The 72089-nt window shown below is 27.1% G+C and overlaps 3 protein-coding genes and 1 non-coding gene across 4 annotated transcripts; 2 read left to right on the forward strand and 2 right to left on the reverse strand.

Annotated features, from left to right (window-relative positions):
* The first annotated feature begins 11322 nt into the window (after positions 1-11322).
* Positions 11323-11394, forward strand: Trnah-gug. Its single transcript has one exon. It is a non-coding gene; the product is annotated as a tRNA-His (tRNA).
* Positions 11395-23687: 12293 nt separating this feature from the next.
* LOC111033853 (SCAN domain-containing protein 3-like) lies at positions 23688-29581 on the reverse strand. Its single transcript, XM_022314788.1, has 2 exons — positions 29494-29581; positions 23688-24238 (listed from the first exon to the last, which is right to left on the reverse strand). Exons 1-2 carry the CDS (start codon positions 29579-29581, stop codon positions 23688-23690), a joined length of 639 nt encoding a protein of 212 aa, XP_022170480.1.
* An 8018-nt stretch (positions 29582-37599) lies between these two features.
* On the reverse strand, positions 37600-41869 carry LOC111033854. Its single transcript, XM_022314789.1, has 6 exons — positions 41812-41869; positions 40547-40670; positions 38239-38471; positions 38013-38150; positions 37835-37949; positions 37600-37761 (listed from the first exon to the last, which is right to left on the reverse strand). The coding sequence occupies exons 1-6, from the start codon at positions 41867-41869 to the stop codon at positions 37722-37724; spliced, it is 708 nt and encodes a 235-aa protein (XP_022170481.1). The 3' UTR covers positions 37600-37721.
* Positions 41870-62873: 21004 nt separating this feature from the next.
* Positions 62874-71478, forward strand: LOC111033858 (protein ROP-like). The gene is made up of 10 exons (XM_022314795.1): positions 62874-63084; positions 63207-63359; positions 63443-63598; positions 65313-65416; positions 65564-65928; positions 65984-66088; positions 66906-67368; positions 69904-70091; positions 70800-70960; positions 71038-71478. The coding sequence occupies exons 1-10, from the start codon at positions 63057-63059 to the stop codon at positions 71097-71099; spliced, it is 1785 nt and encodes a 594-aa protein (XP_022170487.1). The 5' UTR covers positions 62874-63056; the 3' UTR covers positions 71100-71478.
* Positions 71479-72089: the final 611 nt, after the last annotated feature.

Genomic DNA, 72089 nt, shown 5'->3' on the forward strand with positions numbered 1-72089 from the left:
TGGGAACCTAATGGCATTAGATGTTATTATTATTATTATTATTATTATTATTATTATTATTATTATTATTATTACTATTATTATTATTCATTCACAGGCCACCCTAAAATCACGGTCGAGCTACACGATATAAAATGTTACACGTGATGTACACGTATGTAACACTCTTATACTGCACTGATCGTATCGATATAATATTATAGTAAGTCGTTCCATTATAATTGTAAAAGGAGAACCGTGTCTGTTTGAAAGTCTTTTTTTTATTTTTTTACTTCGAAGATGGATTTTTTTTATTATTATTACTTCTCGAACATGTAATCTTATGTTTCCCGAATTCTTAGGTGACAGTGATTTACACGAGGGTCGTCCCAAATTCCAATGACGCAACAGTTATATCTTTTCATCATAAGACCAGAAATATATATAGTAGTGGGTATAATATTATACTGTAATACAGAAACTATTCCGAATTCATATAACAATTATATCTCTAACTTTTTGGTCTCAACGAACAGCTTGTAGTTTTCGAATTTTGTTTTTCTAAATATTATGAGCTATCAATTGTTATTATTTTTAATTATTATCTAAACCTATACGCTTTAATTGGGGTCGACCACAGCTGTTTCTAGTTTCTATCAAAGCCTTATGTCTATAAAATTATACCGGCTATCATAAATATCGTATAAAACTTTTAAAAATTTAATAGAATTCGTAACAACTTTTTAGACTTATTGGAAATTCAACTTTTAAAATTAAATTTTTAAATTTTTAATACTTAAATTTTTGAAATATAATGTTGAAGCAAGAAAATCAAAAAAAAAAAATAATAATTAATTAGGTAGACTAAAATAAATTCATGTACACTTCGTGACGAATTCAAATATATTTTTAAAAATGTTATTCAATATCTTGATTATATAGTTATTTGTTATCTATAATTACATCGTATATTTATTATGTATTTCGTTGTAGTATTATAATCTTTATAATAAACTTATTTTTAAAAATGCACCTATCTATTAAATTATACAAGCAAATTAAAGAAATTGTATTATTCTGTTATGCCTGTTGCATCGTATTTGAATATCATGGTTCGTGTACATACGACAAATTAGGCATTTATCTGTAAAGAAAACAATTTTGTTTTATAAATCATTGACGTACGTTTCGAATTAAAAGTTATAACTTATAAGTAGATAAGTATTAGACTTAGTATCGTTCTAATGTCGTTAAAAATGTCATCAGGCTTTAACATTTTAACTAAAATAATAAATCTAATGCAAAACTCACCTCAAACCTATTGTCACAGCTATGACCAATTATGGCTTTTGAAGACAATTTTAATTTTTTAACCATTTGTGAATCTTGCAGAGTTATGAATAATTTAACTTAACTTTTAAACTTGTTTGGGGTATAAACAAATAAATCACTTAAATCATTGACATAATAATATTGTTTTAACTTAAATTAAGAGTGAAAAAAAAAAGATTTACAAATTCAAACAAAATAATTATATTCGTTTAACGTGATATATTTATATGTAGCATGCACGTGTACAACATATGTAGTCACACATGACACACATGATCACGAACTACGCACAGACTTACACACCACTAACGCACCCGAATAGAAAATTGTCTATTCTTTGAAATCCTTAAAAACGGTTAGTATCGAATACCTTTAAGTATAAACTATAAAATATTATGAGTTTAGTCATATTGGTTTCAAATTCGACCTGTAGCAAATTCTTGATTTACCCATCTACTTGGTTGCAAATAGGTTATTCACACGATACCAAAATAAGTTAAGTACCTACCTAGTTCAATTTATTAGAATGCTATTTGATCAACATGACATGACACAAAACGCAGTTGTAAATCTAGCTTAGCGTTAAGTTACTGAGTAATATTTATACAGCGTTTTCCAACATTGGCGCCAACATGGCATCTAAGGGCCGTGGCCCTACTATTATACCTTGTACCTTACTATTTACATGTGGCATGCACATGTGTAAGCTACCAGCTATTTTTTTACACTACAGTCACACACGAATACATGACATACACATGAAATCACGAACTAAATACGTATTTACACAACACGTACACACCCGTATAAAAAATTGCTTATAATGCCAAATAATAAAAATGATCGGTATCGAACCACTTTTACAATAAAAATATTATAAATAGGGAACTTAAGATTGCTATATGCATATATAGGTAAGTATATCTGCATATTTATTTTCACTTTTTTCTGTTTTAAATTGTTAGATATTTTAGATTTTTTGTTTTGGTGCAGTTTACATATTATTTGAATTGGGGCTCTCCTATATATTATATATTATAAATAATTAATAAATACATTTTTGGCTATAAGACTTCAGTCCGTGGCTTCGCCATACAGTGGCGATGGCATAAGGGCCATAGTGCAACTTGGAATTGTATGAGATCAATATTATACATTTGGTGGTATCCATGTCGCTTTTATTCACCTTCGCCGTCATATATTAGAATTTTTTGTTTATATTAGTTATATTTAGCCATATAGTTTCAAATAAATATTATATAATATGCAGTTATAGGGATATTATATATGTTATATGACCACTGCAAATATTATGTTAGACATTCGTTGTATCTCATATTATTTACAATGTTTCAAATCGATGGCTTGTCCTGAGGGGGGGTGCAAATAGACGAAACTTTGTTCTAAGGTCCAATAAATACCCATCGGGCATCGGCCATCATATTATACTTACTAAACTAATAAAGCGATATAACTTTTCTGTAAATAGAATATAGATCTAAACTAAATCCCATAAAGTTTACTTGAAATTGACTTTCCCATTTTTAAAATTTTAGAGTGGAGCGAAATAAAGTATTGATTTTTCAATGATGTATTCTTTTTTTTTTGTTTGTCATACTTTTTCTGAGTTAAATCGTAGAATCGATCATTTGTTATTATTTTAATTAATTTTTAGACTTTATAGTGTTGGTATTTATTTTTTTTCCGAAATTATGACGTTATGCGTAGATAACAATAGTACACAACATTTTATAGCCATATACTATATTATATATACAATATGTCTATATTAATATTGTTACTCGATAAAATTAATTAAGAACATAAAACCTTTGATCATAAAATATTTTCTGGTGTATGTATACAGGGTGTTCCTTTACAGTACAGAGTGATACGAAAAATATAAAACTTTTAATTTTTAACAATTCATGGTAAATATTTTTGATATGAAAACGAAAAAAACTGAAATAGTGAAATGTAGGCAAACTAAAAACAAAATAAATTTAGTAAGTTAAAAGTTAAGTTAATGAAAATCCAAAAGTAACTAGTTAAGTTAAAAAGTTTAAATTAAATTAACTTTTTAACTCGTTAATGGCCGGCCTTGCTTCTTTGGCATACCCTCTGTAAAGTTGTATTGTAGTTTCACTTCATCCTCAGGTACTATTGCAACAAGCACATTTTTCTTTTTTAAATCTATTTTTACAACTCAACTTCTAAGGTTATTGGCGTTTCTGAAATACATTACATTTTAAAGATTTATACTAAACAGTTTAAGTATGATACATGTTTAAATGTTTATATTATTATGATTTTCTACATACGTCATACATTATACTTTTAAAAATATATTGACTTTTTTCAAGTTGTATTTATCTCAACAAAAACACTCCATCAACTACGTATGAAAACTTATCTAAGAAAAAAAATCTCTTGTTATAAAATTGGGAATACAAAAAAAGGGCTAAGTAATTTGTAAATTCATTAGCATAGAAATTGCTTATAATTGCTTATATTTGATAAAGTAGAGCGATAATTTAATACAAAAAATTTAATTTAGCTCTTAAATATTTACTAATATTTACTACTACAACTAAAGATATAATACAATGTACATGAAAATATTACCATAACACTATTTTAATTACCTACTATGAGTAGTCGCCGAGCTAAGTTAAATTTTTTGTATTAAACTGTGGCAGGACTTCATCAAGTACAATCAACTATAAACAATTTCTATACTATTGGTTTAGAAATTACTTAGCCTCTTTTTGATATTGCGATTATTCTTAATAGAGTTTTTTTTTTCATCGAGGTTTTTACAAGTAGTTGATGGAGTATTTTTGTTGGGATATCATTCATTTTTTTTTAAATTGTCGATATCATTATTCATTAGCCTAAAACATCTTTAGCTCCACGTTAGAGCCATTGTTCATAATACATTTTTGTATCATCACATCTAATCCATTTATTACTTTGGCGAATGATACTTGTATTATGGGGTAAATTAGGCGGCAAATCACTGAGCGACGGCGACAAATAAAATAATGCATGTAGACTGACTAGACAACGGAAGCACGAAACGAGTCGGTGTTACCTCCACTCACTGTTTAAATAGCGATTGCAACCGAAACGCTGCTCGCTGGTCCGGTTTGCTTGGAAGGAGAAATATTATAGGCGCCAGGCGGCCAGCATAAACGTGGCGGCGGGCGTACCTACTACATAATATACATGGTTAAATTGTTGAACAAAATAGCGTTTCGATCAATAATAATTATGCTTTATAAATACTTTTGCATATTACTCAGGCTGTAATGCTCATATCAACTTGAAATTTATAAAAGTATTATTCACGTAGCATACTGATCAACCCTTGTAAATTTCAAGTCAATCAGTTCTTTAGTTTATTGTGCAGCGAGGTTGGACATTTTTCGTAAAATGGCATGGGTTTAAATACGAGTCGGTCGTCTTTTAAATTAAATTTACTTAGCTCTGTGCCTCGACAGCGGCAACGGATTTATTTATATACTATGTTTTTTTTTGTAAATGCCTAATGATAAACGTTTTTTCTCTCTATCAAATAAGGTTTGACAATTTAATACAAGCTAGGTTCCAGGAACATTTTTATCATTTGAACATTAAACATATATGGCACGATTTTTTTTTATAAGCATATTCAACGATTTTAGATATTTTAATTTAAATCAATTTATGTATTTTCATTTAAAAATATTTTTGATTCTTTTTTATGAACTTTTTGGTATATTTTCATATTTTATACTAACAATTTAATTTCGAAAACATAAATTGATTAATTTTATGCTATTTCCTACTATTTAATACAAATTTTCTCGTAATATCAAAATATACAAATTAAAATACACAAATTCTTAATATCTCATAAGATTTTTTAGTAAATGTATTCACAAAAATCAGCAACATATTTTGCAAATTATTTTATAGTATAAAATGCATAAAATATTTAATATTCGTACTTTAAGTTTGAAAGTTCAATATAAAAAGTTAGCTTTGCTAACTATAATTTATTGTAAAAAAAAAAAATAAAAGAGAAACTACACAAATATTTTTCACGAATTTCTGAAGTTTAATTCCAGTTGATTGAATATTGACTCAACAATTACGATTTTTCAACGAACGATTTTAGTTGTTTAAGTAATTCTAAAAGTACCTATTAATCGTAGAAACTTTCATCTTAACATAATTTTATAATGCTTCAATATTAAATTTGGCTTCTGCGATAGATCGTAGAAATTGATCTAATCATTATTACTTTTAAAATATCTTCTAGCATCTTAGTACCTATACTTTTCTAAATAATTGAAATATACTAATATAATAATAACAGCATAATATTATTGTTGAAAGCAATAAATCTTTCTTTTTATTTTTCTTATTATTACAAAATAAGGATTGTAGTACAGTTTTCAAAATCCGTTTTCCCTGATAAATTTTTCCGAACCTAACCTTTCCCAAATCTGATATTCCCAATTTAATTTCTCCAAATTCAATATTTACCGTAAAAACATTCTCCCGACATATATTTTTACAAATTCAAGATTTTTAAAAAAATAAAAAAAATCCTAATCTAATTTGAGCCATTTGTAGTGTAGTAATGTCATGTCATTAAGATAATAGTCTAGACTAGTGGTACGCGTATGCAATTATGGAACCATTATACCATACAGTACTACAACGATTGGCAAGAACTAATAATCAACGAAAAATAAGGAAAAGTCGTAATATGGTACGACTAAATGTAGAGGAACGAATATTTAATATTATTGTCTCCAAGTATGACGAATTTATTAATAACAATGACATAATAGCTAGGATACCTCAAGGATATTGGTCATAATTTTAAATTTTAAAACACTTATTTATTTATACTACTATTATACTTATAAGTACATTTTAAAATTAACATTTTTTTGATAATTTGTATAATAATTTATAATCTTAGAATTTTAACAATTTATTAATAGCAATATTATTGCAAACCTCACAGCTATTGGTCATAATTTAAAATGTTTATACAATTTTATATTTTATTTATAATACTTTTTTTATTATACGTAGGTACTTAAACATTTTAAAAAGATCTTTTCCAAAAAAGAACCTTTGGAAAAAATGGTATGTGAAAATAACTTGTGGGAAAAATAGTATTGAGACAAATAACTTTATAGGAAAAAACATATGTGAAAAACAGAATGGGAATAGTGTCTCCCTACCCAAAAGAGGTTTATTTACAAACTGTATTTATAGTAAGTTACAATAAGGAAGTTAGATAAAATGAAAACAAAATATCGAGTGCTATTAATTGTTAAAATTAAGGAATGAATTGAATAAAATCAGACACAAGAAATGTGAACGAGATTTATTTTTAACTGAGGTACTTATACTCGACTCATGCAATTAAATAGTAGTGCGGTTACCTCCTTTTCATTAGTTTTTTTAGTATTAAAAATATTAGTATTGACATAATGATAATAACTCATTTGAACATTATTTTTTTAAATTTTATGAATAATTTAAACAAATCATGAAATTGAATTAATATAAAAAGAAATATTATTGTAAAATTGTATTTATTGTTTAATTGATTTTTGATTTTAATAATAAAGAACCACAACAGAATTACTTTAATTTTTTTTCCCACTTCTATACATAAAATCAAATTTAATTTAAATGCATTTCACACAGCATTTGTAAAATCGTTAGACGTCAACATTGCCAAGAAAATTTAAACATTGTAAATAATAATGAATACACTACATATCAAAAGCGCCAAAGATATATAAAAAAATATTGATAAATTGTACTTACCAATATTATTATTTTATATAATATTATACTAACATTGTAATGGATGATTTTTTAATTATATTTTATATATTATTCAAAATATTTAAAATCGTCAATAAATAATAAACAATCGGAAAATTGTAATCATGATGATAAAATAATAGCTATAGGTACCTAATATTACAATTTAAATAATTCAAGTTCATAAGAGAAGAGTTCATAAATAAATTTTTTTTTTACTTTCTAATTTAGTAAGGCATCAATTACTATTAATATGTAATATGTTTATATGAGTTGAGTAATAAGCAACATAGTAAAATTATTCTTTATTTAAATTCCTATGATTAAGCTACATATTATTCAGTTCTTATAATATCGTTATCAGAAATGTTAACTTAAATTCTGAAAGGTATGTACTAGAATCAATAAAGATATAACCACTAGCTATTTCTTTCAACAACCTATATTTTTATTCATTAAATAAAATGTCTTCATTTATAACTGTTTTTATAAAATTAATTTTTTGTATAGGTTACGCAGAATTCTACAGTAATGTCTACTTACTAAGTATAGGTATACTAGGTAGTAGGTGGTAAGTACATTTCAACAATAAAATTTTATAAGTTATAAGACAAAACCCTGACGCTCTATTATAATAAATTAGATAATAATTTTGTCTGGTACCTATCTGGGAATTTCGCGCTTTTGCATGATACGATTTATTTTTTACTTATCTTATTTTGGTGTTAATGTCTTTCACAATGAATATACCTGATTTCTGACATTGGCGGTAACATAATAAATATTATATACAATGTACAGTATTATATTAAACACAATATATTGTTTATTATTATTATAATGATATGTTTTATGTAATTATTGTTCATGTATGTATAATATGTAACAATAATGCTATAATAAATTGTGACAGTATTTTAATGTTACATAAATGCCACTATTGAGTCATCACAAAAAAGGTAGAACAAAACGTCCTGTAAATGATGTATGTGATACTCAAGCGATAATCTATGTATATCACCCAACGATTTAGAGACATCGCAATCCGATGATGTACTATGGATGTTTCATTTCAACTTCCCATAAGTGATATCCCTCAAAGTTTGGCATCTCTAGAACATCGCATATTTACATGCTTTAAAAATTAGAACAAAACATCGCATATCGCAGTGTGACTTTTATATAGGATATATAATAATGTGTTCCAATATATTGCATACGCCATACAGCCATACAGGGTATGCTGTTAAACTCAATGGTATGTTAACATCTTTTCACAAACTCATAATAATTTATTTACGTTAGAAATAACTGTCTACATTCACGTTTATCAATGTGATATTTAATGATTAGATAGGATGTTTTATATATTTCGTGGAAAAGTCCATAATTATTTTTATTATACCTAATTAATAATTATATTTTTAATGTAGCTACCCGAATTATATGGAATATTTAAAACATGTTCAGTGTTGCGCAACGTCGATGACGATAATATGATTGCTCACGTGATTAATACGTTTTAAAAATGTTTATATTATAAATTATAATAATAGTATATAATTTAATGTAAGACTAATATATACTCACTATAATATTATAAATTATAATAGTATCGCTAATAGACTAAATACTTAATAAATCTTAGATATTATTAGTTTTTTTATTATTATTAATTTTCCTATGGCATCAACTATGTGGTTATTAGCCAGTTACTTTTTTTTCATTGGAAAAAATATTTATGTAGAATTTTCATTATATTACATTGAATTACTCAATTAATATTTTATTTTTTATTATACCTAAGTATAATGTTGTGTCAGTTGGTCTTTGAAAATGGCTATAATCACATACGTCAGGGTCTTTGTATGAAGAAAATTGGCTAATTTATTAGTAGTAGTATTAATTAATAATTATTATTGCTCTAATGCAGTTTCACTGCCAGTGGTAAATTGTTTTTTTTTCCACTAATGGCAAACAAGCAAATACCTAGATTATTCGCCTATCATCGTTTAGCATCGCATAATAAAATATATCTGCAGTGTATCAATACACATAAATAATATTACATTACATACCTCATACTTATACCAATTAAATACTTAAATTTAATAAAACTTGGAAAAGTCTTATGTGAACTGATATAATTATTAATTATTATTATACCAAGTAAGTTAATAATATTATAATATACCATGGTAATAGTTGGCCATTATTAGGCGCAAATATAATAACCAATAATTTTTTTCCTGAATTTAATATGACGAAAAACTGAAGCAAAACCAGTACAAGTCATTAGTTATTTCTATTAGTTTCTCATATCTCAAAATCTTTTACTCTACTAGGTACCCATTAGAAAAATAATCGATTTTAATTTTGGAGTAAATTACACGGGTATCCTTATTTTGGTGAAAATTACAAACACATTTCAAAAATATTGGTACAAATTGATAACAGTTAGTGGATAACACCATCCAAAATGCTTACATATAATTTATTTACCTTACACATGCAGTTATCATAATTACTCACAATAAGGTAGGTACGTAGTAAAATATGACACGGGCAAGTCATAATATATTATTTTTTGACCAAATTTTCTGCTTAATATACAACTAAAATATTATTATTCTTATCACCTATTGTCTGTGATTATACATCGACGATCAAAAGTATTTTAAGTATTAATTGTATTAATTGGTATACCAAGAAAACCAAATTAAATTAATTTTTTTAATTACCTTATGTGCAGTAGAAATTAGGTTTTTTTATTCACTAAAAGGTATCACAGTATGCTATAAAATATACAATAAAAATCATAAAAATGTTCAAAAATAAATTGAAATATAGCTATATAATATATGTAAGAATACCGGGTGTTAGGTGTTAAAAACAAATGTACAAAATTAAATCGTTGATTTAATAATTACCAATTTATTAAATATAGATATGAAAATTAACTAAACATATTAATGAGGTAAGTACTTAATTAAAACAAATATAAAATCATTTTTTTATGAAATTGTTTAGCGAGATTATGAACAAGAAACTTCACTCTTTCTTGTTAGAAAATGATAATTTTGACATTTTACAGTTTACCAAAAAACGATGGTTTTGCAATTGACAAAATGTATTATTCATTGGAATTTTCTACTCACAAAATATTATTTTACAACTTTATTGGATTTTGATAAAAGAAGCTAAGGTAATACCTATAATTTAATTTCACTTCAATATGTATTATGCATAAAACGTTATTGTCGAAATATTATATGCAAAAATATGCAGATAAATGCAAAACAAATTGTTGTCATTAGTTAGAAACAAAAACTATATTACAATACTTTGTAAAAATTATCTAATAACAAAAATCCAAAAGTTTAAAATTGCATAAAAATCAACGCACCTACTTGGTGAGTAGTGAGGACGTGAATACTTTATTTTTTAGTGACATAAAGTCTTGAGTGGGTCTAAGTCCTAAATCTTTCCAAGCCCATCCCACCTATTTTCGACAGTGAGTTTATTACTTTTAAAATTACATTTGTCTGAGTTAACTTCAAACCTTATAAAGTTATAAGATTGTAGAAAGTATCAAAAAGTAAATTATATAGAAGCAATACAATATTAAATCGGGAATTTTATGTATAAGAATACATATAATACAAGTAGGTACCTACCTACTACCTATACCAACTATGGTGTACGCTTGATTTAATTTAAACGAGAGGTCTAGGTATATAATAGATAGGTAAGTCGGTAAGTGTACATTTTAAAGGCAGTATAGAATAAAATAAATATATGTATTTGTGTTTGTAAATTGTTGTAATTGTTGTAATTGTTCGATATTTTATTATTTTAAATTTATTATCAAGAAAGCCATTCAAATAAAACAATTTTATCTTCGATAGTTACCTAGTAGGTACTAGGTACTACCTACTAATAAGTTTTATTGTCATCAGAAAAAAAATATTTTTTCCTACCGAATTTACGTTTTTCACGTTATAGTTTAATATTTTATCAGCTTATTACAATGATATTACAAACAATTTTATAATATAGGTAGTATAATATTATACATATTATACTACGTTTAAGTGCACTGATTGTCTATCATAAATCATTATATTATATAATATTTCATATAGCCTTTATTTTATCGATTCCTTACCGGCCGTGATCGTCTAGTGGTTAGGACCTTGCGTTGTGGCCGCAATAACCCAGGTTCGAATCCTGGTCACGGCACAAATTTTTTTGATGAAATTTGTTCGCTGGAAAAATGGACTGTCAAAATCGCAACCCGTATCGAATCGATAATTGAATGTAACCGTATACGAGGACCTACTTAATTTTTTCATTATAATTTTTGGATAATATGTAATAATATAATATTTATTAGTATAATATACTAAGATTAGTGAAAATACTATTATTAATAAGACAGATTATAAAAGTTTACTTCGTATTTACCAATGTTTTTTTACATAATATAAAACGATTAAATTAATATAATTTTACACACAAAATTATCTATTAAATATTAAGTATATACATAAATAAAAGAACTTAAACCAAGCATTTCAATATGGGAAAGTAAATTTTTATTATTTCACTATTTCTAAGTACAAAGTAGGTAACTACTATATTTTTAAAAAGCATCTAGACTCTAGAGAGATGGATGTGTTAGTCTTAAGTTCAATAATCATTGTATACGAAAAGTGATCCTGAGCAAAAACTGTCAGCCTATAATATTTAATTACTTAGTATATTATACGATATTATTGTGATTAAAATAATTTATTTTCCTATTAGACTGCGGTAGGTTAAATTAATTTTTACCGAAAAAATTATTTTTAAAAATGTCAGTGTGTGTATGAAATGTAATAATGAAAAGTTAAAAGTAAAAAAGTTTCAAGTATCTACGAATAATATACGTTTAAGTTACAACAAAAACTAAACTCGTTATTTTTAGTTTTTAATTGTAATTTCGCCCGAAATTTGAACTTAAAATTAGTGTAAAAAAGAACTATGTTTATATATTTTATAGACTTTTCAATTACAGTAGAAATATTTATGAGATTTATTATCCTTGTTTTGAATTTTCAATCCTTAACTTTAAAAATGTGTTGAGATTTTGAAGTTGTCGAAATTTGAACTTCAAATAATTATTAAAAAAATCATTGTTGTGGATCTTTATTAATTCTATACTAATATATGAATATTTATCAACTGATACTAAAAATACTTATAAGGAACCTTGTGTACAAATTTCAAGCTTTTTGACCCAAAGAATAAAATTTAATTGACACTTATAGAATAAAAAAACTAAAAAAAAAATTTGTAATTTAAAATGTCTGTAAATAGGTCAAAACGTGTCAAATATTTTAAAAATTGTATCATACACAAAAATAAAAATATTTGTATTAAATAAATATTTGATGAAAATTTCAAGTACCTATGGTTAGGTTAATAACAACAAAATAAGAAATTCGTGTATAAGAATTTGTTAATTTAATTTAGAATATCCAATGTCCAACTTTAAACGATCCTAAAAAAACTAATATATATTTAATATATATTTTTATTTATATATAGAAACGTTAAGGGGAGTCTTGTATAAAATTTCAAATCCTAGATAAACATGGAACAATTTTCATGAATTTCTAACTAGAAATACTTAGCCAATTTTAGTGGTATTGATGAACTTTGCCAACATTTTAACTTCAGACGCTCATAAAAATGTATTGTGTATTTACTTTCAACTTTTTTTTTATTTTCAACCAACAAAAACTCATGACGAACATTGTATTCCATTTTCAAATTTTTGACCCATCACATCATTTTTAATCGACAATAATTTACAAAAAAAACTAATAAAACTTGAAATTGTCTTATTCCTATAAATAGTTCAAACAGAATCGCAATAATTCGACAATTTTACGGTACATAGAAATGAAAACTAGTTTTGCTTCAACATTTCGATTCTTCCTTAATTTTTGGTTTGTATTTCTTGACGCTTTTGAAAATTATTGTTAACATTTTACTTTTGACCCTTGTAGGGAGCTACCAGAGATAATGCTGTTAAAGAAGCATTTTTACTATTCCAAAAGGTGATGACGGACACCAAAAAAAAACTTACATCATTCTAAAATTAATACATTCATCACTCCGTTCAGAATCTAAAACACACATCATTGTAAAATCAATACATTCATCACTCCGTGCAGAATCAAAAGTACGGACGTTTATGAAATTATCATAAAATTCTGTAAAAATGTGAAAAATGTGTCCACAACTCATACATTTATCCAATTACTATAATATTGTGATATAATAGATTGGAACTTAGTAGGTACCTATGTTAATACCTATAGTAAAACTATACAAATTAAATTACAATAAGTGAAAAAAATCATTTGCTACAAATGTTGAAATGTACATTTCTGTAAAAGAATAATATATCGGTATAATTGTATTTTTAATATTTTTATGTAAGTATTAAGGTGTTTTAGATATTTATTTATTATGATGAATAAATAATTGATAATTATGGACGTGATGGCGTAGGTTGTTATAATCATAATATGAAAATATTGATGATCAATATAGTATAACCAAAAAATAATAATAATTGTTTCCAACGTTTAGGTCACGTATTGTAATTATTGAGGTAAAAATACGTATTTTTTTTTGTTTCTTTTGTAAGTTTCTAACACAATGTATATTGTTTGACAACTTTCGAAGTAAGAATATTGTAATGTAATATATTGTATTATTGTTATACACTTTTTTTTTTAATTTAAAACATTTTATATCCAATTCTCTAGTTGTAGAGGTAAATTATATTAAAATGTTCAATTGAATTTATTTAGTAACTCGTGGTCCATTAAAAAAATGATTAAATAGTCACCTTACTTTCTTTACATAATGATTAAATAAAAAAACATTTTTTAGACATTTAGCTGTCTTGGAATACATACAAGTTTCAATTCAAATCATGAAATATAGTTATTACTTATTAATAATAAAATTATGGTTTTTTTAAAATACAGTTATGAAGGTTTTCATATACTGCAATTTAAAATACCAACTGCATAAAGACTAAAAAAGGAAGAAGGCATCTAATCATTTGAAAGTACGTTATTTTTAACCACTCATTGTAATCAAGATAAATAACAATTCTAGAAATTACAGTAAGACACACGGTAGGTAATGATTATTAAGGATAATAATTAATATACCTTCGTGTTCGTTCAATTTTATTCATATACGATGTACCTTATACCTTAACATAACATTTTACTATTTTAGTTACTCATCATTACTCATTTTATTTTAAAATGTAAATCAAAATAAGTATAACATAGGTGGTATTCATTAGGTTAACGTCGTTACATCGACACATCGTGCATATCATCAATATTACTCTACACATTTGATTTGAAAAAAACTGCGATAAACTCAGTCCAGTTAGGTGAAGGTCAGCGTTTTCCTTTTAATTATAGATAACGAGAACCATATTATATTCTAGAATACTACAAACACTTAATAACTGAGGAATATCTATAATAAACACTAATAACTATATTATAATACTTGAATCGTGTTTTACCAATATTCAAACATATATTTTGTGCAATAAAATAATATTACCTATATTATAAAGAATAAATGAGAAATATCATAATAGGTATATATCTACATAATATATATTACGTACATTTTATGTATATTATAATATATAGTATACATTTTTACATGAATGTATAATAATAATATAATATTATAATATGCAATTTATTGTAAATAATGTGTAAATTACATAATCGAGTAAACTTGTAGGTATTATTTTAAAACAATGCTGATGATTGGTGGGTGGTGCCCAATTTGCGAAAAATCATCACGTGACACATAATTTTCGTTTAGTTCATTGATATGGTGACTCGGTGGGTATAAGTGTATTACGCAGTATTACTAAAACGATACACGAAGAAAACAAAGAAACAATAAAATACAGTACGACTCATCTAATTGCTAAACGGAGAGTAATGTACCAGGTATTTGATTTTTAAACTGGACATATTTTACAATAATTACATTTAAAATATTACTGACATAATTCATTCAAAAATTATATTTACTGTTGTCTGTTATTATTTTTTTGTAACTTAAAGTAAAACTATAGATGATTATCATATTATGTTCTCGGCTTTTGTTAATGAACATAATATATAATATACAAACTGCATGAATTTAAAATGATGTATATTTTAAATAATAACCTAACCTACCGACATCTTAGATTATTTTTCAACAGAATAAAATAAAATAAACAAAACACAACTCGTCAACTCAGTTTAAGGTTCAAAGTGTAGTGGCGAAAAAGTTATTGGTTTTAGTGTTTTACTATGATGTGTTCATATTTATTTTTCAGACTTTGATCATGTTATTTCAAAGGTTGAACACATAGGTTATATACCTATATAAACCTATATAATATGGTCTTTATTTATTGATATTAGAAATTGAACAAACCAAATATGGTTCTTTGAACATTCCATCTTTGAAATTTCTCTTTTGCGAGTACTCAACTAGCAAACATCTGTAAAATAACAACAACATGGATGGCATTTGATGAAATTGATTTCCTATGGGTATAAAGTAAATGTTAATATTTTTTAGAACAAAAACAGTATAATCCAAGTCCCGAGAAATTTCAATTATTTTTGAGTCAAATATGCGTATGGTAAATACTGAATACAACATTTGGTAACATCCGTGCTTACAATCACTGAAAATTGTTGTTTATACATGATAGACGATTGTAGTAACTTACAATCAACATATTATGTCATTAGGTTATAACTTATTTAGTCACAAAAAATAAAAATAAAATCAATTCGAATGGATATGTAACTACTATTGTTTACATAACTATATAATATTACGTAAATATGTATAGCAAATAACTATTGCCAGCTATTTGTAGTTATAAAAATATATCATTATTCATTATCATCAGCCATTTCTTTTTTCAAATTGTACGGATATGATATTGATATATTCAATATTCATGTGGAAAAATGGTATTAAATCAAAATAAATTACAATTTCACTTAAATCTATAAAAAAAATATTTTTAATATGAATATTAAAATAATTACAATAAAATTAATAATAAATAAATACCCAATATAGTATAAAATATAATACAAATTTACAAAGCTATTCTTACAACTATTTCAAAGAGAACAATTATTTTTATAGATTATTAAAGCTCATGACTATTTAGGCAATATAATATTATGAAATTAATATAAATATTTCGAAAAATTTATCGAGTATAGACTATAGACAGCATAGTGATATATAATATTAAAGGTATTAGTCTCAGTCCCAGTGAATATTTTTCAACTGAAATCGTTATTTTTTGTTTGAATATCCAATTTTGTCATTTTTTTCAGAATTCAAATGTCGTATCTATAAAAAAAAAATAGTGCATTTTATGTTTTACAATTTTTTGGCTGCAACAAAGCCTACTTATAAGAAACCTTGTGTTAATCTTAAAAACTGTATTTATCTATTGAAAATTGTCAGAAGTAATTTTTATATCTTTATAGTTAAGACTATATTTTATTATTTTCTACTTCCTAGAGAAAAGTGGAAATAAATACATATTATTGTAACTTATAATTACATTTTGTTATAATTATTGTAATATTTGCACTAGTAGGAAGTTCATTGACAGAGTTTTCCACTCGTTCTAAAATTTTTAACGAGTCTACAAAAGACTAACTTGTACAACCAAACTATTTATGTTTAGTAACCTATTTTTAGCATTCAAATATTCTTTGAGACTTAAAATATTTGATATCATAAACGTACCTATAATCTGTTTTTTCCTTAACTCCTTTTTGGATTGTTTGGTATATTATATTCGTACGGTTTTCTGTTAAAATATGGAAAAAAATGCAGAACATGCACAAACGTCAGAATATGCAAAAATAAGCAGTATACAATTTTGATATTAAATCAATCAAGTAATGATTTGTGGACACTCATTAACTTGTATGTATATGATGTTGAAAATATCAACACGCATTATATGCAAAAACTGATCTTTAATTACAAGTTATAGACATTTATTAACTTTTGGAATAGGTTGTGAACATTTGTTGGGGCAAGGTAAACTGTCTTGGCAATTAGAGTTACACAATATATGATTCTTTTTGTAAAAGTAGTGATTTGTTGCGCATGAATGATTTTTTGCAAAGCCTCGTTTTGACTTCTAGCCCCGTCTATGCTTTTGTTGAAGCATAGTGGAGGGATGTATATAACTGTCGGAACTCGTCTAACTATAATGGTACTTTTTGAGTTATTAAATACTAAGAACCTAACCTACTAAGAATAAATTATTCTGTGCAAAAAATAAACTCAAACCTAAAACCATGTTTACTGATGATTACCAACTAATAACTATACATATAATAATATGTAATAACTAACAACTAATATTATATTATATTTACTCTTAAGTTTCTACACCTACATTTCAGTCAAAACTAGCTTTTTCATTCGAAAAATTTAAGGTTGAGGTTATTTCTAATTTTAATTACTAACTAGTCAAAATCAGTTTTTGACGAAATGTTGTTTTGTGAAAAGTTGTTTTGTTTAGTTAAAACTAAGTTTGACTACTTTCAGGTTTTAACTCTAGTTTATAATATAATATAATATACATAATTATTAAACTAATACTATTTAATGTAGCCAAATTTATTGATTTTATATTATGTCACTAGACGCAAATAAGTATTTTAACGTTACTGAAGTTCATTAAGCGCCTTAGAGGTTTTTATATAGGTGTATAGGCTCTAACGGTAAAGTAATTTTTTTACTCTTTCATATTTTGACAATATTGGATATTCATAATTTATTATTTGATATTTTAAATGAAATGTTTTCACAAAAATAAGTTATTTTATTAATAGTAAAATAAATTGCTAAAATATTAAAATTAATAATAGTAATAAAAATATACGATAACATAATATACCTCTATGTTTCCGCTTCGAATTGTTTTTCAGATGCAATGAATTCAAATTTAAAACACCCATTATTACAGTACTTACTCAATGACGAGGTTCAATCGATTACTGTAGACTGTAGTACAGCAGAGTGAATACCAACTTGTCTACTTTTTAGACGGTGAAGGAGGAAGGGGGGATAATGTTGCTATAATTAATATAAATAGGTACAATATTTTATGATATGAATTTGTTGGAAACTTAGGACCCAATATCTGCTAGGGCCTAGGAATTGCACTTAATCCAGAACTGACTAACTGACTGTAATAGAGGTAATTTACCTAGCGATAAAAACATTCTTTTGGGACGTTTTCCGCAGTAAATTGACTCCCAGGATATTCGGGGTTTGAGAAAGCCAGTAGCGTTACGTCTCCTGAGGGTATGATAATATAATAGAATGATGTACTTAACTAGATAACATATTGTTTTTTTTTTTATTGTGCAGTGATTTAAAATAAATGTTACAGTAGTAATAATAGTATGTTATTATGCTGTGTCTTACCATATTGACTGTTGTTCAAAATAAAACTGCCTTTTATATTTAAACTGATTTAAAAATAATAAAAATAGTAGACTTCGAAAAACAAAATTCGTATTCCGCAAAAGCCAATGGTACCATAATATTTATTTAAGCCATAAAAACGGGCCCTTTCTATCATATTTTTTCAATGGTATTCACGAATTTCCTGAAATCCAATAAGAAATATCTTGAAAAATGACCCTCGTTGCTCACAGAATCTAAAATATAACACTGTAGAAATATGCAAACAATAATATACTACACTGCATGTTTTAGATGCATGGTCCAGAAATCTCAAATAGATAAACAGAAAAGTGGACAAACTGAACTACTGTAATTTATAAACGTATATTATATTCATAAAATATGTGAATAAATAATATAATATAGATTATATATGATTTATACACATAGATGATGCATAAATTCAATAATAAACTACAATTGAGTCCCAAATGAGAGAAACATTATTTAAATCTTAGGCCAAAATCTAAAATTGAATGTAGTTTTCCCTTAAATATTATATGTACTTTATATCATACAATATTACATGAAAGTTTAGCTATTACATTGTAGTCTGTCATGTACAGTGAAAGTTACATGCGCAGAGAGTAAATATTCTGAACTACCCTCAAGAGCTCTATTTTTTTTTAAATCAGTTGATGTATGTATTTTATTGGTTTACAATTTATGATATTTGCATTTTATGTAACCAGTATTTTTTGCTCTCTGTATCTAATATAAAAGTTCAATACTTTCAGCCATAAAATCAAAATAATATTGGCCACCAATGTTATTTTTATATTATGCTTTTTTCAATGTATCTATAAAAAATTAATTGTACTCTTTAAAATTTAGGAAAAACAAAAAAACAAATTTAGAGATTAACAGGAATATTTACGTTAAACCAGTTTTTGACAAAATTTATTTTATTTGTTTATTGTACGTAATTCAAACACCAATGGCTGTAAAGACTTTACATTTTCACCAAATATTCATCTGAAGCTAATATTATAAAATAATAATGATATAATTATTATAAGCACTTAATAGTCATGATATAATTTTCGAAATATTTTGACACTTTTAGTGCTGTTTTTGGCTATTTAAAATATTCTACTTTTGAATGTTTGTTGATATATGAGTAAAAATCATGAAAAGTAATGAAAATAAGTTTCCAAACATTTTGTTATACCCCAGCTATTATAAAATATCAAAAGTATAAAGTCGAAATTATTTCCAATAGACATTTGTTTGAGCTTAACAATTTTAAGAAATTCGTCAAATCCTCTAAAATATGTAGACTATTTTATAGTTAGAAATGCATAATGTTTTTATTTTAACACCTAAGGCTTAAAACTTCAACATCTAATTATACTCCTTAGATATTTTCAAGCCATATATTATATTTTCACCAGCGATTGAAATTCAAATTGTGATGACATAGTAGAATAGTCAAAAGTATAATAACGATTTATATTATTGTATGATTGTTAAGAGAACTCCACACCCACTGAGGTGTCTTCGTCTTGCAAACGTACAACATAGCAAAAACTTGTCTTGCAAGAAGTATAGGACCACTCAAGCTGTAGTCCAAGCTACGCAACCACATTTTCATACTATTAAGACTTAAGAGGAGAACATCGTTTTCATTTTTTCGATATCACAAGTACAAGAAAAGTTCTTATTGTTTAAAAATTCATTTTGTCAAACTTAAATAACTTTTTTTGTATTTGTGGTATCCAAAAAATAGTAACGATTTTGCACAGCAAATTTTCTCCCCTTAATAGTGTGAATATTTGGCTACTTAGCTTGGACTACAGCTTGAGTGATTCTATTTCGAGCAAAACAGTTTCTGCTATGTTGTAAGTTTTTAAGTCGGAGACAACATACTATGCGAGTGTGGCATGCTTTTAAATTATAATTTTCTCTACACAAAGACATTTAAAAAATACTTGGAATAATAGATTTTAAATAAATTATAGGTAAACATAAGTACTAATTGTATAGTAAATTCAAGAAGAGGAATTCAAAATTTCAATTATATCTACTTAATGGCAACCGATAACGATTCACAAGGAAACATACAATATGCAACATTAAAAATATTTAAATATAATAGTTATTCTTGGGTTTGGATAACATTCCAACGTTTAAACTAATCGTTTTCGTACTATCGGTAAGAATATTAAGTATTTTGGTATTTAAAGCTAATATCCTAATACAACCTATAATGACAACTAAAATAATAGACTACATCAGTTTTTAGATTTCCCACATTATTAGGTAAATGTTTTAAATATATTTTCAAAAATTTTAGTTGAACTAAATAAAACTTATAATATATACATTCATAATATTACTATAAAACATCTATATAAAACAATATTGAATACATTATAATATAATGTCTATAAAAGTCGATTAAAAAATGTACGATTGGTTAAAAAACTTAAACTTTTAATGCGAAGTTCTTTGTAAGTTGTTATTAGGTACCTACTAGTGGTTGTAAAGAAATTTGAGCAATAATAATTTTTTATGAGTGTTTGAAGTTAGAATGATGTTGACAAAATTTTTCAAAATCAGAAAAATTTGAAAAATTGTTTGAAGATTTTAATGTATAAAATGTCCAATTTTGAGACAATTTATGACGCTGTTCCTCTTAACTTATGACTCATAAGTCATGATAATTAGTTTTATTGAAACAAAATGACATAAAAAATATAAAAGTCAATTAAGCATAAAACCAAAATATTGTGTTAATTCAAACATTTATTGTTTTAATATTATGTTGATTAAATACAATGTTATTTTTATCAAACGTATGTTCATTCTATTCAATGTGTTCTCGAATAATCATTTTTTTGGACTGTGTCAATACCCAATTGACGATTTTGTTAACTAAAACACATGCCATTTATAAACAATAATGTTATTTCAACCTAGTGTAGTTTTTAAAGCATAAAAATAAATTATAACCTAAGTGTATTTGAAGGAGAAATGCCATTTTAAAATCGATCGATTAATTCCTTTGCAAACTATAACGTGTATACTGCACACCACTTAACTAGTGATGTTAGTTCAACCTAGTGTAATTTTTATAGCATCGAAATTATATTGTATATATATTTGGCAAAAAAGTCGTTTTAAAATTTGTCGATTATAATATGTACCCTCTATATTAAATACAGTGGATCCAGGTTTTATTGTTAGGATATGTTTTACTTCAAAATTACTTTCAATTTGTTTTATTTTACCCATTTCTAAATTTTCATTTGAATCATTAACCTTTTTTCAAAAACAGTAAATTGAAAAAAATGTTAAGTAATTACTAGTAGGGCATTGGTACACTATAATGTAAACGCTCAAACACATACAACATACAACATACAATAACTGAACAGCAGACTGCCAAGTGGTAATAACTATAATATTAAATAATAAATAAAATAACTATAAACGATATTATACAATGTGCATAGGTATTTAAATATAGTTTGAATAAAATATCGATATGGAACAAAATAATAATATGTGCTTATAAATAAAAAGAATACCGAAAAAAAAATCTATATTTATATATGTATGAAGAAACTAAGAAAGGTTATTTATTAATGAAAAATATTTTCATTTTAGAGTTTAGAGTTTTTACTTGAACATTCACAGGTCGGAATAGTTTCTAAACATTGTTCTATATTACTGTTCAGTCCACCGGGTCATAATTAGTTTGGCGCGGGCCATCTGGAAATTTCATTAAGGCATATTATATATTTATATCCTATCACATTACTAAGTTTGCTATAGAATTATTCAACAGGTACCTCATATTTGATATTGGCATAATATTAAAATATTTCATATTGTCAATAACGCATGAATCAATATTTCTCAAGCAATAACGTCCTTTCCGAGCTTTATTAGCCAATATTGATTGATATTTGTACAGAATAAATAGTAAAACTCAGTAGAATCTATGGGTATGATTAATAATTATAATATGTAAACGGGAAGAGGAAGAAACGTCCGGTTTCATTTTTTTTATGAAAAAATCTCGGTTTATTAGCAATTTAAATAATGATCTATATATAATGTAAAATAATTTAAAATAAATAATTTGCGTATATTTATTTCGTTTTTAAATACAATAGTCAATGTTAATAAAAAATTCATTCCCTGATAAAATTGTTATCGATCACTCTAAAAATCTAAATCATACCTTTTGTCAACATTCACCGGTGTTTCTATTTTAAGAAAATGAAAGCGAAGTCTGTATAATAAATGTTCTGATTTTTGTAATATGAAAATTTGGTTGCTATAAGCTTGGACTACAGCCTAAGTGATACCGAACGTCTTAAGTTCGTGGGTCTTATAAAGAAAACAAATATTGCGCTGATATCTACTAAAGATGGTGAAAAAATAATATCACTACATAAAACAGTCAGCTAGGCTGTGATCTAGCAGAATCACAAAGCTAGCTACAGCTAGCTGTAAAAGATGCTGTAAATCAAATAAGTGTAGGTACTTCTAAAATATAACATCTCTTTGAATAACTGTTGGTATATAGTGTTAGAATATGGGACCTAACTACTAAATAAATTGATATGTTGATAAGTACTTTATTAAGCTATATTATTATGTAATATCAAAAAGAAGCAATACATGTGGACGATTATACTCGTAATAATGATTTTAGTATGCTATAGAGCAGGGGTGGCCAAATCACGGCTCGCGAGCCGCATGCGGCTCTCGTCACAGTCGTATGCGGCTCGCGGTCTTATTTACAAAAACCAAAATATTTTAATTTTTTTTGTATACATTTATAAAAAAATGTTTTTATTGTATTTATTTAAGGCTTAGAACATAGAATATAGATTAAATCAAACAAAAAAAAAATTAATTAATATGAATAATAAATTAAAAAATTAAACATTAAGCTAATTTTGTTTGCGTGGTATTTTTTTCGTGTCTACTTTTTTAGTAAGCTTCTTAAGATCTGGTTGAATTGATGTAAGAGCAGTTCTTAGTAATTCTGTAAGATGATCATCAGTCAAATTTGAACGATATTTTGACTTAATTATTTTCATTGTTGAATAAAGTGATTCACATGAATACGTCGTTCCAAAAATTGATATCAATTTTACCGCACAGTTTTTAATATTTGGGTATTTTAATATAGAAATATGCTTCCAAAATTCCAATATAGAGGGACAATTAATTATAAACTGCTTAAGACCTTCATCTTCTAATAACTCCAAGAGTTCTATTTCGAGATCCGCTTTATTTGTGATGATAGGATGTGATAATGGACATCCCTTTTCAATGACATTAACTAAAAATGGATTTTCTAAAAATCCGAATGAGGGTTTTAATGCCTTTAGGTCTCGAAATCGTTCTTCGAAGTCGGTAAATAGAAATTCAAGTTTAAGTACATAGTCGTCACAATTAATTTTTATTTCTGATTCTATCAGGCACGCTTCTATTTTTTCTAAACATGAAAAGTGAGTAAAATTGTTTGATTGTAAATCTCGTATGAAAAGTTTTAGTTTATTTTGAAAACTAAATACTTTTTGCGCTAGGTCATTAATATAGTATAGAGATAAGACTTCAATTTTTCATAATTGCTTTAATGATTAAAAATAATATTTCTATATTGTTATAAGATAATATTTTAAGATTATTATTTTATCGATCTTGGACTTAAGTTCTTTGATGCCTTTCCCTTCGCCCACCACCATTACGCCCCTGAAAGCTGTGACGCACAATTTGAATAGGTACCTCGCTGATATAACCTATATTGGCAAGGCTATGACGTCATTACCTTAATTTACATATATTTCTGTATCATACTATATATAATTGAGTTTTTGATTAAAATATATTTTGATAATGACTATTATACTGCTACAGTAACGAGACAAAAATATATGTTTTTACATTTTTATCTTTGATTATAAAATGTTAGTAGCGTCATTTCAGAGTTAATTACGATACAGAGAACGTTTTGCGCAGTTAAGTCATTCAATCTTTTGCTCCCCTGGGCAATTATAGCTTACGATGAAATTTTATGTGAACTACAAAATATTTAAATAAATATCGTAGTGGAAATGTTATTATTGTGAAATGTTTTAGTGATTCTGATTTAAAAAATTCAAATTAAATTATTATTTTTTCATTATTGTTAATATTGATCGTTATGCTTTTTGAGTGTTAAGAATAATTGCTTTAATGTTTCAGCTTTTTTCACTTCTGAAATCATTATTTTTCATCATAACTAAAAATAATTAGGTAGACGTATAATACATTTGAAGCACTTATTCGAATACTGTGTAAGGCAGTACGAGTTCTGCAAAATGTTTTGAATTACAATCATTATCTTCTATGGCAGGTGTATAACTTACCTTACCCTCGGACTCAACCAAAATAAAAACAAATTCTCCCGGTTATTATCCAACGTCTTCGTTGCTGATATACATCGCCCAAATTATAAAGTCAGATTTCTACCCGATTCATTATTAGAGATCACTGCGCGTGTACCTTTGTATAGGTGTGATGATTGTCATGGTAATTGGGTTTCATCATGCACGTACATCCGTCGGCCTATACATAAATTCAATCGTAAATTCATATAATTGAATAAATGGTTATGTTCCATATGTAAATTTATGGTCATCGAAACGCGTAGGTACCTATACTTGCTATTATTCATTTGAAGTGTGGTAGACATATAAATAAAGAAATGTGGTTTTTCTTATATTATACTTTACATGTATTATAATACTGTGTATACAGACTATACTAAATCGATTATACATATTATGTATAATGTATCCAACTCGACCCTTCAGTTCCGGAAACATCATCATAATATGGACGGCCTGCTATCATTATACTATAATATATAATATGTATTCATGCATATGTTATTTACTTTATTTTGAACAATTTATTATCTTATATACACATCAAAGTACTTACAGTGATCCGAAATAGAACCAAATTTTCACGTTTTATATAATATATCCTCGATGCGTTCAAAGGATGTCCGTTTTTTGCCCTTTTATACATAGATATATCACCAAATATCACTCTCTCAGTGTACTCATACACATGCATATAAATATATATATATATATATATATATATATATATGTATAAGACGTGAATAACCTTACGTATGTAACTAATAATATTATTGTGTATTTACCCTACACGTAATGGGAAAACATTTCAAAGCGATCGGGTCTCGGGGGTGATTGATACGCGCATACCACACGCATATTATATTTTATATTATGTCCTTTTGAAAAGTAGATACTTCGTACGTCCTATGCGTTCGAGTGGTCAATTATATTATACACGTGTGTGTTTATTTACGATTCCATCATGTTGACTTTGCTCATCCGGTGTCGTGACCAAACACAATGAACAGTAATCCGGAGGGACACGTGTAGACCTTTGCACTACAGTGTTGTGTACTTGTATACTGATAATATTACCTAACGGGATTGCGGTTTGCCAACAAATGTCAATCGAATGACGCACACAGCAGGCAGAGATTTATTCGAATTTCAGAGCTTAAATATAGGCACACAAATTCACATGTCCAATACAAATCGTAATATATTTGTTATAGACATTTTTGTTTCCTTTACCATACTTATTAATATTGAATATTATACAAATGTACAATAAACAATATAATTCATTAAAATATATTATGTAGGTATATAGGATGATTCATGAACCACTCATTATTTCAAAAAATGTTCATGTTTTTGAAAATATTTTCGTATATGGTTTCAAGTTGTTACAAAATATTTCGTTTTTTAAAACATAATATATTTTACCTACCCTTATAATTTTTAAAAATGTACTATTTTTAATTATAACATACAGTTTTAATTAAATCTTTAAAAACAGAATATTTATCTGAAGGGTTTAGGGCTTGTATTTTATGAGCTATAATATTCCTTCTGAACTGATTTGAGCGGTACACGGTTTACCAGCAAAATGATGGTCCACTGTCTAGTCACTACTCCTCTCATCTATACTTTAATTACTTGTAAATCAGAAATTACTCGTCATAAATTGGAAGTGTGAGTATCGAAATACTCAGAGAAAATATTCTAGTATGGTAGATTAAATTGAAACTGTATGTTCATTCAAAAAAGTGAAAACTTAAAAAATGCAAGAATAAAAAAAATTTATTTTTTGAAAAATTAAGTTGTTTTGTAATTACTTGAAACCATATCAAAAGAAAACATTTACCAAATCATTAGTGGTTTTGGAAGTGTTGAGTAGTTCATAATAAAATAATCAGTTAATAATTACAGTTAATAATTAAATTATTATGTAGGTACTTCCAAACCAGCAAAACATCAGTCTTCAAACATTTTGTTCAACTTTTTAATTGTTAAAGAATATACAGGTACTACTTGTAATAAAAATAAAAAAGGCTTTGACATTATTTCAGATGAGGACATGCAATTATTGTTCTTAAGAGGACTCTATACCACCCACATACATTGTCTCTGTCTTTCTTACAAACGTATAAGGCATAGCATATTGTACATTATGAATAATTTATTTAACTCTGTTATTTTTAATGTAAGAGAAAATTAACTTATTATTAAATTTGAATGTAAGAATATTATCTATGAATCTCATAGAGTTTTTACAATTTAATTTTAAAGCAATTTATGAGTAGTTTGAAATTGTAAATTGTATGTAAATTTTAAAATACTCATAATCTGCTTTAAAATTAATTTAATTTAATTTAAAATAAAATAAATCTATGAGATTCGCTATGTCGACTTAGATTCACTTGAAAATGAGTCAATTCGCTCCAATATTAAACATAACAGAGTTAAATGAATTATTCAGCACGTCCTCTTAAAAATCGCATAACGTATTTTCACTAATAAATATATGATGATTAAATTTGTTATTGAATCTTTATATGCTGGTATAGCTAAATAAATAAGAACATATTATACGCAATGTTCACTATTTGCGAAAATGCGTTATGCCATTTTTTTGATATTTTATAATCATTATACATTTATTTGTGAAAATGTGTACATACATAGGTATTTAATTTTGTTTCGCAGTGTCAGAACTAACAAACGTACCTATTTATTACCGTTTTGGAACTAACGTATGTATTTTTTACCTGCTGAGTCTCGTGTAGAAATTTTCATTTGCCCATTGATATATAATCTTTTGAATACCATGATTTTTTTTCCTTGTAATTTCTGGCTTAATTTACACACACCAGAATATTTTTTAACTCCTAAAATATGATTCTTTTTGGCTAAATAAGTTATTTTTTTAAATTGTTATAATATGTTTTATGAACTGCAGTACAGGTATCTTACACTTGCACAGACTACAAACAAATATGCGAAATCATGAAATGCCATTAACGTTTTGTCGTTTTGGTCATGATAAAATGTAATATTGTTCATCCAACAGACTCGAAATCGTAGGATCGTATCGCATTGTCGTGTCTGAGCAAACCGATGTTGTATAATACAACAGTTAATAATTAACTTACCGTGTGCCTATACCAGCGGTTCTCTTACTTTTTTGCTAGCAGAGCTCTTGTTCCTAAAAAAAATTACGGAGCCCCAAAATTCAGAAATGTCTATTTGAAGCAACAATAATTCATAAAAAATTATGTTAATTATAAAAAATATGTTTATTTATAAATAGTTAAGTTAAAATAATACATATTGGTACTGTCCAAATAATATTGAATACAAGTATAAAAATGAAAAATGTGACTAAGAAATATAGTAATAATTTAATAATTTGAATTTAATTAATACAGATAATATATGCCCAGGAAACCACAGAGCCCTTAGACTACTTACGCGGAGCACAGTCTGAGAACCACTGGCCTATACAATAATCACTCGTCAAATTGTGCAAATAAATAAAATCATCAAATTATACAAAATAGTTGGGTATCAATATTATTTTTGGGCCAAAATTAATCCCGATCGAGCGTGCACTGACATTGGTCATGAGTTTTAGTTTTGAGATACAATTTACATAATATAACCCAATACTATTACTTTTTAATATAAAATATATCCACGTATAGCCTGCAGTGGGGATCGGATAAGTCCGACTTCGGGTATAAATAAAAGACGAGAAACGCAATAGGCTTTGCCCTTGACGTTTCGGAAACGAGAAAAATCTCATTTCCATTTCACCAGTCTTACTTTTATGTTTGATATATGTACCTACAACTGTGTTGGTTTTATTTCAAACTGCACAAGCAATAATACCTACAAGGCACAAGCTATTTATATATGTATTTCCAAGAAACATTGGCAAAACAAGGGTCGAAATTTAGAAGGGAGAAGGACTAAAGTCAAATATGTAGCTTAAAGTTAATACATTTCATTAAAATATATAAAATGTATCAATACTTAAGGTCTAACAGAGGAATAGACGATGTATAAATTAAACTAAAATAAAAAAAATTTAATTATGACTAAATGAAAAAAAACAAGTTATGAAACTGTATGTCAGTAGTAACTAAGGAATTGATTTATTAATAAATAACATATACAATATAATAATGAGCAGTACCTATCAAGTATCAGTGGTGTATCCAAGAATTCTAGGGGACTTCATCATGAATAATTTGACACTGGCTACAGTCCGATCAATGAAACATATGTAAGTTAGGTACATGTTTTTGAAATATTGCCTTCGACAAATGCTTACGTGGGAAATCAAAAACATTGTCAACGACAATATCGGAAACACATGTTTCCGACAAATGTTTCTCTGATCTTGGAGCAAATAAAATCATCCTATACTTCCTATACTTCACGTGTAATGTGTATACGAGTACCTAAGTACAATATTATATGAGGTGATAAAAAATTCGATGAACAAAATTATTTTCTAATTCAATATTTGTACGATTTCAATTAGAACCTAGGTAATGTTTTTTTAGGGTTTGAAGGTATTTTATATTATTATTTTTGTTCACATAAGTATTGTCCTATATTTGTATCTAAACTTGAATATCTAATTTTACATTTTAAACATTTTATGTAATTAAACAAGTCTGGAAACCTCAATCTGCGAACTTGCTAAATTGTTTTACAATTTTATATTTATTCAACTGTATCTACTGTATTAAAATTATTGATATTAATAAGGCTCTAGTTATGTACTAATAATTATGACTCGTCACTATGTAAAGCAACTTGTACAGTAAATAAATATATTACTGTCAACAATTGTACCTAATATGTACTATTGTACTATATTGTAGTAACGCACTAACGTCGTAGGTACGTTGCATTATGACGGGCGGACGGACGAACACACCGTTAACATACGAATATAAGATGCGTTTGAAACTTATTATGTTTAGAAACCTACAACTACCATTCATTATGTTCAATATGACGATATGTATATTATTAGGTATCAACGATTTTTAATAAATTATTCAACTACCTAAAACGTATAGCTATTAAAGTATTAACTTACTGACATCAACTATGTTTTGATATTTATAAAAAAAATTAATCAAAATATTTTTTAGCTATAAAATCAGAATAATACCTAAAATCTATAAACGCTATATTATAAAAACGTGCTCATAAATATCACAAAAATTGAGTTGAAAAATGTTTGTTGGCAGTTAAATGAATCATCTTGTATATAAAATTTTTACACCTCGTTTATATTGCCATGGAGGGGGGCGGCTTCTAGTTCTATCCCGCCCCATTACACAGTTATACGCCTCCGTCGATTCTCCCCCTATACTGACAATAAAGCTACTGCACTGTTACGATCTTTCACACGCAATATTATAATTTATTATTTATAAGTATAAGTTCAGGGGCGGCATTAGGTATGTGGTGGCCCCTGGGCGGAATATATTGTGGGGGCCCCTTATACATAAACAAGGAAATATATTTTTTTACTTATTCAATAATATTTATTATTATGTTTAGTAGTAGTAACAATTAACTACTATTTAATAATAAATAATTATAAAAACAATCCAATCGAGTTTAACTTAGGTACTAGTTTATAAGTAATATTATCATAATATTAAGTGTTAAAAAAAGTTCAATATTATTTAATTAAATATGTGTGAATATAAATAAAATATTTTTTAATTTAAATATCATAAAATTGTGGCCCCAAGTTTGTGGGGACCCCTGGGCTGCAGCCCACTCAGCCCTAACCTAAATCCGGCTCTGAGTATAAGTACACTATTTGCAACATACTATAATAATAGTACTATTGACTGCCGTCAATTAAAATTGTAAGAACATATTTTATGAAAAGGTTTTTTAATTTTCTTCTTATAATAGTCAATATGTTACACGAGTGACATACTTACCTACGACGTACTGAATTATAATATTTTTATTTTGGAACAATTTTTAATACTTTTTTAAGGTTAACTATAGTAATTATAATGCACTTATAAAAACAAATAATAAATAAAAACGAATTTTCTTTTTGTAAGACTTTATAAAATAATTTATAAATATGTATTTTTTTCATTTCAATCTGATAAATTTGTAGATAATGGTAATATTCAAATTTTAATGTTTTTAAGTGTTCTACTGGCTTTTAAATGATTTTTAAGGTCTTAAAGTGCAAAGAAAATCTAATTTCCATAAACTACCATAAACGATTATACGTAAGTAGGTAATTGACAGGTACTAAAATTCTCTGGGACACCTTGAGACGTGTTTCGGTAAACATCTATTAATATTTATGCGATGACAACCAAGGCCTCACAACGGCTTTGAGTACGATTTATCAAATTATAATTGTTTTAAATCATTTGTCTCAATTGATAGGAATTCCAAACGTCGAGCGTCATCCCTTTACGAGGGGATAATCATATTATAATTTGTGCCGTCAAATACAAATTGAATTTATTTAATATTAAAGTGACATAAAACGGATACACATGTACGAGTTAAGAATTTTCGATAACATTGTCATTGAGTATCTACATATAATTTTAAAACATTTTGATTTATTTTTAACAAGTTTTCTGAATTCAAAGTTCGATCAAATATTATATGCAATTATAAGTTTTAAAATATTTAAAATGTCATGAATTCTCAAGTACAAAATAATTTACATAATATTTTTTTGGTTAACTGCACATGCGTTTTATAAATATTAAGCACAGATATTAACTGAGCGGCAATAGTGTATTAAAAATTAAATCTATTAGTGTTTTATATACGCTGTTTTCTTAGTACTTACCTACTTGTAAGTTTTTGATCTTTGTATTTTAAACTTTCTGTTTTAATATTTGAATGTTGAATTAACTAATAATTATAATTTATACTAATGTATTTATCGAAAGGGAGTTTTTACTTCTTTTTCATACCTACACCATACCTATATGTCAAAGTTGTAAACTGAGAGGTGAGAGGGGACAGCTGCCCTATCTAAAAATTTAAGGGAAGGAAAGCCCCTCCTAGTATTTGGTAAGTTAACTAAAAAAATAGTATCGAAAAAGCAATTTTAGAATGATAAAGTAAGAATTATTTTATCAGGAAAAGTATAATATTTTAAACGATTAGCTAACTGTGGAAATACAATTAAAAGATTAATCAAACAATTGTAATCATTGCTATTTGCCATCACAATACATGATGATAACAGAATTCATTAAATAAAAAATCATTAAATATGTATTATAAAATACGTAGTTACCTATGCCCTAAAAAAAAATATTACCCTATCACTAAAAAAATTAATTTTTTCTTTAAATATTTTTTTTCTGGATTTTAAGGCATAAAGGTCCCCACACACTGCACTACCAAGACAGGGAGATCTTATCCAGTGTGCTTAAACCTTAATTATAATAACAAAACGTGTGTACTCGGCAGATGGCGTCGAGTAATCCAACCAAACGACGTAGCCGCTATTGGTCAACCATGACAGTAGCAGCATTTACGGTATATGCATGTAATATATACATGTATTGCATTGCCTGGCATGCTTGTAGAGGGAGACGGCACATATTATATATTATATAGTGTAGGCACAGTTAATAAACTTCTTAGTACTCGCAGTCATACGCAATAGGCCACACATTATTTTTTCGTCTAATTTCTGCACTCCGTATCTAACAGTTAAAGATTATCTATTGGCTACTTGTTGAATATTCATCGTACGAATTATAAATATTAAATAGTTTCATTAGTTCAACTATATAACTTTATTGACATCACTCGACAAGCAGACGCGATACCTTATAACCAGAGAATAACATTAAAAAAAAGGTCGGTACCTACATAGGTATCCATATTACATTTGAATACAGTTAGAATCTATCCGTTACGATAAATTATAATTTGTTTTTGTTATGTAAATACAGCTCTATAATTCACCAAAACATATTATGTCATCATCCAAGCCTCATATATCAGCGAAACAAAGGAAAGATATCAAAAAAGAAAAAAAAAACATCAAAAAATCAGATGGTGATAAAAGCTGTAACGAAATATTGGGCCGAAGAGATTGGCCTGATTTGAAATCCGCAAGCAGTAATCGCGGTCGGACAGCGAAGGAACACCACTCGAAGGAACCAACAAATACTCACAATGACAACAACAACTGTCCACAACGTGAGTGCATATAGATATATTATGTATTATATAATTTTATTCTATAATGGACCTTATCCTAGTATAATAATACATACAATTTCACAATAATCTTTACTATACAATTCTTTCCTTCATAGATACCTGGTACATGCATCGATTAAATAAACTCAAATATATGCGTATAGCATCTTTTAATCAATGTGTAACATTGTAAATTAAAACAGACCTAATTGTGCCATTGTGGTTGGGCGGACGAGTGTAGGTACAGTTGGTTAGTAGTTTATTACCTCGTAATAATACACTCGATCATCGAGTGTCTCTAGTAGTAAGTATTTGATAATATTATTAGTTAAAATAATTTATAGTTAATCCCTTAACGAATATATATATATATATGTATAAATAAGTAACCTCTGTTCAACAAGAGAACTCACGACAAAAATCGGCTCAGTGCACGTACGATATAGTATTGTGTCCCGCAAAGTTCAGAGTGTTTCGACAATCAACCTGTGATCGTTATAGACAACCATAATAATTAATAACACAACCCCCTTCAGTAAAGTTAAAATATATCCTGACACCAGCTAGTACGCTACATTCAGGATTTTTTGCGACGCACTAACGTTACAACTATACTCCCTCGCCCTGCCTCCATAAAAAAATAGATTGTTAAATCTTTACTTTATTTAAAACGTTTTTTCTAACGCGCTATTGTTAAGTCGTTTAGATGTGACCCTATTAATTTTTCACTAAATTTTTTTAAAAATTTTTCATTGAATATTGGTAGTTTGTGATTTCGCATTTGGTCGCGGGCCCGGACTTGACTACTCGAGTTATTTGTGGGTTAACAAAACAAATTCACTTATGCGCTTATCATTTTTATAACATAAATAATTAAAAGAATATAGTTAATAAAGTTATGGTAATATTTTAAATTTTAATTATTACACAATAAATTGTAAGTAGCGACAAAATAACCATAGTTATTAGTGTTATTACCATAGTCTAACAGCTAATTTTTAACGCGCTATAGTATTTCGTCATATTAGGAGAATTGTAGGTTATTGTATTAACTACGTTAATCGCTACAAATAAAGTGCCACTCCCGACCACTGCAATCAAATAATTGTGCCCATCGATTATAATTTATATTTACTTAAATTCTATGTAAGCACTAGTGGTAATAGCCATGAACCCAACAAGAGACAGCGTAATAATAATAATTTAATCATAAACATTATCTTTAGTGTTCGAATTTGAGAGCTTATCACATTAACTTAGGTATTTCTCAATAAAAATTAAAAAACAATATTATTTCCTCATAGTAAGTAATGTTATTTTTGTCCATCATAGATAAAACTAATTCGATCATTTAAATTTTTCATCTTATTAAATTCTGAACTGAACGATGAATGTACCTACGCATCGGTTTTATTTTGTTTGTGTCTGCCATCACGTTTTTTAGCCGATCATATTTTTCCGAGCGGAGACGGTCTATAGCAGGTATGACTATATAGATAATAGTTAATAGTAATACGATATAAACTATAAATAGACAATAACTTAAAGTTAATCAAAATAATTTGAAAAGCTCAATCCTAATAGAAAACATTAAAATAATAGGTAAACGATAAGTCGAGAACACTTCAAATCCCCATTAATATTTTAAAATTACAATTTACTAAAGAAAAACTAAAATCATTATTAATTGAATATGAAATGTCGCCAAACTTTTTATATTTGTTATATTTTTTGGTTTCAATAAGAACTACTGAAAATGGTAAACTTCGTTTTCAATTTTTAAGAATTAGCTATAACAATAGAGCATTCGACGCATTATTAACTTCAAAATAATTTGCAAAATGTTATGATAGTGGATTTTTTTTGATTCCACAAATAAAAATAGTGTGGAATTTTTCCTCTTGACCCACCTAAACACCAACCAAATCCAATTTTCTATCAAAAATCAAATTCAAAGTTGAAAAACAAAGCATTTTTCATGTTCAAAAATTGATGACAGACCAAAAAAAAAAACACATACCTATATTTGGAGAATCAATAGGTACTTACATTCATCGCTCCGCTCAGAATTTAAAATAAATTACAAAGTAGTTCCTAATACATTTTTATATAAATAAATTATTAAGTACCCATAAAATTAGAGTCTGATACACCATACACTGATGCATCTCAGTTCTCCACTCAGAATCCTTTTTTTATATATACCTACATTAAATTAAAATTTCACACTTCCGCCGGTCCATTGACTATTACTGTGACTAATAGTTTACACTTTAAACCTTCTACAGCAGAATTAAATTCTCGGTTTTAAAGGTCAATATGATAAGTAAAAATAATAGACAGGTGCTAATAGAATTGAAATTTGAAAAATTGAATGTGATACCGATTTATAACTAAATTTTAAATATCTAATGTCTAATGATTTTTATTAAACATATTTCTTTTGGAACATTACCATTTTTAATTTCAAACACAGTTGTGTTTACATTCCCCCACGATTATGATGGATCGTAATTTGATTATATTTTAGAAGAGAAATAATTTATAAATTTTCTGTTTGAAATAGCCAAACGACAAGAATTTTTGCCTTCGAAACATACTTTGGGAAATGCATCAAAAAAAAAAAGCAAGCGCATTCATACTCTTATCTGAAGACAATAGACTATAACAGGTAAATTTATCTTTCATAAAATATACCTAATATTATTACATTCATCCTTTACATAGCATGTAAATTACCATAATGACTTTTGCTAAGCATTATGAACTATAGTCACCCAACTTAAATTATGTATGCAGAATACATATTTAATTAAGGATCCAAGTTAATTATTACATTAAAAACATAATATAATGTTAAGTCAAACTATGTTATAGTAGTATACCTAATAATATTATATCGAGAATTATCAACTTAGTAATTATTACTTTATTTGTTTTTTTTATATATTTATAAATGATATGGTATAATAAACTCACTTTTTATAATATGTTTACTTATAGTTTAATACCTACAATCATTCGGTCTTGTGATAAAAGATATCAAATTGTATGTTTAAATAACAATAACATAATTAAAATGTAATTTTATTGAGAATTAAAAAATAACAAATCAATCACTTAAAATTATTGATAATATTGGTTCTTTTTCAAACAATTTCTACATACAATATGTAATAAATATTTAGACTTTTAGTGCAAAATCTACATAATTCTGGGAATTTTTCAATAGCCGCTGTAGGCTGTATCAGTATGTTATATAGGATATAAGGATACGTAAACATAATAAACTGAAGTTAGAAAAAGTTAGGTACGAGGAAAAACATAGGTAACATTCTTCCATTTGTTCCGTATTGTAGAAAATATCTGTTTGAAAATCCCAAGAGTAAAGAACACAGTAATTTAGATAGGTACCTACATGAACAATGAACAATAATAGTGATTTCTGATTAATGATTATGTATATTTTTTATTCTAAACAATATAGAAATTGGTTTACTTAAATGTTGTATAATCTATGAAGTCTTGATTTCTCTTTTATGCTCTATTTTACAAGGTATTATTATACATAATGTCAACAAAAAAAAAAGAAAGAAATATCTGGTTATAGAATTAAAAACCAAGGCATCCATATTTACTCAAAACTCTAAATAAAATGTCATTCAAAAAATATATTTATACTTTAAACTATTAATAAGTAAAGGTCAACCTACATAAAAATCAATTGACAAAATTTGGATTATTTTAATGTAAAGACAAAGACAAGGTTGTAAATTGTGATCCATAATATGATTGCAATGTTAAATTTGAAAACGCACAGAGTTTTTAGAAATTTACCCATGTGTGCTGGGTAAATTTTTACCCCAGAATATAAATTATGTATAATTGGTAAATTGTTCAACATTTTTAGTTATTTACATAAAAAATAAAATTATAAAACACACAATTATTAAGTTTTCAAATTGTATTAGCAAATTGAATGATTATATCATCAATAAAAATTAGTTAGATAACAATTTTTTGTACAAATATTAATACAATATTATGTTTGTTAGTTTTAAATATTAGTTTTAATACTACTGAAATATTTTTATTTGTTATGTGTACATCAAAAAATATTTATAAAAAAGCAATTAACTATAATTTAATTATTATAATATTAAAAAAAACAAATTTATTAATTCTGATCCATATTATGTTTACATTGTTAAAATATTTTTTTTTTTAATTAACGTATAATTTCAATTTTTAATGTTTAGTCATAACTCATATTCATTCAAGTAAGATACCTACTCAGATACACTTTATATGTCTCTGAATCTATTGCTTTACAGTGACTTCATATTCAAATCTTCTTTTCCTAAAATATAAATCAAAATCAAATCGTTAAAATATAAAGACGATTTTTTTTTTTTTAGATGTGAGATATTAACCTTGTTTGCAACGATCTAGATGATGCCATGGCCGTCTGTTCGGAAGGTTCTTGAAGTTCTGTGTGTTCAATGGATGGCGAACAGTTAAATATATTTCTTGTCATGGTTCTCATTTCTTTAAGAGGAAAAATAAACATTTTTAATTAAAAATGTATATTTGGATAGTTATTCAACTCACCTATGGTATTGTAAGACGAGTTTGACACCGATATCACTTGAACATTGTTATTATTTGTATAGACATTATTATTAACCAGCGTTGAAATACCACGTACTGTATTCATGCCTGCTGCAGTATTATTGATCTGCCGCCCACCTAAATAGACAAAAACAAGAAAATATTCAGTTATGTTAGAAAACAGCTAAGAGTTATGAAATGCAGGACAGCAACTTTTTAAACTCACCAACACGGATGCGATGTCCACTGTCAAACACTGTTGGAATCGCAAAACTTTTTAATAGTAGCTTGTCTGGAAGTATGAAGTGTTGATCTTTGAAATGTTTACTGCATACATACTGACGGTAGATGTTGACCAGCGAGAAGTTTGGATACGAATTTAGTATTGATCGGATCCACTTAATTCCTATGATATCATATTTTTCTGTCGGACGAGGAATCATGAGGGAACAAATCAAACTTAATTCATTAATAATTACACATTAACTTCACTAATAATACAAGTAAAAAAATTATGGTATTTTCATCATTGTTACAGACTACAAATAATTTTGAGAAATAACTGGGACGAACCGAGTTTGGTTATCAGTGCAATTCAACATGTTTTGAATTTATGAACTTTGCAATATGTTTAAAAAAAAAAAAGTGTTTTGTGTGTTCCCTTTTGGCACAGTAAAAATACTTAAATTTTAAAATTTGAGTGGTTTCTGCTTTCTGGAAGCAAATTGGAACTTATTGTTACTATTAGATTGTAAGTTTAATAATGCAATAATAATTTGAAAATCCTTCATTAATATTTTGTACACAAGATAAAATTTTCAAAATGCAATGTTTTCGGTAAAATTTAAGTAAGCATTCGGTATTACCAATAGATAAACATATCATCACACATACTTAGTCATCATATAAGCTGACGGTCACCTTTGCTCGGAATCATTTTTTGTAATGAGTGATGTATCATTGAATTCAAATTTAACACATACATTATAATTTATAGTGACTTACTCTATTACAAGGTGCATTTGACACCTACAGTATAGCAGAGCAGATACCAATTTTTTTATTGTATATCATCACCTTTTGGAAAAGAAAAATGGTGTTATTTCTATATATTTTAGAGAACTGAAGATTTAGGATTCAATACTCAATGAATTAAGTCTATCGTCATCCGTGGTTTATCTGAAGTACGATTTAAATACATTTCGGAGGATATATGGATTGTTCTGCTGAACAATTTGATACTTTACAACATAAATACATATGTAATCCTATTCCAATAAATGGATACAAGCTTGAAATGTCAGGACCTTTACCTATTTTATTGAAATCTTAAATAATTATTGTCAGTCTAGTAAAAAATACCTACCTAATTTTGAAAAAGTATTAATATGATAATAAAAGTATTTGATTAAAAAAGTATTAAAAATACTATACTATATACTAAATGCATTTTATGAATACTCACTAAGTATCTGAAAACCAATATAAGTATTTTTTTTAAATTATAGGTAGGTAAATTATTTAATTTCCCTATTATGTGACCAACTATAAACAAATATATGATTATATTACCAATATTGTTTCAACGCAAACTATAAAAATAAAATAACCAAATTTTTGTGAAAAAATAATTAATAAAACTGACTTATGATGTTTAAATATTTCAAAATACATAAAAAAAAAAACTATTTAAAATGTAGAATACCATAAAAATATTTTACGAGGTTATAAAGGTTATCGCTTACATATTTTCTCAATAAATCCAATAAAATAAAAATAAAAAATTTCATTTTATTGTAAGGAGCTTAAATTTAAAACAATTTAACTTCTAGCGACGTCCCTCCCTTTAAAGGGATTCGGAATTTGCCTCCCTCCCCCAGGGCAATTACCCCTCGTCACCACCCTAAATAGTTACCCCGATATGCACCATGTCCTTCAAGACACACCCATCACTACAAACAATAATCATTTTACTCAAAACACCATTAAAGTTTCCTTAATTCGACCACGCATTTTAGTACAAAAATAAAATTTTTAATTTACTTATAAATATAAATGTATAAGTATATATATTATGTAATATGTACTTCCTATAATATGGGTATTTATACTCACTGAAATAACTTCACTTTTCTTGAATTGCTTTGACAATCCGGTATCGAACAAGTCACGACCATCTTGTGATTTGCAGAATGTGGTGATGCTTTGGTTTATTGCAAATGTCTAAAACGGCACAGACAATCGTTATTTTTTGAATAATCTCAGATATGGACCAACACTGAAGAGATTTCTCGATGCAGACTTAATTTTAATACTTCGCAATTTATGAATCGGACTGACTGACTGATCTCTGCATGAACGATATATGAAATAATGTATTACTTATAATTAATACCATACATTTAATACGTAGAACAATAAAGTAGCGACGCTCGACTTAGCAAATGCATACAACGTCACACCACTGCAAATACAATAACTAAAATGACGTGGTATCTGGTTGTCACTAAAACCAATTCCGTCGAAGCTAGTACCTGTTAGTGCCATGTAGCGCTCTGCTCGGTGGTGGTATAGAACAGTGGTTTTCAAACTGGGTGCTGCGGCACACTGGTGTGCCGCGGTTTTTCCATGAATTACCAATTGCATTGAATTTTTTACCTAAAAAAAGGTCAGTGTGTCGTAAGAATTATTTGAAGTATATGGTGTTATGAATAATAAAAGTTTGAAAACAACTGGTATTGGACGATGGCAATAATATTATCAAGACTGGGCTTAATAATATTTTTAACTCAATTTTTTTTAAAATTAAGTTAACAAATACTACTAACTTAACTCAACTTCAATCAATAAGTAAATGTAAGAAATTAAAAAAAAATGCATTTATAAGGTCAATAAGGTCAATAAGGTTAATAAGGCATTGGAAACTGGAAAGAAATATCTATGAATATTATTATGCATGTAATTTAAAACATGTATCATTTAAGATCTTCATATTTCACTTGGAGTTTATTTAAATTTAAATTTGAGTATAAACGTGCTTACTGTATTGTTTAACATTTATAATTCAAAAAATAAAGAACTCAAACATTCAAATTATAAAAAACTTCCTTATTTCTACTTATAGGTAGTGTATATTATATAATATATACATACAATATATACTTCCCAACTAGATTATATAAAATATCTATTCAATTTTAATAACATTGACATCTCAAAATTTTGATCTACCATTGATAATTTTATTTAGTAACACTGTCCTCCAGCTTTAAAAAGGTTAACATATTTATCTTTAATATAACCAATTTAGTAATGGTGATAATGATAAATGTTTAATATTTGTTTTAGAAAAAATTATCAACATGAAGTTTACAATGGTAATTTGAATCTAAAACATTATTTCCCTCAAACTCAGTGGCGTCATTTCAGTTTTCAATAGAGGGGGACAAAAGATTTGACCAGCCCGAATGAGTAAAAAAAACCTCTCACTTCGCTCGCTCAAGCATATGTCTACTTTTTTTTTTATCAAATTATCATTCTCACCTTACTTATTTCATAATTTTTATATTTTGTATTCCAATTATTAAGTTAATTTATATTAACTGGGTAATAACATCATTTGCAAATATATGGTAGCAAATATTTTATAAAAATAATTTTATATTAATATACCAATTAAGACTATGTAAACTGATAAACATTTTTATTAATTAAGAAAAATATTATTGATTTATTTAAAGATATCTTTTTTTTTTCGTTTTTGAAAATACATCGACTTTATCATCTAAGTTTATTTTACCTGATACATCACTTTCCACTGCTATGACTAGTAAATAACTCATCTGTTCATTTCCCATTGTTAGCCGTAGATTGGTTTTAACTAATTTTATAGAAAAAAAAAGCGCTCATTGGATGCAGTAGTAACAGGGGAAGTCATAAGAATATTTATAATTTTAAGAGTTCCTTGTATAGCATTTGGAGTTGATTTAAAATGTTTGAAATTGAATCAAGGTCATGAATTCCATCACCTCTGTCTTTCTTGAAATGATTTATTACACATTTGCAGATGGAAATTCACTATGAACATTTTCATAGTGAATTTTAAAATTTCTTTAATGGTTAATAAAAGAAACCAATTGGAGACTTTCTAAATTAAAATAATCAATATTAGAGGATAAGAAAATATTACAAGTAAGAATTATTTCATTACCTACTAGGATTTCTGAAGAGATGGTTTAGTTCATTCAAATATCTAAAACAAATAATATTAAAAAATATTATACACTCATTAATTAATGCTGATAAAAGTAATAAGTTTTTCAATTAAATTATATTAATAATTAATACAAATAGAATGTAAATTTCAATTAAGGTTGTAAATTGTAGTATAAAAACTAATTTTTTATGTCACTCAATGGCAAATTGTTTTCAATAGATGTATCATGTATAGCTATTATTTTTGAACCTCGTCCCTTGCCTTATTGTAGATTGAACAAAAAAATCTTGAAGATTTCTATTTAATCTCACTGGTCTTTGATTTTTTGAACTATTTCATCAACTATTTCATTTTTTTCAGTAACAAACTTATGAAGTGTAAAAACATATTAAAGGACAAAAACTTTTAAGTAATCAACCAAAAACACAAAAACTATCTTTTAATAAAAAAAAAAATCAAACACCAATATTAAAAACAAATTAAACGTCAAAACATTGTTAAAGCACATTTGGTCTTACTGCATTCAGTTATAGGGAGCAGCTAAACTATCAAATTTACAAAAAAAATAGGTAGATATCTCAATCCATTGAATTCCCTCTAATAACAGGTGCACCCTACTACATCTTCAACTACACTTTACACACCAACCTAGGCATAAATATCATATCCAAGACCATACCTACCTTTAACAGACGTTCCAATCCGGCCTAGAAAACCATCAAAACCTTCCACTAGAGTATCTCAAATAGTAATCCTGGAAACCCACTTAAACCATTAACTCACCAGTGAAGCAGATACCTCTTAAATAAAAATTAATGCCTAAATATCAAATATGCATATTTGTATATAATGCATACATACAATTTAATAATTTAAACTGCGGTGTTTTAGTAAAAATTGGACTCACCGAGGTTCTGGAATAATAAGTAGTTGTAATTCATGAAAGATGCTGAAGTTTAAAATTAGTTTAAAAAAAACATTTTCACTGTTCCCAAATAACCTTCACCAAGCTTTATAACCCAATACATTTTAATTATTTATTTATTTATTGGGAACAACAGGCTTATTATCAAGGCTCATATAAAATATATTTTTTTAACTGCATCTAGTAACTCAAAACTCAACATTCAATGAACAGATTACACTTATATGGAATAAAGCAACGAGTATGTTTGGTTTCTTAAAACGAAACTGTAGTGTATTTAAAGACCCAACTTGTTTGAAAACAGTATGACACCATAAAATATTATATTGTTCATTTAAACTTTTATTAATAGAATATGGTTCAATCATATGGACTCCTATCATATTGTTCAAACTACCAAAACCGAAGAATTACACAAACCTTTTTCCGTTTGATATAATACAAACTTGGAGAAATTGACACCCCATTTAATGTAAAAGCTAAAGCATTAAATCTTCTATTTCTAGCAGATAAAAGAGACATAACAATCAATTATGTTTTTTCTTAACTCAATTATTAAATAATTTAATTGATTGTCCTGAGCCTTAGCTAAAATTCCTTTAAATATACCAAGCCACACTCTCTGTTTTACATCAAGCTTTTTTATACAACTTCAAAAACAAAACTATATTCATTATGCCCATCTAAATTTTATTTTATTAAAGGGCAATTCCATTAATAACGCTCTGACGTTTTTTTCGATTCACCAAGCAGAATGAAAAAATAGTTTTAAGTAATAACTCATAATTTTATGTTTTGTATTAATATTTAACATTCATGTATAAATGCCATCCATTTAGTTGTATTTTATTTTAATTTTAAGATAAGTTTTAAGGTTTTTTTTATTCCTACTTGACACAAATTAACATCATTCTCAAATTTTTGAATTAGCTGTAAGAAACTTTTTTAATTTGTCATATCGTTTATGAATTTTTCATAATCATTCTCTTATGGTTCCCAGGAGAAGTCAATTTGCCTACTCCGGCATATTTCAGGCGCTCTCATCAAACGTTGTATTCTGTCAATATTCTGGTAGTTGTCCCAGTCGAATAGTGCTTGACTAGCACAATCATTCATTCTATCGTCATCAAGCCAATAAACTGATTTTTGATCTTGTTCGATCTCTTTCGTTTTTCACCATACACAAAAACGTTGGATAAAATATTTGAATTTTTTTAATAATTATTTTATATTAGCTCTCATTTCTAAAAGACTAATTAAAAACATTATCATGATGACACACAAGTACACAATACACAAGAAAAACACATAATATAGATTATAGACTGTGATATAGGGTAGAATAGAGTTTCCATAGGTCCTGGACTTTCCGGGACACTTCCGGTTTTGTGACTTTTGTCCCGGTGCCCCGAAAAAAGGGCTCTGGCTACGAAAATATCCCGGATTAATATTTATAGTCGAAAAATTACAAATTTTTATTACATATATTCACCGGAATACCGGATATAAATTACGGTATTCGGAAAAAAAATCCCCAAAGTTTGTTTTGTCGAGTTTGCAAAGTTTACTTATATAATATAATTGTACATCCTAAACGGAAACAACAAATGTCGGTGTAGCGTCCTCTCAATAGTGACCAATTAGTTTGAGTCCAGAACGCATAATAGCCGTTAATCGCATTATCGACAGATAAAGATGTTATCTACGTATCCAAATCATTATAGTAGTACGATTGACAAATAATAAAATGATAAATGATCGGAACAAAATTTCTTGAGTCTAGAAAAATATTATTGGTGGTCTATTTATTACCCCTCCACAGACTGCGGGCCTATATTATTAACGATAAATTATTACGGTTAAACTTTAGGGCTTAGACGGTTAGTATACTTCTATAGTTCCTGTACATAGTTCAGTATAAAGTACCTTGTCTCTGAGTAATTTTTATATCTGTGACTGTGTAATTATGGAAATACTTAAATCCAATCAAGGAAATGACAAAATTTGTTTTAAAGATTTTACTTACGTACATCAAAAAGATTGTAAATTTTTTATCAGATGGAGATGTTCAAATTTCAAAATATAGTTCGTTTAAGTGTCCAGCTATTTTAAAAACATCACATAACATTAAAAATCCACGGGAAGTCCACGATCATAATTATTCTGCAGATCGAAATGTTTAGATTTATTTAATTATTATACTATCATTTATACGTCCATAATTTTTCGTTTTTTTTAATAAGTATTTTTTATTTTTTTATATTTAAAATGACTTAAATATGTATAAACTTTTTCTCTTATAAATAATATCATTATTTATAATTATAAAATTAATTACTTAATTTAAAACATTATGTTATTTAATTACTGTACTATTTTTACTAAATTGCACTTACCCGTTTATAAATAAATAAATATTTATATAGCAATATTATATATTCACTTATTTATCAATATTAAAAATAATAATTATTTATAAATATATAGCTGTAGCTGTCACAAAAATTCAAATAAAAATCAAAAATAAAGCTTTAGCGTCAAACCATACTCCCTGCCAAATATTTTCCGAGGCAATCGAAAATGTAGCAGTAGATATTTTAGCTGAATTGCCTAAAGAAAGTCATATTAAACGTACCATTAGAAACCATCGAAGTTATCACAATCCAAAAGAACCTCAAAAAATACAAGAAATTATTATTCAAAGTATAAAATAGTATATTATATTTAGGAGAAATACATATTATAGTTAACAATAGTTATATCAATTTTTTTTTATAGATGAATGGGCATTTATTGATAATGATTGACTATTACTGAAGGACAATGGTCCAGAGGCGTCTGAAAGAATAGTTATGTTTGCAACAGATGATCATTTAAGACTACTTATAGCATCAGACACCTGGTATTTAGACGGAAGTTTCAGATTGTCTCCAAAATTTTTCTTACAATTATACGTAATACAGATTTAAAAAAATAATGTATTTTTAACTTCAATTTATTGTATTTTACAAAGAAAAACTAAACAAACATATGTGGAAATGTTCCAAATTAATAATTATAATAGAAGAATGTGCTAAACGAAATTTATATCCCAACCCCAAATACTTACATCTTGACTTTGAAAGTGCAGTTATTGAAACAGCAAAAGAAGTAATTGGTGTTCATATAAATGTAAGAGGCTGCTTCTATCATTTGTGTCAATTAACCTTCCAGAAAGTACAAGAACTGGGACTTGCCACAATGTACAAAAGGGATGAAGAATTTCGGAAACATTGTGGAATGGTTGACGCACTTGCATTCCTTCCTTCGCACCTCATAGAAGAAGGTATGACTTATTTAAAAAACAATTTACCCGAAAATCTCACGGATCTATTAGATTATTTTAATGTATACTACGTTAGTGGAAAATATCGAAGAATTGAAAATAAAGAAAATAATATTAGGTTTCGAAAACTACCACCAATGTACCCACCAGCTGTATGGAATGTAAATGAATCTACCCTCAATGACTGTAACAGAACCAACAACATTGTTGAAGGATGGAACAATAGGTTCTCAAAACTAGTTGGTCAAAAACATCCCACAATATGGAAACTAATAAGAAAAATTAAAAACGAAATCAACGCCGATCGAGCTAAGTTAGCAATAGATGATTTAGGTGAACTCGAAGAGAGCCGAACAAAAAGAGACCACAATAAAACTGTAAACATCCGTCTAAAAGAATTAGTCAAAATACAAAATGAAGAAAACATGACTATTGGGGAATTTTTGACAGCTGTGAGTAATAACATACGCAAGAGAACTGATCAACTTTTTATTATATAGGTAAATAGGTATTATTTTAATTTTATGCGCAATGTGATTTGTTCATTATTATCATAATTATTTTTAATTTTTGCGTAATCTAGCTGTGTGATCACTGATAATAGTTATCATTCAAATTTTATTTTATTTTAAAATTATTTTATTTTATTATTAATTATTATTTTAGAACAGTTAGGTATATCTTTGGGGAATTTTTTTCCGGGGATTTATTTTCCTAGATTCATAAATTACACACTGTTTATCTATATAATTCGTTGGTACGTTTATTTTGATATATTTTTAATTTCCACTGTTGCAGCATAAAACTAATATCATGAATTTATTATTGTTAATATTATTATTATCTAATCTGGTGGTATGGTAGCATGCAGATAGGAAAAAACAAATTTGGTTCGTTGTTAAAGTTCGTATCGAGGTACTTGTTTTATTATTATATATTATAACGTTTATTTCGTATTTGACAATTGTGGTATTTTGTCATAACTAACTGTTTGTTTTTCTTTCTTTTAATTATGCCACCAAAACGTTTAAGCCGTTTTACAGAAAAACTAGGAAATAAGTCTACATTTAAAAAAAAAGTGCTTAGTGATAATCTATGACGTGTTTTGTATAATTTGTTCTAGTCCATTTTTAGTAAGTTATGCTGAAAGCTGAACGATCCTATGTAATAGACCATTTAAAAATGAAAAAGCTTTTAACGTCCAACAATGCTGCTTCAATTAGTTCGGTACGTAGTACGTACATTTTTTAGCAATTGAAAAGCTGAAAATACTTCACCATAACTTGCAACGAAAGAATTAAAGTTCGTTCATCAAACAATTTCTCACGGTCAAAGTTTTAATTCCATGAATTGCACTTCAAGTTTATTCGTAAACTATTTACTTACTATTAATGAAAAATAATTTACAGCTGCTTTTTTAATAAAAAGATTATTTACAAATAAATTCAATCATAATAATACATGTAATAATACATATTTTTCTTTCAAAATATTTAAATGGAAATGAAGGAAAAAGAATAAAACATTCCAATGATAGAATCCCATTACGAACTAAATTTAGAAATTTAACTAAAAATTAAAGAGATAGGTCAGATCTAGGACTTTCTAGAGTAAGGAATTTGATGCCTACTAATATTATTAAAAATATGTCTCGGTTTTGAGTAGCAGAGTAGGTAATAATAATCTGGCAACCCTACAGCGAAGGATATAAAATATTTATTTGTACCTTTTACATACTATAATTGAGTACTGTTACTACTTATACTTTGTCCCATGTATAATACATGATTAGAAACGACACGATCAACAGTAAGATTAATTATTATTGTCTATCTATTATTCGTCCACAAAATGATGACTTTAGTTTTGATTTTCTTCCATGCTCGCTAGTCGCTACTCGGAGCGCACTCTTTCGTCATAGCATTAATAAATGTAGTAGTGTAAAATGAATGAAATAATCGAATGCCCTGTGTTCAGAATTTATGGTATATAATATAGATGACCAATTCGGCCTTAACTGGTACTGCAAGCGTAGTTCTAATGACCAACGAATGAACTCACTATACGTACCATAGACCTGATAGTAAATGGACTGTTCTTAGAGAGAGAAAAAATATATCCAACATGAGAGGGAAGATTTAGGTAAAATGTCATGGATAATAAAGTTAATTGTCAATTTCATCCATGAAAACCATAGCTATATTACTGTTCTTTGTTGTTTTAAATTCTTAAGTTTAAGTCGACACCTGCTTATTATCGAAATCGAAGTTAAAACGAAATAATTTTAAATATATTGACTGTCATCATGGTTCTGATATGCTCCTTAAAAATTTGTAGAAATGTTACTGGTAAAGGTAAATTTCAGGCACACAGGTACATAATTTTGATTTTTAAGCATTTTGTTATTCTTTAACTAGTTTACGATAGTTAAAAGTTCTGAAATTTTTAAATTTCCAGCAGACCATTATATGGCTAAAAAATGGTTGTTTCGTTTAAAAGAAATTCAACCATCTTATGAACAAACAAAATCAGCAGTAATATGTAGTGCTCATTTACAGATATTGGCAGATTTCACAAAATTCATACTCGTATCTAAGAAAACGAAATAAACTTTTACTTTCTCAAAACTTGGCCATGAAAAGAGAAATAACAAACTACCGCCAACTAACAAATCATCTAAAAAACAAAAATAAGATTGCCGAAAATGTATTCTCAGTTTTGAAGGTTAGAAAGGGGACCATGCTAATTAACAGACATGGGTAGTATTCTGATTTCTGAGTACAGAATTCGGAATACTTTTTATTCAATTACATTTTAAAAATAATTTCATTATTTTTCCGTCATAGAAGTTGGTTTTGTACTTGTATAGGTATGTATATTTCTATACAAAATATTTTATAGTAATATATTGTATATATTTTTATAATTTTATTTTATTTTCTACTATATTTAGTTGGCCAGAAATGATAATATAATTTTTATAATGATATTGACTATTAACTATAAAATTATTATATTTAACTATTAAGTATTAATTAATAGTTTGTTTTTTTTTTTTATTGTATTTTATCATAGTAATTCCTTTTATCATAACTATTTACAATTATTATTATTTAATAAGCATAAATTTGACCATTGGCTTATAGAAGTTGAACAGTATTGTAATGTTGTGTAATTAATAATTATGTTAGTATAATACTATAATGTTGATTATTATTTATTTTTAGCTTATAAAATAATGAATATGTTTTGATGAAATAAATGTTTTAAAAGTATTATATTGATTGATATTATTGTATTATAATAATTTAAGTACAATAGTTGGTGATATGAGATCTTATCTTATATATGTATACTCATATAGGTGTGTATTATCGAGATTATATTATTGTTCATTTATAAACACAGAATTGAAAAAATTATAATTTTGCTATTAAAATCTAAATCTTCTGAAAAAAAGTATTTGAAAAAATTGGAAAATACTTTTTGTGAAGTATTCCAAATTCTTTGGAATATTATTATCATAAAGTATTCGAATACATACCTATTCTGAATACTTTTTTTTAAGCATTCGGAATATATATTTGAAATACTTTTAAAAAGTATTTTACCCAAGTCTGATAATTAATAATTACAATGCACAATGTAGTGAAACCTAATGATGCGAGTTTCGTAAATTTACCATGCAAAATTTAATATTATTATAGGAAATATTACCTCCTGTTCAACAAACTATGGTTTTAAAACAATTAAATTTGAAAACAGGAAGAGAAATTTCCCCTGGGCTCCGGTGTTTTGCTTTAACATTACATTTTTATTCGCCAGCAGCATATAACTATGTCCGAAAAAATTTCAATTAATGCTTACCGCACCCAAGTACGCTTCGATCATGGTATTCGACTATTAATGGATCACCTGGATACACAAAAGAATCCTTGCATGCAATCAAAATTAAAGTTGAAGAGATGGCTAAAAATGAGAAAAGCTTATTTGTGGTTTAATAATGGATGAGATGTCCATCAAAGAAAATATTCATTTTAATGGCAAGCGTTTGAAAGGGTATGTTGACTACGGTACTGGTACAGACAATTTAGAAGGACTTCCTAGAGCTAAAGAGGCATTGGTGTTTTTATTAGTTGCAATTAATTCAAATTGGAAGGTTCCAATATCCTACTTTTTAACATGTGGTCTTTCTTCAGAAGAAAAACACAATATTGTTCTCTCCAACTTGAGGTTCATTCATGAAACTGGTGTTATTGTTAAATCTTTAACTTTTGATGGGGCACCAAACAATATTTCAATGGCTAAAAATATTAGGGGCAAAACTAAATTTTCCTACCATGGAACCTTATTTTGCACATCCAGTGACCAAGGAGAGAATCCATATATTATATGATCCTTGTCACATGCTGAAACTTTGTAGGAATACATTAGGGGACTACAAACAAATATTTTTTCATAATGAATCAATTCAGTGGCAATACTTTAAAGAACTAGTTAAGTTACAAGAAGAAAGTGAACTTCATGCAGAAACAAAAATTCGACGACGGCATATAAACTATTTTAAAGAAAAAATGAAAGTCAACTTAGCTGCCCAAACATTTAGTTGTAGTGTGGCTGATGCGTTTCAATACTGTTCAGAATCATTAAAAATAAAGAAATTTCTTAATTGTGGCCAAACTATTAAGTTCTGTCGTACAATTAATGATATTTTTGACTTTCTGAACACAATAAATTTCTTGAACAAGTCAGAATTTAAGAAACCACTTAGGAAATGTGATGCATTAAAAATTAATAATTTTAGAGAAAATTCCATACAATATATATCAAACTTAAACGTGGAAATTGTCAAGAAAGAAGGCGGTCAACAAGTAAAATCTAAAATTTCTATTTTAGAATCACATCGACGTACTGGATTTTATGGGCTAATTATTTGTTTGACTAGCATAAAAAAATTGTTTTCTGACCTAGTTGTAAGTGACCAACTCGATTTTTTACTGACATACAAAATGTCTCAAGATCATTTGGAAATGTTCTTTTCGGCCATTCGTGCAAAAGGAGGATTTACAAACAATCCAACAGCTACCCAGTTTGAAGCTGCGTACAAGAGGCTGATTGTTCATTCTGAAGTTATGGTGGTGTCAAGAGGTGCAAATTGTATAGCACAAGATGATACAAATATTTTAAGTGTAAGTAGTGGCAGAAAAAAAATAGAAGAAAATTATTTGGATATGTTGTGTGTCGAAGAAGATGATGAGTTATTAAAAGTAAATACTTCAGGTGATGTGGTTCTAAATTACTCGGTGAGTAGTAGACCAGAAGAAAAGTTTACTTTTGATGTCATATCATACATTGCAGGCTACATATCAAGAAAAATTATGAGAACAATTAAATGTAAACACTGTTCATTAGAATGCATAGATTCAAATAAGGACGCGTGGTCAACAACTTTATTAGGAATCAAAAATAAAGGAGGCCTCACTCGACCTTCAGCAGATGTTATTTCTTTGTGTGAGGCAGCTGAAACTGTTTTTTTAACGCAAACAAGTTTAATTTAAAAGTTAAAAATCCAATTGAACATCTAATTATTAAAACCTGCTCAAATATAAATATTCACAACTACTTCAAAAAAATAAGTACACATATTTTATCTCAATCTCCTCTTAATAACCATTTATTACAGTTAATCAAACTTATTCTTAAAACATACTTTCAAATCAGATTGCATCATTACAATAAAATTCTAAGTCAACCACAAGACACCGAATCAGATCACATTTTACCAAGCTCATTCATTTTAGACATCAGTAGTGTACATACCTGTATAATATTTGTATAATACTACAATATTAAATATGATTAAATATGTACATTTTAATATCTTGATTAGATTAAATGATAATAGTATTAATAATTTTACCTTAGTTTCATCAATCATCAGCCTGTTCTGAGAAATAAGTACCTACTTCAACATTTAAAATTTAAATAGATGCTAATTAGCAAATAAGATCACCCAACATTACCAATTCACATAAACCTATAAAATTATAAATATAACATCTTCAGTTGGTTATTTACAAAATATGTAGGTATTATAAAAATGTGTATTCCTGAAATTATCAGGTCTATGCAGCCAACACTTTTTTGGATATAAAAAAAGCCCGGTTCTATGGAAAGTAAAATACTACAACTCTTTCTACCATGATATTTTACCTAACAGTATTCATGATGAAGGCTGTGGAGTTCGATAGGCGAGGGGGTCTAAAAGCGCAGTCCATTTATTATCAGGTCTATGATACGTACGTACCTACCTACTATAACTATATACTTTTTTTAAACTCCTATATCAGGGGTACAACACTCATACCCAAACTCTAGTGTTATTTGAAAAAAGTGGGGACATGGCCTTGAATTCATGGCCACTGCCATTTCGATATTTATCAGAACCAGCTGAAGGATCGTATCTTGAAAAATATTTTTTTTAATTGCTGTGTTTTTATGTATTGTTTTAAAATAGCTGAAGTCATTTGTAAATATAATTGTCTTTAATATATAATCCTACGTTAATAATAATAATTTAGTTAATAATTCATAAATGTCGACATCGCTTATCGCATAAAAAAATCGTTCATAACAACCTACAGGTAGTCGTTTATAATATCAATGTTAAACTTCCAACTCTCGCCTACCAGTCAGAATGTCCCTTCTACATTGTTATGCGCCTGTATTGAACAACAAGCGCTTCCAGTGACTGATTGCTGTACCAAACGATCAGTACCAATTTTTCTGTTAACAGACTACTGAGTCTAGAGGCTTCAGATGTCCGCAAGACTGTGTGGAGAGCGGAAATATAACTGGTCGCTAACTGTCATTATAATTATCGTAATTTTAATAGACGTCGAGTAATCGTGAAGTTTCTTTCATCAGTCATATTTTTTTTTTTTTAGTAAATACAGTGTTTGAATAAAATGGATCATCAGTTATTGAACGTAAGTAAACCTATTTTAAACTTCAACAATATATTGGTATTTGATACCAAATGGAGCTTTTGAGGAACCTTGTTTTAAATTTTCAATCTTTATTTATAAAAGTTGAACATTTTATAAATTTTTGACTACAAACTCATAAATAAATTTTCAATATGATAAATTTTGTCAACATTTTAACTTTAAATGTCTAAAAAAATTGTGCAAATGTATTTTTAATTCACTATAATGGATAGTGTAGTTTTCAACTGATTTTGTAACAATTTATCAAAAAACTAGTATTAAATTTCAGTTTCAAGTTTTCTGACCCAACAAATATTATTTTATTGATATAAACAGGACTAAAATAAATTGAAAACTGAAAATATCGGTAAACAGTTTAAAACATGTCCAATATGTTGAAAATGTTAACTAGTATATACAATTTGTAATAAAACGTTTGGTGTAAATGTCAATTGTCAAGTACTTACAGTTTTTTGTTTTTGAATTATAACAAAATAAGAAATCTTTCCATGAGAAATTCACTAGATTTTCATTCAATGTTTTAAAATTTGAACTTAAAACGCTCATATACATTTAATTTGACTTTAAAGCGGACATTTCTTTTGATTAAGATAGACAAACTTATGCGGAATCTTGTATTAAAATTGAATTATACATGAATTTACTATGAATTTCTAACTCAAAATAATTTCGAAAAAAACCACACTTAATTGCAAAATCAATACATTCATCGCTCCGATCAGAATTAAAATATGACGTGAACAATGTAAATTACATTTAATTATGTGAGTTCGTTGAAATAATATAGTCGGCAATCTATTTTAATTATTAGTCTGCAAATAAAGTGATTACTCCCCCTCCCCCACCTAAAAAAATTTATATCACCGGCCCTGATAAGTATATTTATCATATTGTTGCTATTAAAGTAATTTTATTTAGATATTATTTTTCTAATAGGAATTACTACATTACTAATGCAGTTTAACATTTATTGATTTAATTTTTGTCAAAAATGGTATTTGAAAATGTCATTGATATTAAACACACGACACCCGATTCAACTACAGCATAGCGGTAGTCATCTCATCATAATTTCATAATATGTACGCGTAATCTACAAATGTGGTAGTTTTTTTAGTTTCATAGAAGATAATTGTTTTAGTATAATCAATGCCTCGATAAAAATTCAAAAAGAAACTTTATTAAAGATATACACTATTAAGAGAAATGTTAAAAATATTAAAACAAAAAAGGAATCAGATAATGTTAAATATATTTAAAACCAAACAGATATAATGAGCTTAAAGTTGACAATGATCTAATAAAATATTTTGAAATTTAAAACAAAAATGTTTGGGAGATTCCTAGCGGTGTTTCTTTGGTAACGTTAGGTAAATGCTCTAAAAAGTAAAATAAATAAAAATATGTAACCAAATGGTCAAATGTGGTATTATTTTAAAAATATGAAGTACCCAAACTTTATATTTTTTTCGGTATTTTAGAAATTTTAACTCAAACGTGTGTTCCCAATCGTCCTCCCAAATCCCGAGTAAAAATATCGTTTTGTGCCTAAACGTGTTACAGCTGTTTTATATTTGATTTTATAAAATTTAATTTTCTGTATCTTGTAGGTCATGAACGATATGGTTATAATATATATCAATGGTTTAAATGATGAAATTCTAACATTTTTCGTACCCAGAGATATGCCTTTAATACATATGATGAGGGCCTATACAGAGATGTATTACGTAAGTAAATTGTATATAAATTATATCAGTAGATTTCTTATTTTTCTATATATTACTCATAGAAATATATTAATAGGTGCTGTACTTTTGAACTTCAATTTAATAGTTCCTTTAATGTTAACTTTTCATAAAATATTTGGACATTGTACCATAATATTGAATATTATGAGTACATTTCTTGAAAACAAATATTTTAGAATTTTAGATTACTGCATTGTACATAAATATAATATAATGCGATCATCTCTAAATAAACAAAATTATTTTGCTTTCTAAGTACAAACAATTATTTTGAGACAAAGTAATTGAAATTAAATTTAAAACTATTAGGTGAATACCTAAATTGATAAAATATTTACATTCTTTTAACATTACTAATAAATATTAACCATATTTTTGGGAAAATAAAACTATAAATTATTGTATTTTATTATTATATAATTAAAGTAGTTGATTTATGAGATATTAAAACTAATTAGATTAAAAATTATTTATGCTGTACCTATCTTTTGGTGTGTATGGCTTTTAAATTTATAACACATTCTTAACAGCATTATTTTACATTCTTAGGTATTATTTAATATTTTTTTTTGATCAACTTCTAAGCCCTATTTGTATTTAATAGAATTTAATTATAAGTTAATCATAGTATATTTATTTAATGTGAATATTGTTAGTTTTTAAAGTTATTATAAACATTTTTTTTTCTTTTTAGTGTTCAATCCCTGGAGCATATTTAGTTTTTTTCTTGTATGATCGTCAAGTACTTGGTTCAAATACTGTTAGTGACTTTCCCAGTGTGACATGCTGTGTAACCCTCAACGCGTTGTGGCTGGTAAATGTGGTCATTCATACATCAATCACTGATAACAAATTGTAAGATTTGTCTTTAAAAAAAAAAAAATAAAGTAATATATTTTAATATTAAAATTGATTCTTCATACTTAATTGTGCAGCTTCCACCCCACTATTTGTCAAACAAAATGTTTAGTTACAACATTTAAAATGTTGAAATATGAAAAAAGTTTATGCTTATAAATGAATTACATCTCTTAACAAATCTAATGTAAATTTAGGTTCTTATTGTTTTATATAATAAAAAAGATTTAAGGGTGAAGAAGGTAGTGAGAGGGCTACAACCGAAAGCTCATGGATGGAAAATAAAATGTATTTAAGTCTCAATCATGGACCTTACCTATACTAGTATGAGGTCTATGGTTCCATCATGGAACTTCCATGTGTGATCCAAGAGCATACTAATTATCAAAGTGGTCACATGTAGTTACATTCCTGAATCATAACAAACTATGATAAGTGACACCACAATTCAACCATTTATATAAGTACATTTACACTTACATAAATTTAAAATTATATAATTAGCTAAAAATTAGTCTAAATACTTTAGATTCTGAGCTAAGTAATTGGTATATTATATTTTATACATACAATGACAATTTTAAATGCAATTTTTTTGACAAATATGAATTTAACATTTTAATCTAATAAACTAGTACTAGCAACAATTATAAAATAATATACTAAAATAAATTAGATACTTTAATCATAAAATAATATTTAATAGCTTTTAATAAAATATACCTATTCTTAGTAACATAGGCCACACCACAGACCGTCTTTGATCAGCATTGATTTTTGTATAGAATGATTTTATGTCATTGAATTCAAATTCAACACATCCATTACAGCGACTCTCTAGACATCTAATGTATAGCAGAGTGACAACCATTAACAGAATTTTTTCAAAAATTTGTATTTTGCACAGAAAATTTTAATTTAAGTTACTTATAGTGATTTAGTGAAATTTTTCAAGTCCCAACAAATAATTTTTTTTTGTAATTTCTGGGTACATCAAAATAACTAAAATAGATATTATAAAAAAAAATTAATAAATGCCGAATGATGAAGTAGGTTCACAGGGTTTGTGTCTTGCATTAATAATAATATAGTATACCTAGGTACTATCATATTACCATGGGTTTTATAATAGTCGATAGAAGCCTTGCCATTTAAATGTAATGAAATACTATCTAAATTGAATTTTAACATTTTAAATCTTTACGCATGTCTTTGAATAATAGTATTCAATATACTAAAAATTAATGATTTCAATAGTGATGAATCGTGATGATTAGTGTGATTAATATGTAATTTAAGTGCAATTAGTGTTTAATACATTTCATCATTATGTTTTAAATCAAAATTCTTTTCACAAAAATAAATTGCTGCTAGAATTCACAGAATATTTCTCTATACTTAATAATTACCAACTAGCTGCAAGTCGTTCAAATATTCACATCAAAAAAAGTTATAAAAATAAATGTTAATAAAAAAAATACATAAGGTACCCATTTAATAAAATTCAAACCTTAAATCTAATGTTATTTGAATCTTGTAAAACAATAAATATTAACATTGAATATGAAATTATCTAATATTAGATCTTTAACTTAAATATAGTGTAATATTATAATATATATGTTACGGGAAATGAGAAATACCGGGCAATGTAAAATACGAATTTTTTTTATCATTATTACCTATTTATAGTATTGATTTTTTGTTAAAACAATCATAATTAATTTTGTTTATGTATCATAATACAATTAACTATAAATTTTTTTGAAACACTGTGTATAAACTTATTTTTGTTACTTATAGTACTAAATGAAACAACTAAAAATAAAGTAGCACAAGTATAAATAATTTTTTTAAATATTAATCGGATTGTTAAAGAAAAAAACAAATATTAACTATTTATTTTGTTATTAACAAGTATATAGGTATCGTGGTATAAAGAATAATATTTAATATAATGCATTTTTTATACTATAGCTTATGTTATAACTTAATATTATAGTTTTTATAATATAACTTGACCATACATTAATGTACCTATAATAGTATAACGTACTAATCAGTGATTCATTGGTATTTATTTCCTATATCCATGACTCATGATGGTTAGTGAGATTAATACTTAATTTAAATACAATTAGAGTTTTAATACTATTTCGATTATTGTATTCTGAAACAAAATTCTTTGTCACAATAATTAGTGCGACTAGAATTCACAGGTTATGTTAGAACACACGCCACAATCTCTCAAACACAGACTGAACAAATGAAAAATAATATAATCATTGTTACCGTCTCAAGTTTTTATTGTTATTGTTACCTTTCAAACAAGACAGTTTATAATAACAGCAAAATCGCTAAATTGTCGAATAAGTAGTATAGTTTGGGTGAATGTTTGACGTGGCGACAAGGTTTTTGCTCCGAGTATACCAGAGGAGCTCAACGTGTTAAATTTATAATATTATGACTATAAATTATAATGAACCCAAAAACTGCGTTGAGATATTAGTAAAATATCAAAACCTATGTAAATTAGGCGGTAAATTTATTTCAGCCTATGGGCGGCAAAAACCTTAATCCGGCTCTGAATACATCCATCGGTATTCTCTCATAATAATGATAAATGAATAATCTAAATATATAGGTACAATAGGTAAGTGCATTTTACGATTTAAATTATTATTTTAAGTTCGTACCTACTCGCCGACGTCCTGAAGATATTATACGTTCAATCGCCAAGATAATTTGAGCGGGGTGGTTGGGTAGGCATTAGCGTGTTGAATTTATTTGGGGGTGGGGCTATAGCCCTCTTAGCCCCCTTCCCCCGTTCTACACCTATGCCCTTCTAATAAGCCGGCCGCTATGTGGCCGGGTATGGTCTGGTGTCGTGCTAGTTTTTGATTGATTCATGTTATTACTACATAAAATTGAACCATGATTCGCAGAATCGTGGATCGTACTATAGTACGGCCAGAGAAACTAGGCTGGTGATTTTAGCACTCGCCTAGTTTCACTGGCCTTACTATTATTCGTAAGTTATTATAAGATAATTATCTATATTAGATATGAGAAGAACTATTATAGTCTATAGTGTGTTGTGTATATGGAGTATGATAATAATTATGGTTGTGTGTTGTCAGGGTGAGTATTTAACAGATAAGGTTCTCTGTGTTCAATATTTATTGTTTGTCGTTTGGATTAGCCATTGTTTGAAGTTTCAATTGTATACATTACAAGAAGGCTATTTGTATTGAGATAAAAATGTAATTTTAATTGTAATGTGACTTACAGTAATGGTTAGCGAACGGTTTTTTTCAGTTGTATTATGTGTCGGTAAAAATCTTTGCCCCCTATCAAAAACTGAAACATCACTGCCATGGTGCTGTCGTAGTCGGCGAGTATGAACTATACATATTATGTTCATCGAAAAATTGGCATATGGTAGGTACGCGAGGCTGTGAAATGGGCATTAACAAAACTTAGACGTAATTACCTAACCCCTTCCCGTTTGAAAATTGAACCATTTAAAAAGTGGAGAAATTAAAAAAAATAACCAATTTGAAATTAATATTGAGTAGGTAATGAATTTATTAGTAAAAATGTTTTTTAAATGTTGTATACATATTTTATACCATTGTATAAAAACAATCTAAACAGCTTGTATAACACCATTTACTATGCATAATATCAAATTTACACCACTAAGTACCAACTTAAGTAAGTATTGGATAGGTATCTATATTTTGCAATGGAAATTTTGAACACCAATAAATAATAATTGTAAATACTAAATTGTTTTACGAATGCTTATTTTGTATTACATATATTTATATGAAGGTACATGTAATTAAATAAATGTAAGTACCTACTGGAACAAATTTAACATTTTTATAAAAATAGCAAAAACAGAGTCGACGTGACGACGTCTAACTAATTTTGGGCAGCCAACGACGACGTCAGTATAGGTACGTGAATATAGGTGTACTTTGGTACTACTACGTGACGATGGCTGCATCGTTCAAACTATGTGTCGACGACCAACGTAGGTAGTGGAATGTTGTCCATCACTGTACTTACCAGTATTGTCATCTATGGTTAAGATCAGTGTCGACCTGGCACTTAAAATCCCTCTGCCTCAAATTTCCTCTGAGGCCTCCATTATTTTCTTCATATAATAGGAAGGTAATGGGTTAGTTGGTTAGTGAATATATCCTCTTCCTCCAATCTATCCACCCTAGATAAAGATTAAAAAAAATTATTTTATCTAGATAAATCATCGGATAATTTTTTTTATATTTGTTTATGGCACTCATTTCTTATAAAATGTACAATATAATAGTTTATATTTATTTTATTTTAATTAATAAGTATATTTAATATTAATATGTTTGATGTAAAATAATGGTTGAGAGTTCCAGTTCACAATACTAGTTTAGTAATAACTCAAATAAATATAAAATTATACCTACCAAAAAATCATGTGTTAAACAAATTAAACTATCTTGGTGTATTATAATTTGTAACTAAACAAAAACATAAAAATGATTAAATGTGTAGAAAAAACATAATTTTTTAAATCTGCAACATAAGAGCATTTCAAATGTGTTGTCTTTTATTCAGTTACGTCATGCTGTTTGTTGATATTTTTGGATCCAATAGGACTATTAGATACTCCTATACCATTTATGTTTAAAAATATAATATCATTGATTATAAATAATTAAAGTATTTATAATTAATGATAATATTAATAAGCAATTTTTTTTAAATCAGATTATCTCGAGTCATTTTTATATAAATATTATTATGAACTACCGTAGTGCCGTCTGCTGGGTTTTATTAATTATTTCTGGGTATTATAGATGCATAGATTTTAATAATAAATTTTATATTATACGTTTACATAATACAGCTAGGTACCACTGTACCAGCATTATGATTTATAATTATAATAATAATAATGTACCTAATTTAATAATTAAACCATAAAAACAAACACAACAATATGCTGCGTGTAGGGTGTATCATAGAGTAATTATTACTCTATGGGGTGTATAGTATAATATTTTTTAATATACCTATAATAAGTACGCCAAACGTCATGTATAATAATGTTCCGAATTGATTCAACTTACCAAAAACCAAAAATATATTGTATATGTGTATAATGTATACTGTATACCAATTATAAAAAAACCGAGTAGGTACCTAAGACTTAACTGACATGATCTACAATAATTGTATTACTATCTTAATGATAATAATATACTCTATACTCTCCGTTGACCATAGTTATAACTTATAAGAATGACTTAATAAAATAACATTTGTTACCGGAAATGTCGATAGTTATTAGTAAAAACTACCTACCTACTTATTACTTAATTGTTTACCTATAGTAAATAAAACCTGTTGAATAAATTAAATTATCTAGATAATGGTGATTTTTATCTTAGATAAGTACCTATGTAAATTAATATTTTCTATCTAGATAAACAGACTCAACACTGCATATTGTGTTCGAATGTAAACTAATTGAATTGTCATATGTTAGAAATGTTCTGTGTACGAAATATCGAGTGTTAGAATTAGAAAAATATTGAAAAATATTTGTATTTTTGTCAATCCTTAAAATTCAATACTAAGTATTTTTAAATTTAAATTTAATCATAAAAAAGTACGAAATAAAATATTTTGTCATTCATAAAAACTAAAAGTTATATACTTATTTGCAGATTTAAATGATGAGCAATTGCAAGAAAAAATTCTAATTTATAGATATTTTCGTTTAAAAAATTAACAACATGAATTGATTTCAATCTTAAATTTGTTTCGATATAAATTTTTTTTGTCTTTTTCGTTGGCCGTCCACAAACTGACATCCCTATTGTCACTTCAGTTTCATTTCGAACTTTTTTTAATTGTTGTATGAATTTATGATTATTTTATTATAATTAGGTTTATTATGGGGTATACTGGTCAATATTGTCGATATTATTAATAATAAAATCGTATAATATAATTTTATAGTATATTATTTCAAATGTTCGAACATTCGATCTTTCGTAATTCGTACACAAGACATTTCTAACATGACCATTCGATTAGCTTACGTTCGAACCACATGCCGTTCGAATAGACCATATTCGAACTAGTAACCAGCTTCCAGCCAATTCATGGTAGTATGGTACCTATGGCTATTTTAAGTTGAATGAATGCGTTTGTAGCAATAAAAAATTAAAATAAGACTGAAATAAGAATCTTGTGACCGTGTATGTGACGCTTTTTTGACTGCACTTCGTGGGTGCCCTGCTTATAAGCTTACAATAAAAAAGTTCAGTGCTGACACTGCGTGTTTAAGTTCAATAGACAATAGTTTAAGGTTTTACATTATTATTTGTTAACTGTTGTTCATATGTACGTACAACGTACATACTTAACTAATATAGTAATATAGTATTGCTATAGCCTATATTAATATGAAATTACTGCCATGATGAGAGATAGGATAAAGAATTACGAATAAAGATACCTATACATATTATACTATTTATACTATACTCACGTCTTTAACTAGTTTAACTACGCGAACGAGTAAATATTATAATTATTTTAAACAACTAATAAGGCGCGGTGATGCAACTTTCACTCCGCCTTTCGTTGGCCATACCAACCAAGATTTCAAAAACTCACTATCGATAATATTTGTTGTTGCTCGGTCTTATCTCCAAGATAACGAGATAACGTTATTGACATATGTACAGAGTAGAGACTGGTGAGTAGACTGAGTGATGACTGATGGCTGGAGACGCTACAGTGTTACTGCTGGACGTTGAGCTGTGATTACCTATTTTTTGTAAAGATAGTCCCGAGCCTGTTTAAAGTTTCTGTTCGTCTCTACTACCATCGCAGTCTTCCAATACTCAATCGAATTCTACCATACGCTAGTGTAAAACAAAATGGCACTGAAAGCGATTGTTGGGCAGAGTAAGTCATTGTGATTCTGTCTGTGCGTTACGGCTTCGGCCGCCGATCATTATCGACCGTCGTATATAATAGTGGAGACATATAACCTATACCTACTTATATCAATCGCTGTCTTTTTGCAGAAATTATGGACGAAGTGATTAAACGGAAAGAATCGAAAAAGGGTACTGTCGAAAAACTGATCGAATGGCGGGTACTAGTGGTCGACCAGCTGGCGATGAGAATGATATCTTCGTGTTGCAAGATGCATGACATATCGGATGAACGGATCACTCGTAAGTGTTGTTTTCAACATCAATGTGACGATACCTTCTAGACGAGAGGTGTGTGTCGATATCTTTTTTCTTGTGTTTTTTAGTTGTGGAAGACCTGCACTTAAACCGCGAGCCATTGCCTACAATGGACGCCGTTTATTTGATCACTCCTTGTGAAAAGTCCATCTCCACACTCATCAGAGACTTCTCCAGTCCGGGGAAATCTATGTACAAAAATGCTCATGTATTCTTCACCGAAGGTAAAATTTTTTGTTCCTATCTCCATTTATGTTAATGCATAAATCTTATTGTATTTCAAATCATAGAACTTACAAACTGTTTCCAATATTAAATAGGTACGATTTTGCCAATCATTTTAAACATTGTAGTATAATTTATATAAACTAGGTATCTATATGGTACCTATATCAATTATATTGTCCCTATTATTTTCACAGGTTTTGGATGCTGTTTCCATTAATTAGTCTTATGAATCTTTTCTAAACTGTTTTCCTCATTCGTTCTACTTTATGATATTGATAGGGATTATTGGTGCACTAGTTAACTGATAAATAGTGAAAAGTTTTGTTGTTTAAATTGATTTATGGCTGTTGTTGATAAGTCAATGTTTGTAAAATTGTATTTTACATAGATATATTGTTTAACAACTTTAGACTGACTTTAACATAGGTAACATTTGTAATGCATGTAAATGTTTTTATTAATTTTGTAAATATTATTTTTTTATTGATCTTAAGCCCTGCAACTATGGTCAATAGCTGCTTGTAAATTAATTACTGTGGGGGAGGGCACGGTTTGAACATGTGTTTTTGTGGCTAGAATTTGTCATTAAAAATTTGGGTGGTTATCCAACTGCAAACTAGTGACACTGGTCGATGCTTGCTCTCAGAAACAAAACATAACTGAATACAACCACCCGGTCGCAATTGTATTTATGATTTAGTAAAATAATGTTAAAGTATGCCATTAAGGAATTGTACCTATACGTAATAATACAATAAATTATATATACTTGATTGTTTATATCCAGCTATCTTATGTTGTTATTTGAAATGATTATTATCTGTTCAGAGAATGGCAGCTCACCATTTATTTTTTCTCTCTCTGACCCTGACGCAATATAGTAAATTTAATTTAGCAGAACTAACTCTGTGTTGTTACTTTTAATATTATGTTGAATTCACCTATTATCAAACTTAGTGTTCCTACATTGGTTTTTTTACAATATTTTAATTTTTGTATCATTGATAAGTATTTTTGAATTGTAATAATGTATACTCTGATAACTTACATAAAAATTAAAATATCATAAATTAGCAAACTTTGAGACAGGTATTGTTCTTAACTTAAAATTTGAAAATAGGTGAATTCCATTTAATATTAAAAGTAATAACAGGGTTGGTTCTGCTAAACGTAAACTTGCTATGCTTTGCTCGGGGCAGAGAAGAGAAAACAAACAGTGCATGGACAACCTCTTAACTTACTTCTTTTATTTATTATTATTATTAATTCAAAAATAAATAATAAAATTCTTTAGTACATTAATATAAATACTTAGGTATATAATTATGTCTATCTCCTATTAGGTTTATGTCTTGTGGTGTCAAATAAATTAATTTATCCCTGTTGTATCGTTAGATTTGACTTAATTAAAAATGGTTTGTTTGTTGAATGATTTGTCTTTCAATTTCTTCAACATGAAATTACCCCCATTATGGTAAATTTAAAGTTCTTGAATTTGGTTATGTCTGACATTTTTTCGTAGTAAAATAGATATTAAAATAAAATATAACTATTATTATGCATCAAACTATAAAAAATTGTATTAAACTACTAATACAGCACACTAACACCAGTAATACAATAATTTAATATTTGTACGCCAATAATATACTAATTATGCTTAATATTCTAATATGGTACTATATTTTAATTGCTTAATTTTAACAAAAGTGTGTCAAGAAGAACTCTTCAATGAACTGTGCAATTCAATTGCTGCCAAAAAAATTAAAACTCTCAAAGAGATAAACATCGCTTTCCTACCATATGAAAGTCAGGTGTGTTTATTTATCATAAATAATATAAATGAAGACCATATTATACATAATAAGTTCTAATATATTTATTTTAATACTTATATTTTTTTAGTATTTAATACTATAAAACGATTTGTCAGTATTGGGTTTATCTATTTATGTTTTTAGGTGTTTTCTTTGGACTCCCGGGAAACATTTCAATGTTACTATAATCCATTACTAGTAAGCAGTCGTATCCCAAACATGGAACGTATTGCAGAACAGATTGCTACGGTGTGTGCTACATTAGGAGAATATCCATCAGTACGGTATAGAAGCAACTTTGAACGTAATGCTGAGTTAGCTCAAATAGTACAACAAAAGTTAGATGCTTATAAAGCTGATGAGCCAACAATGGGTGAGGGGCCAGAAAAAGTGCGTTCACAATTAATTATATTAGACAGAGGATTCGATTGTGCATCTCCGGTCTTGCACGAGCTTACTTTTCAAGCTATGGCTCATGACCTTTTGCCAATAGAAAATGACGTTTATAAGTGAGCTATAATTATAACATTTTATTCTTAATTTTAATTAATTTTGTTCCAAAAGGTATGAAGCCAATGCAGGATCTTCTCTCATTAAGGAAGTGTTATTGGATGAGAATGATGAACTATGGATGGAGCATAGACATTACCATATTGCTGTGGTATCCAAGTGAGTTTTCAACATCATCTTGGTTACTTGGATAATACTTTTTCTCAGTGGCATGACTAAAGAATGGCATTAGCGTGTACCATAGACAGGTTTAAAGAGGTCCTCAGATGTTAAGAATTTATTGTATTTACATAAATAAAATTATAATTATAATTATGTTAAAAATGTTAGCCCCCCCCCTGAAATTTTAACAGATTTGAGCTGATGATTATGGGTATTCATAGTATATAAAAATATTATGATAGTACAACATTTATATAATAGTTATGGGTAATGTGACCATAGGAATCTAGGAAAAGAAGCCCTCAAAATAAAAATACAGTAAAAAAAGCCCCTTATTAACAAACACTATACATCCAATGATTATGTTCTAAATATTCCAAATTTCCAACTGTCTTATGAACTATCAGAATTATTATTGATTTTATTTATTATTCAATAATTATGTGTTACACTATTTTCAACATAATGTATTGTCATGATTTAAATAGAATATAATCATATTATGAAATATTTATGTAATTGTATATAATTTTATTAAATTGTCCAATAATTTTTTGAATCCTTGCAAATCAAGCATATTTTTCTCGTGTATTTTACCTTTCTTTATTTAGTGTATCAGAATTTGGCAACCATTTAAAAATTGGTCAATATTAACTGCATACGATAGGTAATTCACGACACATTAATATGTATTATATTTATATTTATGTAATTATATATTTGGATCTTAAGTTAAATTTGCTCAGGTGCCAATAATTTATAGTTACACGTAAGCCACTACATTTTTTATGTCTTATTCTATGATTCCTTCCAGGAAAGTAACACAGAAATTGAAGAAATTCACAGATTCTAAACGCATGTCTGCTGGCGATGAAGGAAAATCTTCTATGAGCAATTTATCTACTATGATTAAGAAAATGCCTCAATATCAAAAAGAGTTGAGTAAATATTCAACCCATTTGCATTTGGCTGAAGATTGCATGAAACATTATCAAGGTTACGTGGACAGACTTTGTAAAGTAGAGCAAGATCTTGCCATGGGTACCGACACAGAAGGCGAGAAGATCAAAGATCATATGCGGTGCATTGTGCCTATACTATTGGACTCAAATGTGTCTAGCAACGACAAAATGAGGATAATTATATTGTATATTTTGTCAAAGAATGGAATATCAGAAGACAATCTTAACAAATTGATACAACATGCCCAACTGTCACCAATTGATAAGCAAACAATTGTCAATTTGAGTTTGCTCGGTATCAATTCTATTGTGGATGTAAGCATTACAACATTTTAGTGATGTAGATAGTTTAATTTATAGTGTACCTATTGAATTTTTTCACAATATTATGAAAAGGAGGCAACATAAATATAAAATAAAGCACGAGGATCCCTTTATTAAAAATAACAATTAATAATTATAGTTTTATTAAAATGTAAAATATAAAATATATAACCTGTTTCAAAAAAAAAAAAGTTTTAAATAAAATAAATTTATATTCTTTGTTTAAGTAGAAATAATTAATAAAGAATAACAAATAAAAAACATCTTATAGTATAAAGAAAACAGCATATTTTGTTGAATAAATATTTTACTTTTAATTAAATTAATTAAATTAACTGTGTAAGTCAACTACCAATCACCTATTTATTAATAACTTCTTCAAAATCTTATCTTGAAGAAAAACTTTCTTTATACATTGAGTTTATCAAGTAATTCGTCTGTATCTCAATCTTGGATTCACAATCTTGATATTTTATTATGATGTTCAGATTCTACTTTACTTCTACTAACTGGTTTACATTTAAAGTACTTGTTGAAGGATATGAAAATTATTTACAATAGAATGTGATTCTGTCTCACTAACATCTGACTGAATGTTCTTTTCAGTGATTTTTGAATTTTTTTTTTAACTGGTTTTTATGTTAACTGGGATCTGATAAATTATTAATGGCTTCCCAACCTACTCATTACTTAACTTATTCCTTTTTTTTTTTGTATGAATAAGTGAACATGTACTAAATGATCTTTTGCTGGCGTTAGATGACAAAAGTAGAGATAATATTGCTAATGTAATTTATACTATAGTAATACTTACTATTTCCACAAACTCCATTCCACCAAACTGAGGGGTTCAAATTTTCCTAATCTAGTGACTATAATATAAATTATTTACTTCATAAGCCTTCATGTGTTCTAAATTGAGCCAATTAAGACATTATTTTTTGTGTTTCTTCGGAGATCAATAATTTAGAAACATGAAATATATACTCCTTATATAACTCCTTCAATAACATTGTTTGATTCCAATTATCTTTCTTGGTACCTTGGGTGAAGTATAGCACTCCCATAGGGTATATGTATAAGCTATTGAATCTTTATTCTTAGAAGTCATATTGTAGAATACTCCTCGACTTTTTCATTGCAGCCCCGTTGCAAGTAAAAATTCCTAAACAATGTTTTTTTCCTAATTCGTCTTTTACTTGACTAATTTTCTTGGCAACATATTCTGCAATATGACGTTCCATAGATGGGTTAATAAATTTAAAAACTATTGGCTCTGGTATGGTTACAATTACATTTAAAATTCGTTCATTCCTAAAAAATATTTAATCAATTAATTAAATTACTTAAATCTGAGTAAAATATCGTTATCAGTGATCACTATGAGATTGAAAGCTGTCACATTCATATAATAATAATTAAAGTATTAAAATTTAAAACGTCTTATGGTTCTTCATATAGTTCTTTATGTTAACTACTTATATAATGAATGATAATATTAAATAACTATAAAATAAACTATACTATAAATAATATAATAACTTGAGTTCTATATTTAAATTTTAAATCATTATCACCTATATTACTAAATCCGTCAATTTAAACTTCATAAACATAAGCATAATTAATTTTTTTTCAAACATCTAAATTAATTAAATTATACTTACAGTATAATAATTTATGAGATAATATTGAACTTGCTAGAAGTTGAAAACTTGGTCCTAATGCTTTAATAAACAGTATACAGTGGTTTCTTTATGACAATGGTTTGGCACTGGAAAATATAGCAGTGCTTTAAGGTTTCCATAAATGTTTTTTTAAACATAGTATAGGTATTCAATTTAAAATAATGTTAATGATTTCATTAATAACTTAATAACTACAAAATAAATACATTTCGTTTACTCATAGTAGAATTAAAGTTTTGTTATTTTAATTTTTAATATATTGGTATTTCCAAAAGCTTAAGTTTTTACTAAAAATCTAAAAATGTTCATTCATTATGGCATTTGCAGGTATTTAATTTAGTTATATGCATAATGCAAAATTTTGGAATGAATAATCAATTAAATATTAAAATGTGTCTGTTAGTTATGTTTGTAATTTGATTGATACCGGAAAATGTTCAGAGTCAATATTCATTAATATACTAAAGATTATAACCAGTAACCACTTATGATATAGTGCAATGATGCAATGGTTATCAAAATATGATAGGTATTATAATAATTTGTATCATGTATCAATCATTATAATCTTATAAAAATCCTGATGTGTACTAAAATCCTAATTTCTTGATAAAAAATAAAAAATTGTACAAATAGAGTGGTTCAAATAAACTTGATTGTTTAAACTGTTTAAAAAAATGTAAATCATACATTTTTTTTCCAAATTTATCTTACCAGTAAAATTGTATATGGTAAATTCACAAGACTCACATCACTACGAAGTTGAATTATAATATTATTAAAGGACTTAATTAAAATAATATTATTTTTTAAATTAATATACTTTCTATTTCCCCAGGGTAACAGAAAAAAACAGTATCAAATACCACGTAAAGAGCGCGCCTCTGAACAGACATATCAGATGTCTCGTTGGACACCAGTGATTAAAGATTTAATGGAAGATTGTATTGAAGACAAATTGGATGCTAAACATTTTCCTTTTCTTGCAGGCAGAGCTGCTTCATCTGGATACCATGCACCATCTAGGTGTGTATAAATAATACTACAGGAGAACCTCGATTATCCGAAATAATTGGGACAGCACCTAGTTCGGATACGCAAAAGTTCGAATATTGGAAATTTAAAAAAAAAATTTAGAATTACTTATGTATTAATTATTTATTATTTTTATAATTAAATATTTATTATTGTTATTAATATTTTATTAGAATTACAAACATGCATTACATTATCAGAAACATTATCATACATTATAAGAAATACATTACATTTATTTTATTTACATACCTATGTATTATATTTTTTTAGACGCATGTAAAATACAAACATGATCTGTACTAATAATAAACCAAAAACGATAGTTATGATAAATTCGATAAACCGGCCATATACAAGTTTTCATGTTCGGATAACAGAACGTTCGGATGCTCTAATTAAAGTTCGGATAATAAAGGGTTCGGATAATCGAGGTTCTACTGTATTACTATTATATTTTTATTTATTTCTTGTATTTTAAATTCTTTTTTTGCTAAATATTTGATTTTTGTAACCTATACAACAGTATACAACCTTAAATCTAAATGATTATAAAAGTACCAAGGTCATACTAAATTTCACTAAAAATGTTTACTCACTCAATAAATTACTTTATAATTATTAGCATAACAAAAAACGTATTATCTTTTTAGTACTCTTGATATTGATGAAATTAAATAAATTTTAATTTATTTCTAGTGCACGGTATGGACACTGGCATAAGGATAAAGGCAAAGGACAACAGCTTATAAAAAATGTCCCAAGAGTAATAATTTTTGTGATTGGAGGAATCAGTTTTTCTGAGATGAGGTGTGCGTATGAAGTAACTAGTAATTTCAAAAACTGGGAAGTCATTATAGGTAATTGAAGTAGTTTGTTTACTAATTATTTTAATTTTTACTTTGAAACTTTTTTATATTTAATGTGTTTTGAGCAGGTTCATCTCACATACTGACTCCAGAAGACTTCATCAACAACTTATCAGCTTTAAGTCAATAAATCTAGTTAAATTCATATTTTTTAAGTATTTAATATTATTTCATGTGTAAACTTAAAATCATGAACTCTGTAAACAAAATTAAAATTTTATACAGAAAAATACTCAGTATTATGGGATTCAAATAATTACACATTCTTCATCAAATTTTTAACATTTATCATTACAAATAAATAAATAAATGTTATGATTTATAAAAAATCTTACTCTAATATTTATTATCATCAGGGTTTGTGAGTGCATGCATTTGAATATCAATCTTGCCAAGTTGTAATTAATGTTAGGTGACATATAAATATATTTTGAGGTCCCGTGGTTGAGTATGTGAAGTTTTATTTTTGCATATTGAGAGGTTTTTTTTACTATTTGTCATATTTTTTCTATTTTATTGTGCATATTTAGAGATTTTTTGCCAAAATTTGATGAAAATGCAATAATTTATATTTTGTCATTGCTTAAATTATATGGGAATTTTCACAACATAAAATTACTAAAAATAAAACATATAGAGCCTGTAACCCGCATTTAGCAATTAGTAGAAAATATTTTATAAGAAATAGTCTCATCTTCTTGATACTTTAACAGTGGTTCATCCTTAACTATTTCAGTTGTTAGTGTGACAAAAGTGTGAGCGGATAACTTTTCCAGAGAAATTTTTTGTTAATCTCAAATTTACTTATAATTTCTTTTTTTTTAATATCCATATTTTTCTAGGTTTTTAGTACATATGTGCATACTTCTTTAGGTATTTTTAAGGCATGAACTCATGAGTCCAGATTGTAATAATTAAAACTATTTTTCACAAATATTCTATACTACATATATTTTTAAATGGTAGAAGGAAATTCGACAATTTTTGTTTTATAAGTATGGATTTAACAGACAGTGTTTGCACAACAATGTTTAATTTTAACAAATCTTAGTTCAAAACTAAAAATTCAACAATTGTATAAAATAAATGTTATGTTGCTTACCTTTTAGATTTTGTTATA

Source organism: Myzus persicae, unplaced genomic scaffold, assembly GCF_001856785.1.
Source record: "Myzus persicae strain clone G006 unplaced genomic scaffold, MPER_G0061.0, whole genome shotgun sequence".
NCBI lineage: Eukaryota > Metazoa > Arthropoda > Insecta > Hemiptera > Aphididae > Myzus > Myzus persicae.

Coding starts and splice junctions, on each gene's coding strand:
- LOC111033858 (XM_022314795.1), top strand. CDS start 63,057: ATGGCACTGAAAGCGATTGTTGGGCAGA. Junction 63,360..63,442: donor ATCGGATGAACGGATCACTC/GTAAGTGTTGTT, acceptor TGTGTTTTTTAG/TTGTGGAAGACCTGCACTTA. Junction 63,599..65,312: donor TCATGTATTCTTCACCGAAG/GTAAAATTTTTT, acceptor TTTTAACAAAAG/TGTGTCAAGAAGAACTCTTC.
- LOC111033853 (XM_022314788.1), bottom strand. CDS start 29,581: ATGATTTTATTTGCTCCAAGATCAGAGAAACATTTGTCGGAAACATGT. Junction 24,239..29,493: donor CAATGTTTTTGATTTCCCAC/GTAAGCATTTGT, acceptor TTTCATGTTTAG/AAAAAATAGAAGCGTGCCTG.
- LOC111033854 (XM_022314789.1), bottom strand. CDS start 41,869: ATGGGAAATGAACAGATGAGTTATTTACTAGTCATAGCAGTGGAAAGT. Junction 38,151..38,238: donor TGGACATCGCATCCGTGTTG/GTGAGTTTAAAA, acceptor TTGTCTATTTAG/GTGGGCGGCAGATCAATAAT. Junction 37,950..38,012: donor CTCGTCTTACAATACCATAG/GTGAGTTGAATA, acceptor TTCCTCTTAAAG/AAATGAGAACCATGACAAGA.